Below are 67030 nucleotides of genomic sequence, written 5' to 3'. Positions count from 1 at the left end.
ATGTCAGTACTAAGAGAGCAACCGCACAGTATTCCTTGGAGATAGTTTTATGAAAGAATCAGAACTGAGGTGCATGAAGTTCACGAGGCATCCTTTCTGTGTGAAAAGCCAGAGATATCAACCTTCCACAAAGCAAATAGTATTGTCCTATCAAATGAGAGGACGTTACATGGGATGCAAACAGTAATCTATATGACTCAAGCCTGATTACCAATTCACAGCTTAAGTACCTGAAGAGCTGAGAAGCAGAGGTGTATTATGTAGAGTTCAAGCTTTCAGCAGTGCTTTGAATTACCACCTTTGGTTAGTCCTTTGAATAAAAACAGGAACTGGAGGCTTTAAGAATACAGAGGAGGAACTCATAGAACTACTTTAATAAGGAGGCATTGCTTTGAGTTTGTTTGCAACCCCCTGAATCCTAAATCTGCCAGAATCATCATATGCAGACAGCAATTCCCTTTTTTTTCTTTCTTTTTTTTTTTTCTTTTTTTTAAAAGGCGAAGAAAGATGCCCAACGGATTTACTTTACCAAATGGACCATCCCAGCCTTGCCGTAATGGTCCATTTGATTTACCTTTTATTGTTTATTTTATTTTATTATTATTTTTTTTTTACTTGCTAGATACGGGACAGGGGGAAAGAAAAGGGAGAAAGAAAGAGGGGAAAAAAAAAAAAAAAAAAAACAGCGGAAAAGAGGGACAGGGATAAAGGGCAAAAAACAAAAACCAACAAAAGAAGCAGACAAAAAATACATATATCGATCACCTGGATCACCTGTTGAGAAAGAAAAAAGAAAACAAGCAGAAGAAAACGAGAGTAATAGAATAAACAACATCACAATGATATATGGGAATATAACACTAAATACTTAATATTAAACATTATTGTGCAGCACGTGAGATCGACAGCGCACAGTGTGCTTTGAGGTAGGAGCCAAAAAGGGTGTAGTTTGTGTGTGTGATCACCTGTGTGTACACCTGTGAGCATGAGCGCGCTTGTATTTAAAAGGTTCCTTAATGTAATGATCTGCTAGAGGGTGTGGGGGGCCACAGTCCCATCCTCCAGGGCATGAAGCAGGTATGGAGGAGATCAAAACTCCAGACATCCAGAGGCCCCCAGAACACAAGAGACCAAGGAAGACCAACAGAGGGGCAGCCGCGCCACTGTCCCAGAAAGAGCTGAGGAGAGTCCCAGATGAGGGATCACTCAGCAGCCGCGGAGCAGAAGCCAGGGGGGGTTGCAGTGACGTGCCCGTGAGCTCCGCCGGCAGCCAGCTGTGCCTGAGTGACCAAGCCCCAGGCCGAGAGGCCGAGAGGCCGAGGGCACCCCACCCCCGAAGTGGCCCGAGCGAGCCCCAGGTTCCAGGCCCCGATAAGCAGCCACCAAGGAGTGAGCCGGTGTGTACCCGGACGCCCACCCCTGGACACAAAGAACCACCAACGCACCGATGTCTGAGGGCGTCTGCCACCGGCAGGGGAAGTGGTGGGGGGAGATAGGCCTCCAAACCTTGGAGGGCCTGAGATGTCCCCAGAGAGGTGGCGTCTGATACCCAACCTGACATATAGACACAGACATACAGGCACACTCAAATACAAACATCCATTCCCACCCTCATGCTCTCATAGGCAATTACTCCACACTCAACCAACGTGGAGACAGACATAAAGAGACGCTGTACACACAACCACACTCCCCAAGCGTACTCTAAGAACCGGGTCTAGGTACCCTTGCCCCTGGAGGGGGAAACTGCACCCAGACCCAGGTGGTGTTACCCTTTTCCCTGCAGTGGGGAGAAGCAGACTGCCCCGACTCCGCAGCAGCAGGGAGGCCCCACACACCAGACCCCAGTCGGACGGCCAACTCCTCCTCCTAGCCCCCCCGCTCCAGCAGGCCGCAGAGACCGGGGGTGTAAGAAGACTCCAAACCTCCCTCTACCCGCTCATATGTAGTGTTGATGTATATGTGTTCTAAGGTGCAATTAAAACCCAGGAGGGCATGGAGCTACCTGCCAGAGAGCAGCAGGTAAGCGCATAGCCCCTCCTGATAGCCCTCAATGTCTACGTGTATTTAAAATTGAGAGGTGGGCAACGACGCCAGGGGTGAGGTGTACACCCTGATGGTAATTTGGAGTCCGTGTTGTGAGCCCACCCCCAAGATCCTATATGTATGTGTTATGAGAGTGTGAGTAATGTGAATGTCTAAGTTGTGAGATAAAATTGAGGCAGAGGCAGCCAGAAGGGGACAGAGGGGGGGGATGCCTCCTCTGCACCCTGGTGACACACCCCTATCCCAAGGCCCTGCATGTGTGGGTGATTGTGGTGGAGCGGGAAGAGGGAGGCAGCTGGAGATGGGGAGGGAAGAAAGGGAGGGGCAAGTGACCCCTCCCTGGGGCCAGCTCCCCCGCTGACCCCAGAAGGCACCCCCATACTCTGCAACCCGCCAGGGAAAGGGGGCCCAGGCCCATCCGGACCAGGGCCCAGTGCAGCAGCGCCGCCCGGCCCCACAGAGCCCGGGACAGCCCACCCGACCCCACTACAGAGAAAACTGCACCCACCCCATCATCCACTCATCTTCCAGACTACACAAGACAATAGACGCCCAGGCTGAGATCTTCCTCCACCTCTCCTATATCTCCCCCTCCTGCAGAGAGAACTCCTGAGGAGAGGAAAGCTCCTGCAAGATGTGACAACCTCCCCCACCAGTTGAAGAGTCCCCCAGGTGGCTCGATGCACTGGCGGCTGGGCCCCCATATACCCACCCGCCCACAACCCCAGCAACACACCAACCAGGACCCGAGCCCCCGAGGCCCGGCCAGGGCCCCAGCCCAGAGACAGAGCGCCCCCAGAACCTCACGCCCGTCCCGGACCCACCCAGGGGCAGCCAGGCTACCAGGTCAGTAACCCACGTCCGTCAGCACAGACCCTCCCCTAGCCCCGCTGCACGCAGCCACGAGGAAACCGTCACCTAAGAGCCAACAGAGCCCCTAATTGGCCATGACCGCTACCCCGGGTTGAGCCCCCCAAGGAAGATGCTCCTGGGGAACCCCCCGACGCCCTAAGCCTGTCCCTACCCCCACACCAATCACAACAGTGAAGGTGGGACCAAACTATGACCCCCCACCCCCACTAGGTGATGGAGCTGATCAAAGGAGCCCAGAGCAATTGATCTGATGTGGTGGCAGAGGCTGTATCAAGACTAATGTAATCTAATAGATAATTTCTATACTGGTTAGAATTAAGATTATTTTTATTTTTCCAGTTCATGAGGACTGTTTTCTTGGCTATGCATAGGGCAGTGAAAACCATGTGGGCTATATTCTTTTCTGAAGTGACATTATCTAAGCTGCCCAACAAACACACTAAAGGAGAAGTTGGAATGTTACATTTCAGACACTTCGATAAGTCTTCACATATCTCACGCCAAAACTTCTGAACTGGTGGACAGAACCAAAGAGCGTGGATATAATTGTCCGGTGAATTGGTTTGGCAGTGTGAGCAGTTGTTGGTAGACGTAAAGCCCATCTTGAACATCCGATGACCTGTGTAGTGCACTCTATGTAGTATTTTGTATTGAATTAATTGAAGACTGGGATTTCTAATTAGATGAAAGGTTTTTAAGCAAATCTGAGACCAGAAGTTTTGGTCTAAGTTAACTGATAAATCCGCTTCCCATTTTGCAATAGGAAGTGATATTGATTCATCCGTTTTAGAAAGCATTCTGTATATTTTGGATAGTAATTTGGGGGTTTTAAGAGTAAGAAATTGAACCACACTTGGTGGTGTTTGTAGTTCAACTTGACCCGGTTTAAATTTCTTTTTCACTATGGATTTAATTTGTTGATATTCTAAAAATCTTTTCTTGTTGATCCCATATTGTGTAACTAGTCTGTCAAATGAAATAAATTCTGTTCCTTCTAGTATATGTTCTAAATATTTGATTCCTTTACCACTCCAATCTGAAAAGTTTATCATATTATTGTTTTGTAATATGTCAGGGTTGTTCCAGATAGGTGTACGTTTGCATGGGATTAATGAAGACTCTGTCAACTTCAGAAACTCCCACCATGCTGTCAGAGAGGAGCTAATGTTGACGCTTTTGAAGCATTCATGTCGTTGAATGTTTGAGCTGATAAATGGTAGATCTGAAATCTCTAGATTATTGCAAAGTTCTTGTTCTACATCTAGCCAAGGTTCATCTAAGAGGGTATGTTTTAGCCATCCTGAGATAAATTGAAGCCTGTTGGCTAAGAAGTAGTGCTGAAAGTTAGGTAGTTCTAATCCTCCTTTATCCTTGGTCTTTTGTAGTGTTTTTAAGCTTATACGTGGGGGCTTATTTTTCCAAAGGAATTTGGACATATATGAATCTAGAGATCTGAACCAATCTTGTGGCGCTTTAGTTGGGATCATTGAGAATAAATAATTTATTTTTGGTAAGACCATCATTTTTATAGCGGCAACCCTTCCCATGAGTGATATGGGTAGACATTTCCACCTAGTCAGATCGCCTTCTACTTTCTTTAAAAGTGGGATATAGTTTAATTTAGTTAGATCTGCAAGCTTGGGAGAAACATTAATACCTAAATATTTTATATTTCCCGATTGCAGTGGAGTAGAAGAGGAATTATGGAAGGAGCAATTAATCGGAAGGACTGTAGATTTTGACCAGTTAATTGAGTAATCTGATATTCTTGCAAAAGAGTTTATCAATTCAATCACCCCAGAGATATTGGTTTGTGAATTTTGGAGAAAGAGTAGCACATCATCCGCATGAAGGCTGATTTTATGTTCCACGTTCTTGCATTTTATGCCCTTAATTACTGAATTCTGTCTAATTGCTGCTGCTAGTGGTTCAATAAAAATTGCAAACAGTGAAGGGGAGAGTGGGCATCCCTGCCTGGTGCCCCTCAGGAGACAGAAGCTGGAGGATGTCTGGTCATTTGTTCTGACACAAGCTGTTGGGGAATTATATAATATTTTTAACCAGCTGATGAAAGAAGATCCAAAACCAAATTTGTGTAAAGTTGCAAATAGAAATTTCCAGTTAACTCTGTCAAACGCTTTTTCAGCATCTAAAGAAAATATTGTAGTTTCAAGGTTTTTACTGTATGAGTAGTCTATCAAATTAAGTAATCTACGTGTATTTGTTGATGAGTGCCTACCTTTTATGAAACCAGTTTGGTCAGGATGAATTAAGAGGGGGGTTATTTTCTCTAGTCTCTTCGAGAGAGCTTTGCAGATTATTTTAAGGTCTACATTTATAAGGGATATTGGACGATAGCTTGAGGGATATACAGGGTCTTTGCCTGGTTTTAGCAGGAGATTAATGTTTGCAGAATTCATATTTGATGGGAGTCTGCCATTTTCTTTGATTGCCATTTTCTGTAAAAAATTGGGGCTAAAATCGTCCAGAATTCTTTGTAGAATTCTGCAGGAAAGCCGTCTGGACCTGGAGCCTTATTATTGGGCATACTTATCAGGGCTTCCTGGAGTTCACCTGGTGTCAGTGGCGAATCCAATGCCATTGCTTGAGAGTCTAATAATTTTGGGAGAATTATGTTGTCTAAAAACTGATCAATTTCCTTTTTAGATGGGTTTATTTGTGGTGAATACAACGTTTTATAGAAATCCCTGAAGATGTTGTTTATTTGTTTCGGGTCATATACTGTGTTCCCAGATGAGTCTTGAACAGCACATAGAGTTGTTTTTTCTTTATTTATTTTTAGCTGGTTTGCTAGAAATTGACCGGATTTATTACCATGTTCATAATTTTGTAAGCGTAGTCTTTGTACTAAGAATTTTGTTTTTTTATCAATTATCTCATTTAATTCTAGTTTTGTTTTGCGTATTTTGTTCAATGTTTCCTGATCTTGGTCGGACGCATAGGCTTCTTCTAGTGATTTGATGGTTTTTTCTAATTCCTGAATATTTTTGTTTTCTTTTTTCTTTTTATGTGATGAGAAAGAAAGTATTTTACCTCTCATCACAGCTTTCCCTGCTTCCCATAGAACAGAAGCTGATGTTCCGGGAGTGTCATTAAAGTCTAAATATGAAGTCCACTCTTTTTTAAAATATTTAATAAAGTCTTCATCTTTAAGTAGTGATGTATTAAATCTCCAGTTTTTACTAGGCGTAGTATTATTCTTGTGCATTAGTGTTAAAGATACAGGAGCATGATCGCTGACAGCTATAGGGTGAATCTCAGTGTCTGAAATGTCCCTCAGCAGTGAGCTGCTGACCAAAAAATAATCCAGACAAGAGTAGGAGTGATGGACATGTGAGAAAAAAGTATATTCCTTACTGGTGGGGTGAAGGGAGCGCCATGCATCGCAAAGACCAAAGTCGCTCATATACTGTTTGATTATATTTATGGACTGCCAATTACGCTGAGTTCCTGCTGTATTGAGCCTATCCATTTCTTCATTTAGTCCAAGGTTGAGGTCGCCTCCAAGAACAAGTGTGCCATCTAAGTGTTCAGAGAGTGCACTGAAAAAACCGTGAAAGAATGAGGGATCATCAACATTTGGACCATATACACTTACAATACATAGCTTTTTATCAAGTATAGATAGTTTAATGATTAAGAATCTGCCCTCTGGATCTATAACTGTATCGAGTACTGTGAAATTAATTTTTTTTATGGATTAAAATTGCTACTCCCCTTCGTCTAGAATTATAACAAGCTGAGAACACATTAGGAAACTCAGGTGTTTTAAGTTCATTCGAACCTCTAAGAGGTCTGTGGGTCTCTTGTAAAAGGACAACATCTGCCTGTAGTTTTTTGAGTTGGTTAAATATTTTTAACCTCTTTTCTCTGGAGCCAGCTCCATTTACATTCCATGTAACGAATCTTAGTGCACCCATAGATGTCTGTGTATAACTAGGGGTGTGCGCTGTGTGTGTCGCTTAGACAGGTGGAGAGAATACATCACTTGTTCGTAAATAAAAAGAGGGGGAGAGAGAAAAAATGTGTGGTGAGATGCTCCCTGAGTCTGACTATGTGTGTGCATATTTACTAATATGAGTACGCTTGGTTTAAGTGTGTGTATCCTATACGACTGTGTGCGCTGTCTGATGTAAATGTGCTGCCGTTGAGCGCATGGCTGTGCGTGATCGTGCTGTGCGTATGTGTCCAAATAAAGGATGTTGTTTGTGGATGAGTGTGGAAGCAGGTGATCGAAGCAGTGAAAGAAAGAAAAAAGAAAGAAAAAAGAAAGAAAGAAACCAAGGACAAGGGTGAGCAGCATAAAAACAAGAGGGGGAAAAAAGAGAACAAAAAACGAGAAGAAAAAAAAAATCCGGAAACATTCCGATCAAACCATTGACGGAGAGTGACGGTGTTAATTCTGCTATGAAATCACACCTAAGATGTGATTTGATACTAGTAAGTTAAACAGATGTTAATGCAAGTTAGTGTGAGTGGGTGGGGAAAGGGTGTAGCGGATTCTTATCTGGTGTGAAGTTAATACAGCCACGGAGTGATGTCGGGGTCGCGGTGGAGCTGTCCGTCCACGTACAGCCGGTCCACAGCGATGACAGCGCGGGAGCCCTTCTGGATAAAGCTGCGTCGGATTGGGAAGAGGACCCTGTGTCGTTCCAGGATCTCTTTGGGGAACTGGTCGTTCACGCTGAAGTCCGTTCCTTTTAATTCCCTGCCGCGGCTTTTCACCTCTTCCTTTTGTTTGTAGTGGCCGAATTTGGCCACGATAGGACGTGGTCTCCCGGCCGCAGCCCGAATGGGGCCGAGGCGATGCACCCTATCAAAGACGATGTTCTTCACCGTGTCCTCGGGCAGCTTCAGGTGGGTTTTGATGAAGCTTTTTACCGTGGTCTCCGCGTCCTCTCCAGCGGCTTCTGGAATACCAGAAAATACCAGATTATCACGCATGCTACGAGCTTGTAGATCTATAACTGTTTCTTTTATTTTCTCTATTTAGCTGAGTAACATTGCCTGTGAGACATTTCACCGACTCCCTTAGCGTGGCATTTTCAGCAGCGAGCGTTTCCACCTGCTGCTGGCTGAACTCCAGGGACTCTCGCAAGGATTTAAATTCCCGGTGAAGAATCTCCACCAAGGACAGCCTTGCATCGAAACTGGACAGTCGTTGGTCGATTGACTCCAGTATGTCGACAATATCTTTGCCGGCTGGCGATGTTGTGCCGGGGGAATCTGCCGGGCGAAGTCTTTTCGACGACGGCGTCTCAGGTTTGGCCGGGGAAGCTGCACTCTGAGCCTTCTTCATCACGAGATCCTGGAAGCACTGATCAATGTAATCTTGGAGAGCCTCTAAACTCTCCCCGTTGTTCTCCAGGGTGTTGGAGATGATTTGACAAATGTTGTTAGTCATAAGACAATTGATAAGTGTATTTGGTTATACTGAAGCTTAAAGGAATTTATTCAAATCTAAACTACCATTCGCTTTAATTTTCCGCCAAAATCTCCGGCGTCTGACGTCAGTTACAACATGAGTCGCTTACCTTGTCCGTCACTTACCTCTCTGCAGACAGCAATTCCACCCAAGTCCATCCCATCAAGGGCAGCAGCTCAACTATGGCTCATGCTTGTGCAGCATCACTGGGCAATGAAGGCTAGGTAGCTCACCTGTGAAGAATAGCAGTAGTTAGAGTGACAGATGATAGAAAGAGACAGAAAGACAGTTTAAAAAGACAGAGACAGCGAGTATGAAAAAACGGAAATTGACACATCAGTTGAGTTATAAAATATGAGTAATCCTAGAGAAAGACTTCATTTTTGAGGCCACTGCTTTTGTCAAAGGCAATTGTGGGAGCATGTCTAATACCTAACAGTGATGCCTTTGATTTGTGGGAAATTAAGAGCGGTCAGAGGAAAGCCATATGAAAACTGGGGAAACTTGAAAGCTGAACACATAGAGCCTGCAAGCTTGTTATTGAGGTAGCAGTGCAACACAGTGTAATTCAAACACAAATGTGTAACGCTTCATTACCAGTATGAGCAACAAAGTAACAAAACAGTCAGTGTGTTGACAGCAATATTGTTGCTGACTTGCAATTGAAGTGTTGCTCTGACCCATGTGGACATTATCCAGGGGCTTGTGTCTATCTGCGAACTTGGAAGCATGATTGTTTGACCTTTCATCACTTCTACAGTGGAACGTTTGGCGCATGAACTTAATCTCTAGTTACCATAGACATGGCTGCTAACAGAGTGGTGCCCTTTGTTAGGCAACTCTCAGCTTTCAGACAGTCAAGGGTGACGCTGAACAGGAGGTCTGAGTTACTGTTCATTTCCTCCACTGCGAAGGTCGTATCCCCAAGGTGTTGACAAGCTGACTGGTTAAAACTTCTACATGAGTCACACAGGAAAATAACACCAAGAAAGATCAACATCAGAAATAAAGCCATACAATGAAAAATGCTTAGTTAGCTAATGTTAAGGAAAAGAAAACATTACATCCTTTAAAGTCCAATGTTTTAGGGGAAGCACTAGCTTTCTCAGTCTGAAATTCCAGCTCAGGCTGTGCTGCTCCCACATGAACACAGATGAGGCCATCAATCAATATACCCTACCTGATAAACACTACCTGGAATATATTTTACCACTGGCAAGAGTTCCTACGTCTCTCCATAAAGCTCCATACTGTATATAAATACCACTGTTTTGCACATACCAACCTCTGTATATTTTATATATCTTATTTTATTGTTTACTTTATTTCATTTGTAAAACATGTATATACATACTATATACACACTCAAACACACACACGTAGAAAAACATATTTAGTATACACATTCAGTAATGTATATACCTTTACATATTGTACATATATTTATTACTTTTTAGATTAGCCATTTTTATATTTTGCTTGTTTTACGTTATTGTATTTTGCACAACTCTGTTGCTTGTGAAGCTCGCACACAAGAATTTCACTCACATGTACTGTACCAGTGTACCTGCGCATGTGATGTGACAATAAAAGTGATTTGATTTGATTTGATTTGAAAGCTTATTGTCAGCAAAGCAGCCATGGAGCTGAAATGCATATTTGATAGAAAAAAGTGCAGTAAGAGAAATTCAAAGAATATCTAACGTTGATTAGTTAGTACAACAGATATGAGCGTGAAAATACTTCACATAAATCCTCTAATCACAAACCAACAATAGAGATGAACAGTTACTTCGAGCAACAGTGGTTTCAAGTAATTTTTGTCACACTACAGGAAAGAGGAGGAAAACAAAATAGCTACTATATACGAATCACTGCAGTGAGGATTGGAAATCTGATCAAGGCTTAGCAGGAGGAGATTACAGGCTAATTTGGAGTTAACAGAGGAATGGAGTAACACCCAGGTGTGCACATTCAGATCACCAGGGGAAGAGGTTTTAAAATATAGATGCTATATTTACATTTCACCTCAAAGTAAGTTGTTGCAGCAATGGTGTAAATCATTGGAAACAGCTGTGTCAATTTCATCAACACCCACACTTTGCACTGACAGCAGACGTTGGGCACTTTCATGTAATCTTGCAATCAGCCTGACCTCATACTTTTCAGATCTCAGCATACAGACTCTGGGCCATATGTTAGCAGGTGAGGGTGCTGGATCTACAATTAGAAGGGGGGACTAGAGGGGTATTAACAATGAAAGGGCTTAGCCAGAGAAAAAGAGCTGTCATTTTCAGGAGAGCCTGTCAGTTGCAAGTGCTCATCCAATTACACCATGAATGCCCTCTCTTTTGCGTTCTCGTTTTCTTCCCTTCCTCTGAATCTTCCTGTGCCCTCTACTTTCCAGGGCACATGATCTCACTTTTCCTCTGCTCTCCTCCTTCATCCTTTGTTGGTTCTTAAAAGGTCTCCAGTAATTACTGCTCCTCTCCTCCTCTCTCCTCTCTCCTTCTCTCATCGACACGCCTATTTCTATCAACGCACAAAACAAAATCTGTTTCCACATCAGTTGGGATGTTGCATCCAATGTGATTATTGTGTAGAAAACACAAAGTGTGGAAATGACTGACTGTGGTTTTACTGACAAGTAACCTGCCCAGACTCTGGGGAGCCACAGCTCCTGGCCAAGAAATAGTCCTTCACATAACTCCAAATCTTTTTTTATATTTTTACACTGGGTTTGTAAGAATTAAATTAATATTAATATTTAAATATTAATAATCAGTTTCTTGTTTTGTTTTGTTTTTTGGCTAATCTGTGTAGAAAAAAAAACAGACAGGTCAAAATCCACAAAAGAAACCGTTCAGAAAAATGCATTTTATCTCGTGTTGCTCTAATATTGACCCAGAGTATTGAGCTGCTGGAGAGTCAGGATATACTCTAGAGACAATATTGCCAGCCTCAGCTGTAACAGTTTCTCCCGGGCGGATAAGAGAGGAGAAGCCCAGGGCCCACCACAGCTGGGACTTGGTCCATAGAGAAAACAATGTGACAGCCACTGCATCACTTCCAAAAAAAGAAATAAATAAAAATAAAGGAAAATTTAAATGTTCTGTTGGTAATATAAAGTGTATTGTGAATGTTGGGTAGAGGAGAACAGGCTAAAATCAAATGGGACTGAAGAAGGGCTAAAGATGGATTGTATTCCAACTCCACCAGATTTGTTTCACCCTGCTTTGCCGGATGCCAACATCAAGTCCTCACAGCAAGGAGGCTGGTTTTGCACACATCACAACAAAAAGATTAGAACAGAGAGAAGTGCCATCTCCAGGCGAGGTAAGACACACATGTACTACCCAGAACTGAGACACAACATTGGGGGGGGGGGGTCCGTTTAATAAATTTTTCCTCAACCACCCATCACATTGATATTGTTTCTGTATTTGTCTCTAGTTGTGGGTCCAACAGATTCATCCTACAAACTATTCCCTGTTCTGTTGATCGTAGGATGGATTGTCGGTTGCATAGCTGTTGTCTACTTCGTCTTCATTTTTGCTTGGGTATCTGATTTCTCTTTAAAATGTATGACATGCTTAAATGTAATACAACAATATTGTATGTATTTGCTAGATGTAACAGTTTTTAAATGTGAATACTTTTGAATAAGTTGTGAATGCCAGTGGCTTGTCAGTCAGTCTGACTTTCAGCCCACCACTCTGACTCAGACTGAACTATCTCAAAAAATATTTGATAGGTTACCATGGGGCTTTGCATAGACCTGCAAGCCCCAAGACAATGATTTGCTGTGACTTAGCTGATCCCCTGATTTTCCCTTTTAGTGCCACCACAAGGTCATGGTTGGATGGACTTAAAATTTAGAAAATTTAAGACAGACATGGATGGCTCTGTCTGGGTGAAATATTTTATCCTTGGCAACCACTTAATATTTCACATTTCATCAGATCAAGATGACGTGTATACACAAGAGGAAAAGTACCTCAAAGAAAAAATAGTGAATAGAGATTATGTTTCAAAACCTACAAGTCAGCCTGAAGTCTCATCCTGTGTGTTTGTTTTACTAATGCATTTTGATTTTCTTTGTTTGGCAGAAAAGTGGTATGTGAGGAAGAAATTCAATTCATCACAGAAAATAACTTCTCCTTCCAGAGGACACGGGGAAGAAAAGATCATCTGTACGCTTCGATATAAATTTTCTATCAGATACGGTCTGGACAGACAAGAAAATGTTTGTATGAAATTAGGGAATGGTTCCCTACTGTTATTGTTTGATAATAATGTTCACATGAATAATTCTCTGTCCTGTCATTATTTTTTTCAAATAAACACATTTCTGCAATTATCTCCCATTCAATTGCAGTATTTATATTATACTGTACAATCACTACAACATGAATTAAAACACTTTCAGGCATCATGGATTGAAATCCATTAACTCCACAATCAAGTAGATATCCTATTGAGAACACCAGCTGTTTTTTGTCAGATAGTGTTAAATGTGAAAGATTTGCATATTCAGGCTGCTGAACTTCACTTTGTAAACCATTTCAACTCTAAAAAGAATAATGCTTCATGTTAAAAAAAACAAAACCAAAAAATCCCCCAGGAATATACTGTATTGTCGGTGTCACATAGCCACATTACTGGGACATGCCAAGTTCTGCTCAATTATAGTCTACAGTGAATGTATATAGCTGGGTGTAATTTCTTCTAAAGTGATGCATCCCATGTGGTGCTTGTTCCAAAAAGTTGTCTGTGTGTGCATGTGCATGTGAGCCCTCTCTGTATATTCCTGTCATACAGCTGTGCATCAAAATTCTTTCTTAATCTTAAGACTAGCAACATTGTTACCATGGCTACCACAAGTCTCTTTTTTTAGCTGTCCCGCACTCTCAATGGATGTGAAACCATAACTCTTGAGAGATTAGACACCCGAGGAGTAGTTTTTGTTCATAATTTGTTCTAAGAAATGTAAGCACCTGATGAACTGTTGCACACTACTGAATTCAGGCTGAATTTACTGTAGCAGGTCAGGAAATGTTTGAAGCCAGTATTTGGACTTCAGCTACGAGCAATCAAACATTGTAGCTCATAAGTTAAAATTACCAAACTCTGCAATGGTGCTGTCAGCTTAAAGAGGCATTTTAAAGTCTGCATTTAATAAGAGGGTATTACACTGTCTGGTTTTTTACTGCAAGTTGTGTCACATCCCCTTTCCAGTAAGCAAGAGGTGTAAGCCTTATAATCGGGCACAGGCCAAATAAGCCTGTACATTGAGTGTCATGTTCAATATGTGCACCAGATGCAAACATCAGTCTAAAGGGTAATGAGGTCGAGATGGAAACTTTGTGTACCACAACACCGTAATAGCAGAAACACATGTAAATTATAGTGACTCGCACACACACATCTTCATGCTGACAAACATGCAAACACATGCAATTACTCTGCATCCTACTTATACACATATAACCTTTCATTAAACACACATACAATGCTTTGTAGTAATTTAATAGCGTCAGGTTGCTCGTAACAGATATTTTGCAGAATAATCATGCTTTATGCTGTTAACGCACCCACTGTGCTCACTTCACAGCAAACCTGCCTTACACCACCTCACATCGAGATACGCATTCTTCACAAAACTTGCAGCCAGCCTCACTTTGGCATGCCTTCCCACTAATAGATCACTTTTCAGGTACACCACATGGTGCTGTGCAAAAACATGTCTTCCAGGTGTGGTACATTAACTCTAAATTAATTCTATGTGTCTACACTTGACATTACACAATTATCACCTTGTTGTTTTGCCCTTGTTTAATAGAAAAACATAAAACATGCATGAGTGGAACGCAAAAATGAGATCATTCTAATAAGATGCATTGTCCCTGTCAAACCTTACTGTAAGTAATGGAAGGCAACAGCAATAATATTGCTTATTGTTTCCAATAATACCTGTAATTGTAACGTTATAGTGATGTAAGAGTCTATTTTAGGCTTTAGTCTGATTTTAGCAGTAAATTTAACACCAGTAATGATGCTGGCAATACGGCTGCAGTTCTCCTATATATAGCCCTGGAACCACCTGGCCTAACAGAGGCTGTTTGATACCACCACCACCTGGGGCAAAGCCAGGTCCACTTTGGTCTTAAACTTATTTTGGGGATGGGAAAAAGTAGCCTGTATGTGGATCTAATGCTCTTGAATGACTCATGGGGAATAAATGCATTTGTTTTAACAGTAGCTGTGGGCCAAATTCAGCTGTAGTTAAGAAATCAATAGCTTCTTAAAATAAATGCAGAAAATGACAGTTAAAATTTGAGTCAAATCTTGTTGTGGAGTTGATACATAGTGAACAAGCCAAATGTATAAAAGCACTGCCTTAACATAAGCACCATGACCAGCCAAGACAAGAGAAGTAGAACTGATGGGTTTTCTTAATAATTAAAGACGGAGGTTGAAAGAATGCACATCATGTTTTAATTGTCTGATTTAAGCCAAATATCTAGCAGCTGATGATTTGATGATATTTTATCAAGAGTGTTTAACAAAGCAACTATCTGGCCAGCAAAATCAGCAAACCAGCAAAATGGAAAGACTGCATTCCCAGAAAGCCCTACAAAGTGCTGCATGTCGAACTGGCATTTCTGATTATGACAGATAATAGTGTTTCATCAGCTGAACCAATTAAGTGCTGTGACCTGCATGCCAGTGTCTTGAAGCAGTTAATAAGAAATGTGTGGTCCACTTAGTGAGACAAAATGTAAAATTAATGGAACTGATCTTTCACCTGTCATCTGCTAAAAGAAGATCAATGGTTAGTTTAATGGCAGAACACACTAGAGTGGACATGGTTGAAACATGAAAGGGAGAGGGAGGAAAAAGCATATGTGGCTGTCTTCAGATGAAGTGGATGCCTAGCTGTCAGCTCAAGGGTCGATTAGAGCGAGCTACAACATGCAGTTTCACCTGCGAAAGAGAAACAAGATCCAGTGTCGAAAGTTGTGTGCAGCCAAAGTAATCAGTAATCCTCATCGGATTAAACTTTTAAACTTTTGCACCTATCTATCCACAGGGACTCAGCTAAAAAACAAATAATAATAAATAAACAAACAAAGAAAAAGATATTTTAAAAAAACAGATTTACTGAACAACCACAGGAGGTCACTGTTTTATATTAATTATGAAGTGAGCACAGACACTAATGTGAAGCCTTAAGGCTGTTGATGCAAAAAATATTTTTTAAGGTTTTATCATGCCCTTTTTTCAAATATTTTAAACTGTATTTACTCATTGTCTATGCTGAGTACTTGAGGCAAACTAATACACATATGTCTTTTTAAAATTATTTTTTAATTATTAAATTCTTGACAATATTTTTAGAAAAGGCATTAAACATTTTCTTTTGATATATCTGCACTCACTAATGTGAAGCTGAAGAATTTTATATGTTAATTTATGTATTAAATGAAAACCACTAGCGACAGTGAAATTGTTCCCGTGCCCATGTGATCTTATGAATTCTTTTCTTTTATACTAATGCATGAAAAAGTAAAGAGCCATATAAAAAAAACTTCAGGGAAAACTCAACCAGTTTGAACTCAAAATGGGTGGCTATCAGCAGCCATTAAAAACAAGAGCACAGCAAGAGGGCACTTCACAATAAGAGCTCCTTTTGAATCAAGTGAGCAATAACAAGGTGTGATTTCCTACATGAAACACTTTCTCACTTATGATTCTCCTAACATATTATTTGCACGTGGCAGTGTGCCTATGCACATGTGCTTTTGTGCGTACACCGTGCAGTGCCCCAAGCACTAACACACACAGGCATTCCAGAGACTGCTTGTGCCCCCCCAAGATACACACGCAAACACACACATACCCACACACATACCAGTAGACCCACCGTTAAGGTCACCCAAAGGGCGCACGATGGAAAACTGAGTAGTTTTATGACCAGAGGGCAACAGAAGGGAGCAGAACTTTGTAGTGGGAGCAAAAACAAAAGAAGAGCTGGCACTGGTGACTTTCTTAAAGTTGAAATGGCAGTAGGTTTTAACATTTTAAGCCCAGAAGTGCTAGTTGTGTTTTTTCTTTCCCATGTGGTGCAAATATAAAATAAAATAATAACAGTAAATTAAAAAAAAAAAAAAAAACTCAAGTCACTCTTTAATGTGTTTTAGTTTAATATCCCCCCTCTGGGTTACCACAGCAGTCTACAATGTTCACAGTGCAAAATAAACTGTTCAGCCTCCTAGGAACATGCTGAGGTGTTGTAATGTTAGCTGTGATGTTAGCTAGTGTAGCTGCTAATGACTGGGAAGGTGAGAGCACGAGGAAAGTGGGTGGTGTGAACTTTCAGCTAACTGCCAAAGTGTTACAGCCAGTGGGAGCAAAAGGGGGAATCTTGGCAGTAAATAAGCAACTGCAACTAATATTCTACTGAAAACAGTAACTGAATGAATCTCAGACAGGGCAGAAATGTGTTAACCAGAAGCAGCAGGTGAAAATATCGTTGTTGGCTGTTTGTTGTTTTATGCAGTCAAGATACACTAAATAAAGTTTGTCCTTGCTTTTTAAAGTCACCCTGTTTGACTCACTGGCGACATTTTGTAGACTCCAGCATAACCCCCAAATACTTCTGGTCTGCTCTGCCAATGAGAAGCATGCACTCACGTGAAAGTTTTTATAGTGTGGTAAAGAAAATAATAAAGAAGAACTACAAACAAATCTTAAAAAATGAAGACATAAACAAAATAATTCCAGGCTTTACTTTTTGTCTATTTGCACAAGTATGTGTTTTTTGGCCCTTGCCCCTGCAGCAGCACTCTCCCCTTTCTTGAGATATTTTTGACACTTTTCTTCAGAGTTTGGTCATATTTCCTGTGCTCCTACTTGGCATCCCTGTCCCTCACATCATGTGCGTTATAATTCTCTTTGGCTCACCTCTGAACTTCTGAAGTGTTGTTTTCCTTCTTCTTCTTCTTCTTATTCCCTGTACATCCCTGACAGTTTCCCTCTCTAGTCTCAGCCAAGGTGCAAGCCATCCCCGTGCCAGGAAATGTGCTTGCTAGTTCATTGCAGCATGGGGTATATTTACTAGCAGGCAGCTTGGGAGCCGCTATAAAGATATTGCGCATTCATTTGTTTGCATTGTGACTAACTTTTGGCTGGCTTCACACTCAGCTCCTACTCCCCCAATTCTTATAGGCCTAATTAGTGGGGGAAGCTGCATTTAGATTAAATATTTGCCCTCTCTGTGGAAATTTCAAAAATAAACCACTTTATTCATAATACACTCATCAAGTCAACAATATTGTGTGAGTGGAATGTAATGTATGTCCATACTTTAATCTTTACAAGGCCATCAGGGAAATGATGCAGATTTCAAGCTTTGATGTAGAATATTTGAATGATTTTCTGCACAACTTTATTAGGTACACTGCTAAACTGCTCTTTAACACAAATATTTAATCAACCAATCACATGGCAGCACTTATGTAGACATGGTCAAACCGAGCATTAGAATAGATAAGAAGAAGTTGACTTGTTGGTCTGACTATTTCAGAAACTGCAAATCTACCGGATTTTGATTTCTATTGAGACATTCAGATAGTATGGTCAGACTCAAACAACATAAAAACATTGATCCATCCTGGTTATGTCAGTTCAGGCTGTAGTGGTGTAGGGGATATTCTCTTGGCATCCTATCATCTCAATATGAACCAAAATTGCTTAGTAAGGTTTCCAGCGCTTCGTTGATTCTAAGAATTAGGCATTTCTGAAAAACTGAGAAGAAGAGGAAAATAAAAACACCATATTATCAGCTAATTATTATAGTAAATGACTTCAGCTTCACCAAAACCTTATATTTCTTGTTTCTCAAGGATTTCTGACAAGATTAACCAATCTTTCACATGTTACTAGCACATCCTTCCTATCCCAGATAACATGCATTCAGAAATATATTTGAGCTAAAGAACGAAAACACCCATGAACATAATAAGTCAAGCTGTCTGCAGACATACTGTGTTTTTTAAAGGTTTATTCTGAAAGAAAGACGCTTCTCAAGATGATTATCAGTCATTCTTAGAAAGTATCTAAATACAGGCAACTGAGGTATATCTGTCTTTCTACAAGTGGACTGAAAGTGAGAGAAAGAAAACCGAGTGACCAATAAAGACACAAAAACAGCTTGCACAAATAGCATTGAGAATATCTATCTATATATAGATGTATATAGATATAGATATATATCAATATATCTCTCTATATAGATATATATATATATATATATATATATATATTCCCCTCTCGCCCCTGCAGGCGGTCTAGCCTTCAAGCTCTAGTCCTCTACCAAAGGCCTGGGAGCTTGAATATATATATATATGAAGTTTGGACATGGAAGGCGTATACAGTCTGTGGTTTACATGATCAAGGACATCATTCATTGCACTAATTTCTAGCTCTTTCCACAATTAACCATGTATCACAGCCTTTTACAATTTAACATTAAAAAATAAAACCATATGAAATGGTTAATTCAATTCTACTGATTTAATACAATCACCTGTATTCAAAAAATGGATGCACTTATGATTTTTTTTTATGTTTCTGAGTTTAAACTATATAAGAAGCTTAATCTTTTGCTTTGTGCTTATAATCACCTAAAAACAAAAACAGAAAACATTGGCTATATGGCACACTTTGTAAGATTAAGCCAAGATAAAACTGGGAAATCACCATGCTTCTTCTCAATAGTTTAACATTTTATGAACACACTTATTCAATGTCTTATCAAAAGTTTGGAAGATTAATAATACGCTCACGTGAGTTTGTTAAAAATCAGATTCTTTTTTGACTTTGGCTTTTCGTACTGATAAAAACATGAAACGCAATGTGGCAATTACTGAAATCAAGCCGGGGTTATTATATAAACTGGACAGACCACGGACAGCTCTTTGCACTCGTTATGCTAAGTTAAGTCATATGGCAGCTGGCTAAAACACTGAGACGTGAGAGTGGTGTTGATTTTCTCATCCAAGTCTTAACGAGAAAGCAAACGAGCATGAGAAAAAGCCGAGCTACTTGTTTAATAATACATTTTCTTATTCTTTGTTCTCCCACAAATGCACATACACACTCACACAGAGTAGCACAACTGTAAGGCATACCAATCTGCTTGACAAACAGCAGGCAGTTATAACAAATGACGTACAAAGACTGGAAAAGACACAGAGACATTCAGTCACACGGAAACACTCAGGAGTCTCGAAGAACGAAAAGGGTTTGGTGTCTGTCGATTGTCATCTTTATGACTTATGACCAGGTGTCATCTTAAAGGCAAAAACTTCATTTTGGTTTATAATCCACGTTCTGCTAATGAAGAGCAGCCACCTGCCAACTGCGGTAAAGATGTTAGCATTGATTATAGAACAGCACTGTGTAATATGTGATCGCGATTAAATACTTGCTGCTCTATATAATAAAATGACTTTTGATTTTCTATAATAATTTATCTAATCTAGTTTTATGTATGAACAAAGATTACACTATGAGTACACTGAAGAGTGGATCAGCATGTTGATGAAGGCTGAAACCAGCTGAGGTTTTATGAGAGTACAGCTCAGTCCCACATACAATAGAGTGGTTCAGCCCTGTTACATGTATATGAGTGTGAGTGGGTGTCTGGTGTATTCATATGCCAGTGGGCTGAGCACATTTGTCTGTCTGCTGCTCTTCTGCCAAATACTTTTGCAGTATTTAGACTGAAACACGCTCACAAATACACATTGGCGGACTCATAAATGAGAAGCAAAATGAGAAAAATTGAGAGAAAAATAAAAACAAAAACACAAAAGTGATTGTATCCAGTGAGTAGGAGAATAATTGGGCTGAATGAATGAACTACAGTGTCAGAGTTGGAGAGACAGTGCTCAGTCCATCCATCTACTAGGGTACAGTGTGCTGCCGTCCTTGGATGAAGTGCATACTGCAGTGTCAGTCCACCAGCCATGGTCCATCCAGTCAAGAGCTAAGGGAAGCTTCCATTTTAATGCAGCCCCCTGTGAGTTCTTCAAAAATCAGAGGGTAGAGGTACTGTAGGGGGATGGGGAGGACCCATCCCAGAGGTATGTGAATCACCACACACGGCAGATGTTGTCAGGAACCATGTAGCTGCTTTTGTTGCAGTTGAATGCTTTGGCAAATTCTGGGAAATTCTGAAGGGAGCCTAGTACCCTGTGAACGTAGAGAGGAGATTGATGGTTGGAGCTGAAGTTGTTATATTAGACGGGGACTTGAAAGTGAAATTAACATGACATATCATTTTGTCTAGGTTTTAAAATGTTAGCTACCATTGTAATTTGTTTTCTGCCCTTTGCCGGCAGCACATAGCTGATTGATGTAGAGAAAATACTCTTGGTTTGAGTTTACCTGAATTTCCCTGGACTGTGTACGTCAACTTTAATGGAATTAACAGCTTGCTCTGGCCGATGTGTTCCACACCACACCTGTAAAAAGACAGTGATTAGGATGCACTGAATTGCACCAAGAAATCTGAAATCTGCACATCTATCCATTGCTTAACCCAGTCATCCATCAATCCATCCATCCCTCAATCAATCCATCCATCCATCACGAAGCATGCACATTTTGCAGGATATTTTTCTACTGTTGCCTATGGTCATAGGAAAGATCAGAACTACAATGCATGTGTAAAACATGGCTTATTATTCAACAAACAACTGCTGCATCAGTCAGTAAGGCTAGTACCTGAGCAAAGTTTAGGAAGAAGAGTTGATCATGGGAAAGGTCAATTCCAGGCAGAGGTGGTTCCTCTCCATGCTGCTTTACGTAGTTCTTGTAAGCCTAAATCAGTGACACAATCTTACCCAGCAGTCATGTTAAATACATTTAAATATTACACTGATCATGACAGCATCAATTATGAAATCATAACTTATGTTACCATGTTTGCAGACAGAAAAATAAATGCATATGGATGCATCCTGTCTCCCTGAGATCTACGTATTAATTAGAAAAATAATCTAGACTTTGCGCTGAAAGAGAAAGAAAAAAAAAGTGTAACGTGTATGTACTGTGTTAGACATGTATAATTTATGTGAAAATACTATACCTGCTCTTTCATGTTGCATTCAAGTCTTTGAATGTCTTTTCTGTGCTTTGCCAAGCTAAAACTGATACATCCAGCAGCGACATTATGTCCTTATTGCTGTGTTTACAATAGCTAATGAGCCAGCCTGTGACCTAACAAAATAACTAGTCTATTAATGTTAGAAAGCAGATGACAATAGCAAGCTGCAGACTGAATCACCTCCTCTCTTATCTGTAAACTGGGCCTCTTAAACGGACTTTCTCTCTCTCTTTTTTTTTTCAGGCTCATTACCTGATACGCCTGTCGTATCCCTCCATTGTCAGCAATGTTTTCTCCGAGTGTGTTGTTACCATTTAACTGGAGAGGCGATATAGGGACAGAGAACACAAAGATTGACAGGGAAAAAGGACAGAAGGAGGCTGTAATTTTTTCCTCTGTATTTCAGCAAATCGTACATATAACTTTTGGGATATAAGAAATCATTTCACAAGGGATAAAAGAAGCATTGTTCAAAAGAAAAGGACAGAGAAGGTGAGACAAAGAGAAGGAGAGGAAGAGCCATTGATATGTCAACACAAAATATTAAGGGCACCTGGAGCAGAGAAGGAATGAGGCAGCAAAATGTGTGGAAAGACAGAAAAATGACCAACAGATAAGCTGGCAAAGGTAACAGGAAAGCAAATAAATGAGATAAAGTAAAGTTCATGATAATATTGGGGAAAAAATATGGGAGGAAATTTGATAAGATGTTAGAAAGAAGAAGGATGGATATAGTTCAGATGAACGTACATGTAGTCCACTAGCGAGATCCCAAGAGAAGTTTCCGTACTGATCAACAATGCACTTCGACAGTTCGAGGAACCTCTGTGTTGAGTCTGGTGTCCACCAGTCCTTCAGGTCACCATCCTTATCATAGTTACGACCTAAAGAATGAATGGGACGTGGACAGGTTGAACTTGATGAACAAGAACACAAGAATATCAACAACACTCAAATGCTGCATATATTCTATGTTAGTTGCATATTTCAATTACATTTATGTGTTTGTGAACAGTAGATGTCAGTATAAATAAATCCTCCCATCTCTGAAGCAGAACCAAGTTGGAAAAAAAGTTCTGAGATCCTAAATGGTGTTACAAAACATGTTTTTCTGGTACCAGTTACAAGGGGAAATCTATTACATATATATATAATTTATTTTTCCAAAGATCAATGCAGTCTGCCAGAACTGCCCCTGGGAGGAACAAAGAGTAACAATGTGGAAAATCATACCATTGTCATCAAAGCCATGTGTGATCTCATGACCGATTACCATGCCGATGCCGCCATAGTTGAGAGACTTAGCCTGGCCTTTGCTGAAAAAAGGAGGCTGAAGGATTCCAGCAGGAAACACTGACACCAAGAAAAGTAAAATAAATAAATCAGCAAATACATAAAATGTGTATTGTTTTAGTCTTTTGCGGTTTAATCTTTGCATATATGTGAAATACCTATTTGATTTTTGCTGGATGAGTAGAAGGCATTGACAACAGCAGCTCCAGTTACCCACCTGGAGAAAGACGTTGGAATTAACCTACAGTGAAGAGCACTACTGCTACAGTAAAGAGCACTAGAGCACCGTGAAATGCATGTTTGATGAAATATATCAAAATTAACCTGCAGTTATTAATAGCTGGGCTAATGTTAGCCTCCCAGCCGAGGAAAGCTGAACTCTATACGTGGGTAGGAGTATGTGTGGGAGAATGATCAGTGCACTGTGCTAAATGTGAGATACTGGGGTACACCAAAAGTGGCAAAAAGGGAAAAAAACTGATTTATTACTGCTAATTTAAATGGTAACAACTGCAGCTTAATATACATCTGGAATAAGCCAGTTTATTCTACCCCTCAATGGAAAGCTTACTCTTCTTTGTTGACTTTTACTCTGAGTTTCCGCAGGCGTTTCTTCTGCACATACTCCAGGTTCTGTAGGATGTTTTCAAAGTACTCCTCTGCACTGTAGCTCAGCTAACACCAACACACAGAGAAACAGGAGGATTAGCCGAGATGAGAGCTATCAACACTTGGCCATATATTCTCCAGCAAAACTCATAAAAGCCAGGAATTCACAGAGATTTTTCACAGAACCGATATGCGGCTACAATAAAGGCGCTCTGTATTCTGCTGAAATGATTCCATGAAAGAAGAAAAACATTCTCAGTTGCATATTTTCAGATACTTACATCTTTGTACTCATTGTTAAGATATTCGTCATCCATGATGTTGTCTGAATAGCCGATCCGTTCCCGAATAGCTCGGGCCTGCACAAGAATAGGTTGAGAAAATTCAGAATGGACTATACGTATAACAATCATTAACTGTTATAGCTAAAATTATAAGCAATACCTTCTCCTCAGCTGCTTTCTTGGTCTCTGCATCCATCCATGTCAGGTCATCAAGGTTACTAATGAACACTTCCCGAATGTCTTTAATCATCTCTTCCATCTAAGCCAAACCACACAAACACAAACAAAGAGTGAAAACCTCATCATATCAGTCAGAACAAATTTTCTGCAGAAGGAGACTATCATCAAAATCCGAAGTTATGCCAAGCAATCTTGCAACATACTGGGCAACAAATTCATAAAAATACACTTCCCTGAATTATGCCTCATTATTACATAGTCACGTATGAATGCAGAACAACTCCAGGTTACACTCTGTGTAGGAGTCTGCTGACCTTGGCAGACATTTTCAGGAGTGTGATATTAGTTTAAGATGACATATTTTTTTCTATCAAGTATTAAAATTGGCTGAGGTCACAACAATAATCAGATATGCTTCATTAGTGACTAAAAACAACTACAACTACTAAAAGAACATTATTATTAAATAGATATTTCTTTGTACATATAAAAGTCTCATCTCGTAATAAAATTCTCTACAGTAGATGTCTTCACTCCTTGACTGCATATTTACAAATACATTATTGATCATGCTACTGCTCTACATATTTTAAAAATTTACATTCGCTTATAGATGCATTCAGCATTTTAGGGTTTCATTTCTGGTTACTCGAATGATCCTGAGCTCTATGAATTTAAATTATAGAAGAGATATTTCAGCATAATGGCAATCCATGCAATAGGTAGGCCAGTTATATTATTGTTATTAAACACATGAACGAGTGCAAGTGAAAATATGCTTTTCATGTCAGCATTCTTGTCTTCAACATGAATTTGCAGAGCAATAGTAGCTTCAGACAATGAGATTTTCTTATGCAAATTCAAAAATCATCAGTCATCACATCAAAAGCTCACTTTTCAGTGAAACCTGTGGTGCATGTTTCTATAATGTATTTGCCCTGAGCTATATGTTTTCACGATCTGACTGACGCCACCAGTGCAAACCATGCCCTGTACTTTGGCCATAAGACTTAAAAAGGCAAAGGTTTTTGGCCGCAAGCACAACAAATACACAACTGGGACAATTCAAATGAAAGTGAAATGAATTGCCACCAAATAACAAATACAAAGAGAACAGAAATAGGAAATTAAAAAAAAAAACTTCAGAGACAACAAAGGTCACCCTTCAAGAGTCCTCTAACCACAGATTTGTTTTGAGGCCACAGTAGGCAGACAAAAGGCACACCAGCTTCTCATCACATTAGCAGACCCCTAGCTAACATAATGCGTGACGACTTGGAGAGCACACTGTGGTTGCTGACAAACCAGCAGCGATTATACTTAAGAGGCTTTTCTAAAAACCTTTTAACATACTTGTGATAGCGTTATGTGCATGGATACGCTGTGTTCCAGTTGTTGTTTTTTTTCTTTTAGTCAAAGTTTTAGTATGATTATGCTTCTTTGTCACACAGTGCTGCAAATTAGGTGCATTATCTACCCAAAGCTAACAAAGTGCTCAAAAATAGATATTTTTCATTCACCATGATTTAGTCCACATGGACAGAGTTTGGAAAAGTAGACAGTTGGACCCAAAGTTACCTTATCGTATTAAAAAGAGGGATGCTTAGAAATGTAACACTTTAGCAACAATCTAATGAAAAATATTTTAATTCAACTTATCAGAGTTACATATTTACCATCTACATTAACTATTTTGAATTACTTTATATACCATATATACTTGCTGGTCAATTTATTAGGTACACCTTTCAAGTACCAGTTTGGACCCTCTTTTATTTTCAGAAGTGTCTTAAATCGTTGTTGCACAGATTCAACAAAGTGCTGGAAATGTTCCTCTTATTTGATTTGTGAGTGTTTGTGTTGTTTAGCCGAAATATATTTCTGAATGCATATTATATATAAGACAAAGACTTGCTAATTACATCTGAAAGGTTGGTTAAATTAAATTATTCATTGCAATAATAACTTTAGAATTTTGCTAGGGTTTTTCTTTTTTCTTTTTTTCTTTTTTTTTTTTTTTGAGAACTCATATATACACTCACTGGCCACTTTATTAGGTATGTTTTTCTAGTACCATGCCTTAATTTTTAGATTCATCAAGATGCTGGAAAAACTCCTGAGAGATTTTGGGCTATATTGACATGATAGCATCAGCTACTGCAGATTTGTTTCTGCATATATCCCATTCAACCCTGTCCCAAGGGTGGTCTATTATTGTATTGACATCTGGTGATGTTATGTTCAATAAACCAGCTTTATCATACAGTGTGTTATTCTATTGGAACACAAAAAAACATCAGAAGATAGATAGACTATACACATAGACTATGGTGTTTAAATGATACTTAATTTAAAACCCCAAATGTATCATTAAATTTCCCCCACACCATTACACCACTAGCAGCTTGTGCCATTGATTCAAGGCAAGGTGGAACCATGCTTTCAAACTGAGATTTATTAGACCAGGTACCATGTTTCCAATTATTTATTGTCTAGTTTTGATGAGTCGATGCAAGTTACAGCCTCAGTTTCCTGTTCTTAGGTTACAGGAGTGGCAGCGATTGTGGTCTTCTACTGCTGTAGCCCATCTGCTTCAAGATTTGAGGTGTTGTGACCTCTGAGATGCTCTTCTGCATACCTTGGTTTATAAAGTGGCAGATGAGTATATATTGTATCGATGGTATACTAATAGCAGCAGTATAAAACAACAACTTACCTAAAGTGTATGCACTGAAAGGAAAGAAGAACATATCAAAAAGATACTGTATCTGTGTCACTTAAAGAAAGTGTGGCAGCTGCAGGTCAGTTAGTCACAATGAAATGTGTGTACTGTGTGCATCAGAGGATGTACTGCCATACACAGATACTGTAAAATTCTTGATGATATGACAGAAATTTACAATAATGTATTTCTATTTGTGAAAGCTGTACATGGTCGCAAATAAAAATTGATTCACATGCACAATGAGAGATGCCACAGCTCACACATACACATGCATAGGCAGTTTGAATTTACAGTGTGGGTGGTGTGATCATGATAACAAGGACACCTTGTTCAGCTGCTTTGAGTGGAGGCAAGCAAAAACTACAGTATTCTGATAGACAAGACACAAATGTGACAAAAACACAAGTGGGTGTCAAAATACTCTCCATCAGATGTGCCTGAAACACATGTTTTTTGTTGTATGTATGACTAACTGAATACATAAACGTCCACACTCCTCTTGTAATGCCCTGCAGAGGCATTTTTAGGTTATCAGTTTCAGCTTTCAATAAACAAGGTGCGGAATTCCATTACAGAGATTGTATCTTGTCTAATGAAGGATATTTCCAAGAGCTCTTTATCTTTGAATGAGTCTAATGTGTTTTAACAATACGAAGCCTAATGCACCTTCTACTGACCAGTTCTTTACTCTTTTCAGAGAATGCCTCCTGCACATAAAGTCGTCCCACAGCATTTTCCAGGTTGTTGTTGACGTATAGAGCACACTGTCGCCACACTGCTGCCTCTGACGTCGTACCAGACAGAGCCTGCAGGGAAAGTAACAAGGCACAGATCAATTAAAGATGAAGGATAAACTGGTCAGCATATTGTTTAAAGAGGCTCATGGCAATAGAAAATGGGGCAGTGGGGAAATGATTAGATTAGAAAAAGGATTACCAAGATTTTTAATGCATGGAGGAAGAATATGAATGAAGCAACGTGTTGAAATCGACTGTTTATTAGAGCCTGACTGATACTGCAGTTTTAGCATCAATTCCTTAGCACTTAGTAGGTCGTGGCATCTCATCTCGATTTACAGTCAGGTCCATAAATATTGGGACATCGACACAATTCTAACATTTTTGGCTCTATACACCACCACAATGGATTCCAAATGAAACGAACAAGACATGCTTTAACAGCAGACTGTCAGCTTTTATTTGAGGGTATTTACATCCAAATCAGGTGAACAGTATAGGAATTATGACAGTTTGTATATGTGCCTCCCACTTCTTAAGGGACCAAAAGTAATGGGACAATTGGCTTCTCAGCTGTTCCATGGCCAGGTGTGTGTTATTCCCTCATTACCCCAATTACAATGAACAAATAAAAGGTCCAGAGTTCATTTCAAGTGTGCTGTTTGCTTTTTGAACCTGTTGCTGTCAACTGCCAGGATGAGATCCAAAGAGCTGTCACTACCAGTGAAGCAAGCCATCATTAGTCTGAAAAAAACAAAACAAACCCATCAGAGAGATTGCAAAAACATCAGGCGTGGCCAAAACAACTGTTTAGAACATTCCCAAAAAGAAGGAACGCACTGGTGAGCTCAGCAACACCAAAAAACTAGGAAGACCACAGGACACAACTGTGGTGGATGACCAAAGAATCCTTTCCCTGGTGAAGAAAACACCCTTCACAACAGTTGGCCAGATCAAGAACACTCTCTAGGAGGCAGGTGTATGTGCGTCAGAGTCAACAATCAAGAGAAGACTCCACCAGTGTGAATACAGAGGGTTCACCACAAGATGTAAACCTTTGGTGAGCCCCAAAAACAGGCAGGCCAGATTAGAGTTTGCCAAACGACATCTGAAAAAGCCGTCGCAGTTCTGGAACAACATCCTATGGACAGATGAGACCAACATCAACTTGTACCAGAGTGATGGGAAGAGAAGAGCATGGAGAAGGAAAGGAACTGCTCATGATCCTAAGCATACCACCTCATCAGTGAAGCATTGTGGTGGAAGTGTCATGGCGTGGGCATGTATGGCTGCCAGTGGAACTTGTTCTCTTGTATTTATTGATGATGTGACTGCTGACAAAAGCAGCACAATGAATTCTGAAGTGTTTCGTGCAATATTATCTGCTCATATTCAGACAAATGCTTCAAAACTCATTGGACGGCGCTTCACAGTGCAGGTGGACAACGACCCAAAGCATACTGCAAAAGCAACCAAAGAGTTTTTGAAGGGAAAGAAGTGGACTGTTTTGCAATGGCCAAGTCAATCACCTGACCTGAATCCGATTGAGCATGTATTTCACTTGCTGAAGACAAAACTGAAGGGAAAATGCCCCAAGAACAAGCAGGAACTGAAGACTGTTGCAGTAGAGGCCTGGCAGAGCATCACCAGGGATGAAACCCGGCGTCTGGTGATGTCTATGTGTTCCAGACTTCAGGCTGTGATTGACTGTAAAGGATTTGCAACCAAGTATTAAAAAATGAATGTTTGATTTATGGTTCTTATTCTGTCCCATTACTTTTGGTCCCTCAAGAAGTGGGAGGCACATTTGCAAACTGTTGTAATTCCTACACCGTTCACCTGATTTGGATGTAAATACCCTCAAATAAAAGCTGACACTCTGCAGTTAAAGCATGTCTTGTTCGTTTCATTTGGAATCCATTGTGGTGCTGTATAGAGCCAAAAATGTTAGAATTGTGTCGATGTCTTTTTTTGCTACTTTTTGGACCTGACTGTAGGTGTGTGGGTGGCAGTAGGGTTTGATTCCCATCCCCACTTTTTTTAAAAGAATTTTTCAAAATGAAAACTCTTAACTCCCCCAAAATTCATTTAAAATATAAAATCTACTAATTTCTAAAAATGTGCCTATTTTGCATGTTGCATAGACAAATCTCAAACATGTTCTAACCTTAGATGGTTTTCCAGTAACCTTGTCAGTGTTAGAAGATAAACTGTATCAGCTTAAGGTAACTGATATTGCTATATAAAAGTAGCAAAAAAGTGCAGTAAATAACCATTTGGAAGCAGCCTTATGTGCTAATGTAACCACCAACACGTTTCATTATAAATGTGAGTTCATTTGGTCAATCATAGAGTACTTGCAAACCTACTTATGTTTCCACTGTGGTTTAGATAGTTTCTGTTTAGCACTAATTGCCAAGTGTTAACATGCTCACATATTCCAGCAAGGTGGTGACAGTGGTAAACAAACCTGCAAATGATCAGCATGTTGGCATCTTAAACATGATCCCATGCTAACTTTAGCATTTAATTCAAAGCATAGGTATTGTCATTTAGCCCCATACCAGCAGGAACATTACTGCAAACATTTTTTAACTGCTTTGCACCCTGTGTTGTTTGCATTTCTTTTAATAACTTAGGTAAGCAGCAGTGTCTGCAAACAGGACCTTCCATGGACTATAACAGCATCAAGGTCCTGTGCGTGTACCTTGCGGAAGGCTTTCCTGGTGTCTCTGTAAGCTCTGCTAAGACCCACCACCATGTTCATAGCAAAACGCCACACCATGTAGTTCTGCAGATCCCTGTGAGTAGACAGAAACATGTTAAGAAAAAAAGCAATCATACTCACACAAAGCTATCAATACTGTGCACTCCCTCCCCCACAAGCTTAGAGACAAAAACAGGTTTTTATACTCCATCACAGATACAGACTTAAATGAACACACCTACCTCTTGGTGTATTTGGCCAAGATCAGGTTGAGCCTTCTGTAATAGTTGGGCGAGTAGTTTATGACCTTTTCTGTGTCAGGGACGCTGATGTTGACTGTATTCATTATTTTAGCTGTGAAGTAACTCCAGTCAAATAGCTTCAAAAGGGGTTTTTTAAAAATCCCCACAGAGATAAAGAGGAGAAGAAGATAAAGATGAGCAAGAAGTATTTATGTGAAATGAAAACAGCAAACTGTGGTACATAAAGAATTTTTTTTTACCTGTGATTCAACCTCAAGGGTGAAGTTGGCGTTTAGGTCCCCCAGTTCCATCTTGTTGTAAAGCAACACCGGGTTGTTACGATCCTCCGGGGTATCAGTAGCCTTGGAAAGAGCAAGACAGAGGGGCTAAAAATCAAGAATGCTGTCACAACCCTCCTGTTTCCTGACACATGCGTACAGTTGCAGTGCAGGTCCAGCAGCATCAAACGTATTTGGCATCCCAGGAGGCTTTGGCTCTGTAAATGTCAGAGCGCGAATGGTGTGACTGCCTTGTAAAAGCCAGCAGCTGAGTGGAGGAGAAGTGAAGCATGGCAGGGAGCAGAGCAGAACAGACTAGGATGACAAACACAGAGTGTGGAAAACTGTTGATGAAAAGTCACGGTGTTGGGATCAGGCTGGTTAACAGCTTGTTTTAGACATCATCTGCTACAGACTGGAACCACAGACACACACACAGAGGAGGGAGGTTTGGTCTACAAATGGATGACAGGGAGGTCATCCTGCTAACAGAAACCTTTTGTGTTAAGTTAGATGAAAAAAAACAGAACTAGAATACAGAAGGAAGAAGGAACCTTTGAACCATCATTTTTTCAGTCTGCCAAGATGTACCAGTTTAAACAGAAAGATAAAGCTACTGAACCTGCACAAAGTCTTTGCCCTGCTAAAGTTTTTGCCTGCATTTTAACTTACATCAGTTGTAGGTTGCCTCTATATACTGAAATGATCACGGTAATTATGTCACCGCAGCCTGCAACTCTACATTTAACTGCAGGTCAGTGAGCTCTATCAGGTATGGTACTGACAGTTTTTAGATGATTCAGAAAATCTTGGATTTCACCAGGAGGCAACTCACTGAATCTCCTCAAAAAATGTGCAAGTGTTTTTCATTATGTTGACTTGCTTATTAAGGTATCTGCTATTTTACTGCTTTATTACTGACAGTTTACTCCAAGTTACCATTCCAGGCTATGGTTAACTTTCTTCTGTAATATTTTAGTTGACTGTACTATTCAGTCTCAATGGCTGTCACCTCATTCACTAGCCTCAAAATTGAGATTAGTTTAGCTTAATACCAGCCTGCTTTGCATCACTAACAGTAGTTATATATCAATGACATCCAAATGTCTCTCTTTCCATTACCTGAAAAATATTCTCTTTCAGCTAACAAGAAGAAAATGTCACTCCCTTATCTGCACATAGGTCAAGGAGAACGGGAATGAAGAAGCTCAGAAAAAAAGGTGTATTTCACATTTTATAAAATGATATGTGTTTAACTTACACGTCTTCTGTTGCTTATCATTGGAAAAGGGTAAGATGTGAGAAAGAGGTTTATTTTTGATTGTGGTGTAGTTCAGTTTGCCACATAATCTTGCTAGCTGTTTCATTATGGACAGCTCTCAACCACCAGGAAGTCTACACTAGCAACATGTGCCCAGTGACAACTAGCCAGTTTTAGTTTGACGATTTCTATTTTATATCTGCCACACTTTTCGCAGTGGACCGGGAATTATTTTACATTCAGTTACTGATTATAATCAAACTTGGAACTGGATGAATACTTGGAACTGAGCAGGCTTGAACTACAGTATGCATTACTGAAAACAAGATCTCTTTCCCATGGTTTCTCAAAGCCATAATAAGCATATTTCGAAAAGTACAGGAGGTTCTTAAGTATTTGAATTCATATTTCTACTTGTAAAACTGCAAAGTACAAATCCATACTTACATTAGCAATGTCTCTCTCCAAGTCTATAACTCGTGTCACCTCCTCTCTAATGCGAGTTTCATTGATCACTAGTCCTCGGTCCTTGCGCATCAGCTTAGCCAGGTCAATCATGAATTGCTCATAGGCCCGACATGCCTGTAAAATAAACACAACTTGTAACTCACTGATTTCAGTAACCACTGACTAAAACAAGATTTGACTGATACAAAGTCCGTCTATAGCAAACATGCATATCAATTAAGGCAAAATAGGAAGCTGTAAAGTGAAACCAGAGCAAAGGACGTCTGTTCCACTCACACATCTGGTTTGGATTGAGATAGAGTTATCAGCATTATGTGTGTTTTCGTTCATAACATACAAACTCCCTACATTTCTAAGAGTAGGAATAAAATTTATTTGTGCACTGATGTGAACGGATGTTTCGGCTGATAGCCTCATCATTTGTGTTTTTCGGAACAAATTCTGAGGGACATGAAATCCAGGGGCTCAAATGAATAGTTGGAACTGCTTGCATTATTCATTGATTAAAAAGCTTTAGCTGCACTGCAGTGGCGTGTGGATTTATATACATGTAAACATGCAAACTGACCTCTGCATAAGGACCAGTGCATGCATAGTAATCTCTGGACACCAGGCCAAGGCTTGTTTGCTGGTCAAACTGGCAAGGAGAAGAAGACATTTATTTTCAGTATCAAAGCCAAATAAAGGCTTAGTCATTATTTTCAGTGAACAGAGGGACATGAGGGCTTTTTGAATATGAACAGAGGGAGGTGAGTTCTTTTCCTTGCCACAGGCGTACACCTACATGAATGATATGCGAGGTTGAATCCCTGTCATCAGTGCCAACGAAAAAGTTAACCAAGAGCAGGGTTCCATATTTCTCATTCAACTTGGCAATGACGTCCTCCAACCTCCATGTTCTCCCTGAAGAAATAAGAAAAAAGAAGTAAAAAAGAAGTGAAAAGAAAGAAATGGCATCAATAACATCATGTCCAATGACACTTGAAAAAGAAACAAAGTTCTCTACCATAATTGGTCTCCCAGTTGTCAACAGCTATAGGCCACTCAGACACATCAGGCAGCATGTCGAGCAGAGGACTCCCCCCTCTCAGCTCAATTAAACCTAGTTAGAAGCGAAAATCAAAGAAAATAGGTTTTGTGGTGTAGATACATTTATTTTCTACCCATAAAATTGTGAAAATCAATTAAAAAGAAATTCAACCACTGTATTGCTTTTTATCAAGTACATACTAAACCTGTGGCAATTCAGAGGCCTTTGAGGAGTTTATTGATGTGGCTTCCAAAGCAAATCACTTCTGAAGAAAGCATTCATTTGAATCATGTAAAGCAGAAATATTGCAGTTCTTTCTTTTTTTTTTTAATTAATGATTCATGTACATTTTCATGACAGTTTTGTTGACAGACAATACAAAAGCTGAATAAGAAACATTTAACCTTCAACAGCAATTTACAAAATGACTGTTCACATTAGGATAATAGAAGATCTAAAAAGGCATAGCGTGTTAATGTCTTTTGCCCGCTGACTCACTCTCATTGGTACAGGACTTGTAAAGGGTCTTAGCCTTGGTGAGAGCAGCAGCTTCCCCCTCCACTGTTTTTTCAAGGACACCTTCAAATAAAGAAACAGAGCAAGCATGAAGCAAAGAATCACAGACAAAGATGAAGAAGCAACGTTGCTCACTGCACAATAAGGAAAGAGGGAGTAGTTGGGTGCATATAACCTCAGGTACAACGTAGAGGTTTTCTTTTTCTTATCTCTGGGGATTCAAAAATTCAAGAATTCAGCTGTCATGCATATGCATTTTAATTATTTTAATTAAGGGATGCTTTCGGTCCTTGTGTCAGAAAATGGCAACACAAAGTAAATTATGATATAAAACCTTTGCAGTAGATAGTAACCGGTGACAAAACAGAAGAAATGTAATTATTCTAAGAAGAAAAACATGTCACAGCTGTTCTTTTCAATTTAATTGTTTTATTTCTCTCTAAATAAAAACAACCTGAAGAATTATTATGAAAAAAAATTCAGAAAGTGCATTTTTTTAAAGTCATAAACAAGTACAGAATAAATCGTCTTCTGAAGATAGTTTACGTTTGCAGAAAATAGACAAAGACAAAGCTTTAATCATTTTTGTTTTAAATGTTATATAAAAACACATGCAACATAGTGTGTATTGGAATTTTCCTTTGATATACCAGGTGCCCCAAGAGCAAAGCTAATACATCAATACACTGTCAAAATGTGAAAATGGCCCCGTATAAGGTGAACAGCCAGTTTTACTTTGACTGAATAAATAAATCAATGAGTAAATAGATAAATAAATAGTGTTCTAGCTCCCATCTTTTAAATGGGCATGATAAATGTTATCATGCAAAATCATGTAAAAATAAATGCATATTTTATTCTGTGTTTGTCACAAATACCTTTTGGCATGGGAGTGACGGCACAGAGCAGACGAAAAGAGGTGGAAAGAAATCAAGGAGCAACAAAGCTGAAGGTGTGGCAGTAAAGGGCCATTTGGAAACAAGAGTGAGCACCAGCGCTTGTTTTATTACCTGCGTTCATTGCCTCTTCAACACCTGTTGTGGGCATATGGACGCCAGTTAGCTCAGCCTCAGGCTAGATAGCATTTCTAGGTAGACAGCTAATCAAAATGAGTGATAAGTGTTGGGGTGTAAACTTGCTAAACTGAGGGGGAGGGCATGGGGACCAATACTCTTTTCCTGTGCCGCCTCAAGGCACCAAGTTGCATATTGTAGCTTTAAAGTGTAGCTATTCCTACAGGAACTGCTGTCACTTTTCAGCAGCAGCACACGAGCAGGAGCAACACGAGGATGTGCCTAAATACATTTTCTCATCATCAAGGTTCAAACACCCACACAGTCAGTAATTTTTGTGTTTGCTGCAAACTGCTGTGGTTAAAGCAAGTTTATTGTTATGTGATGCAGGTACAGAGTCTGTGTCCTCGGTGCTTCAAAATAACAAAACCTTACACCTACACAGGAGGTATCTGAAACTTCAGCTCAAGTCCAGCTGCTGGTTTGTCATTTAGCACCAACAATATGAAGAACTTAACTCTCCCTGCACTACGCTGATACATAAACCTCATGAGCCTGACTATCACGTCATAATGTTTCACTGCAGTTCAACTACTATGCTGGGATTTCTGGGGGTGGTTCAGGGAACCTTGGAGAAAAAATTAGAGAGATGGTTTGGCCTATCAGAAACTGGAGGTTCATGTCACTTCAATATGCTGGTTGCAGTTATTATGATTTACAGCACATAGCTATCTAATCAAGTGCATTGAAGTGATAGGAAACATTGTAACAATGTAGGGACACAACATGACTTAGACTAAAGATATTCTGGTATCACAAAAAAAAGCAAATATAATTACATTTATTTTTCTCCATCGAAAAAAGTCTCAACTTTTCCCCAGCTTTTAGATTTTTTGTTTCTGTTCATCAACTGTATAGTTGCTTTATATGGCCTGTATCATGAATAATACATGATGTAAATGTCTTTCAAGTTTAAGTGCCTTGTGATATGCTTTGTCTACATACGGAATGTATGTAAATAGCTGCACTTATGATTGCTGTTGCTATTGTTTATGACAACTCAAGAGAAAGAAGCAGCTTTTATGTATTTCACATTTTGAAAATGTATCTCATCAGGACTATATGTGCATTTACATTTTCAGCATAAGATAGTGCATTTAACGTGCTAGTGCACCGACCTTTCAAAGACTGTAACCCAGGTTCATATCTGTGTCTACAACTAACACCTTTCCCAGCTACAAGTAGTAGTTGTTTGTTGTGAATACCAGTACAAATGCACGTGCTTACAACTACAGTGCTGTGCAAAAGTCTTGTGTCACCTCTCATTTCTTTATATTTTTGCTTCTGAGGACCCAGACTTTCTTGTAATTATTTTAAATGGTTTTAAGCAACACTTTTCAGGGCTTTTTAAAAGTTTCTCCTTGGACATGGGCTTCTTTTTCTCTTATTTTCAGTCCAGTCCTTTAACCTGACCATTGTTTGTTAGTTTTTTAGCCCTTAACACTGTGTATGATTCATGCATAAAAAAAACACCTAACTCAAGGGATGAACCAGTGTTGTGTCTACACAGAACAGAGAGCTTAGCAAAGAACCCATTTTAAATGGTGTCTTTAGGTATTTTGTTACTAGCCTGTCGTACAAACACATCATTTGTTCCTAACTCTATAGTTAAATCCTATGTAAAATGCCAAGGATAACACAGTTTATTAGGCATAAAATGACATGTTTGCACCAACAAGGTGATTTCCAAGGAGCTATTAGGTGAAAACCTGGCATATCCCAGCACAGTCTGCAGCGTGTCCTTAAAACAATAGAGGAAACTGGACAAGTGAAGGACAAAACATCTATAGTAGTATCTACAGAGTAGATTTAACTCTTTCAATGCCGTGCACACAGATAACTATAAGCTTCTGACGTTCAACAGAACAAAAACTTTTAGCCAAGGTACAGCCAAAGAGAAATTGCTACAGACCGAACTACAGAGATAATGCCCGTTCATGAACTCATGGCTTCTCAGAACTGGCCTGCTGTCTAGAGAACCAGTCATCTAAACAACAAGAGTGAGCGATTGAAGTCATTCATTTAGATTACTGTAGCATGTTTAAACATTTAGTCCCTCAGGGATGGCTTTTTGAAGATTTAATGGAAGAAATCATTGGTATAGCTAGCTTAGTATTTCAGACTGTGTGTCTCCTCTGCATTCATAAACTTCCGCTTGTTGATAGCCACAAAGACAAGCTGTGCAAACACTGTCTGGTTAGTACTATCCTCCTTTCTTGAGTCTAAAAGAAAGGATTTAAGGTAATTTTCCCCATGGCGTTTAGTGTAGCAGACTAAATGTTCGGCAAATACAAGCATGTATAACCTACATGGTAAATGGTAAACAGACTGGCTCTTATAGAGCACCTTTCAACTCTACCTGTACTCAACGCGCTTTATTCACCCATTCACTTTTGTGTGAATGCGTTCTATCTAACATTCACACACAGTCTCAAGAGCTTGGAAAGAAACATTAACACACATTCATGCTCCAACGGATGCATCAGAGAGCAAACTGGGGTTAGTGTCTTGCTCGAGGATATTTGGCACACAGACTGGGAGTAGCCAAGGATCGAGCCACCAACCTTCCAATTAGTAGATGACATGCTTTACTTCCCGTGCTGCACTCACCCTAATGTCTGAAAATTAGTCGCTTTTTCTTTCTGACAACACAAAACTCATAAAAAATAAAAATTAAATAATATATAAATCATGTGCTGTGTTGCTGCAGAGATTTTGACTAAGATCTAAGAAGGATATGCAAAATATCCCTGACAAAAAATGCTACCAACATTTCAAAGGCTTGAATGATATTTTCTTTGTTTTATTCTTTCTGATTGTTTTGACATTATCCACTTTATCCAAGGAGAGCAATTTCTGTGTTATCAAAAGTGAACTCTTCAGTGGGTGGTTAAGTAGGTAGGATGTGTTAGAAAGATAACCTTTGATAACCTTTTGACTTAGACAAGCCGTCACATAGCTCAACATGACCTGAATGCTTCCTGACAATTATAAAGTTATCTTATAAATATTGCATCAACAGATACACACCATCATGCTGCACAGCTCAGTGACACACCAGGATCAATACAGGAAAGAGGATGGAGTTTAAATTACACGGGCACTTGACAGCAAACTTTCCCCTGAGTCCAAGAGGACAACAATCCTGTCACTATGAGTGGGGTTGATATGAAAAGATAACAATAAGAACAAATTAGATTTTTTTTTTTAACTGCTCAAAAAAGGATTTTCAATACAGCTCTCTACAGTTTAAAGATCTGGGTTTCCATAAATTACACAATTCATTTTCAGGAAAGATTATCAACTTTAATATTTAATTTATCAAGATCTGATATGAAATATCATTTTTTTTCCCTTTATAAGCAGTAGGTCTGCAAAATACATATTTGAGCAGTTTCAGTCTTTGTTTCTGCAAATTCACTTTGGATTAAATTTGTTTTCTACGGAGTCTGGTGACCAGTTATTACCTCAGTGCATCAAATACTGCTGATCTGTCACATGTTGCTGGCATCTCTTCCTTACACACAAAGTGTTTTGGCAGCAGTTGTTAATACACCAGCTGTGGCAGAGAAAGATAACAGTTCTGTTTCAAAGGTTGATATTCCTGTGACTCAGGGATGGCCGGAGGTTTTTCTTTTCTTATTATTGTTATTATTTCATTTTCAGTGTCTGACTTCTATTGGGTTGTTTTTTGTTTTGTTTTTTTGCTTTTGACTTCCACTGTCACTCACGTGTTATCTTTAGACAATGAATACAGCTGGTCATGGTTCACAACAGCAATCCTGCATGTAGGAAAATTACACCTAACCACTAGGTTTAAATGTGGTGCAAAAGAGTGCTTTTGAAGCTTTCATAAGGGGTGAGTAAGGGGGTGAGAGATGTGCAAAGCCAGCCACTCATTACATACATTAGTATGTGATGAGAAAAGGTTGGATTCGGAAATCCTTGGACACAGTTTGTTTTGTTTGTTTGCCACATGGGTGACTGTGGTTTGTACCAGTGACCATCAAATTCTAATTGGTTCATTCTAGTGTTAAAGAAGAAGAGTCATAAAAAGATTTTCTAAAATACATGAAATGATTCCAAGAGATACCTTTTCAAAATAGTATCTCTATCTCCTGCTGCACAAAACATCCTTTACCCCTTGGAATAAAAAGGAAAACAATCACGCTGTGACAGCCATCATCCACTGACCTCAAGCCTACTAAGAACATGAGGAGCATTCTTTAAAAGGAAGATCTATAAGAGTGGGCGACAATATAGCAGGAACCAGCAGCTCCGGGTGGCAGTATTGACATCCTCAAAGGAAATCCTGACTACTATACACAGACCTACAAGTAGCCCAACTGATGAGAGAGTTAGATTTAAAATGACATATAAAACCAACTTAGAGGTTTCTTTATTGTGCTTATTTTATGTTTATATGTATTTTTGGATCACAGCACAAAATTCCTAGTTTAAATTCCACTGTTATCTATAGACCTGCCTCGGAAAATAGAAGATATAATTAACGTGGCTCAGATACTGCCTCCCCCACCTCTGAGTAGGCTGTTATCACCTAATTAAATGGTACAGCAGCTCAATCGGACTGAGATCAGGTGAGGGACAAGTATATTCCCCCTCACCACCATAATGATGTTGTATCCATTAGTTTCTTTCAAAATTGGTATGCTGAAACACAGAGAACATCATTTATCCAAATACAAACACACAGACTAGAATTTTGTACCAAATGCTCAGTGTGTAGTTTTGAGTGGGTTTTTTTTTTTTTTTTGGTTCATTTGCTCATTTTTAAGTAATTTCCTTCCTTTTTCCCTCATAGGTCTACTTGTTTTCACTTCTTGCATGACTGCATTTCACTTCAGACTCTTTATACCTTTTTCGTATTTCTAATCCTCCCGTTTTCTTATTACCATGTGTGCACTATTTATGCGCTCATTTAATTGTAATGAAGTCCTGAGATAGAGACCCTTCACAGGGCGCTTCCTGCAAAAGGGCACAGATCATGTGTGTGTGATTGGATTACTGACTGCCTGGCGCTAATGTTTAACCACAGCAAAGGCTTACCCTTTCACTCTCTTTTCTACACACACACACACACACACACACACACACACACACACACAAACAGACACACTTTCTCTCACCCCTTATGTGTGTATTTGGATTTATTTGAGAATGGATTTTGTGCCACCTGATGTTTGCTTGAGACGTCACGTCAATTTGAACCAAACCACTCAGCATGATACAGAATCCAAATTTAGAGTTTCTACCCTCTGCATTGCCATTTTATCCCTGAGTGTTTTTCATTCCACAAGGCATTTCACTTGCAGTGTTTTTAGTGCAGCTGGATTTGCTTACAATACATGACTATGAAGGATGTACTTAGTGTATATTACGAGCAGAAATTGCAAATGAAGTCAAGACTGAAATGAGTCAAAAGTGTTTTGAGACTCTAAGTTTCCTGCTTTACACATTTGTAGGGACAATAAACCCACTGTAAGGAAACGTCTTTACCAAAGGAATACAGATTAGCTTAAAAATTTTTATGCAATAGCTTTAACATCTCAGCTTCTCTGAGGCAGCCCCGTCTAGTGTTCCCATTCAGCTACAATTTATTAAAATGTGTTATCTAAGACTGTGTTTGTTTGCGATATATCTGAAAATGACTTCCTAATTAAAATTTCTTTGTCTTTTTTTTCATGGCTTTGCTAATGCTGTACATTTTCAGGTAAAAGATATTATATCAGACCGTGTACTCAAGAATATTCTGGAGAAGCTTCTATCGGTTAATGTTGTAAAGAAGCAATTGCATAAAACCATAATATTTTTCTGAATGTCACAGAGTAGTCTAGAGCCATAATCCTAGCCAATCAGTGGCAGACTTGAAAAGAGTATCAAAATCAGAACATCCTATGAGTCAACCCCCTGTGGTCTAGGCGAAAGGACATGTGTTGTGCAATGATGGTAGGAAATCATTCTGCTTTTTTTCTGAAAAAATACATTTCTACTCCACATGCACAGTGAGTTTTTATTTATTTTTTGTTTAAGTGAAATTGGCATCCTGCTTGGATTTTGTAGTCAGGTTTTTGTTTGCTCTCTGTGTGCTATTGCTGGGAAATATTTGGGGAGAGGAGATATTCTGAGGGTCAGCTGCCCCACAAATAAAACGTTTGAAGCAATTAGGTTGGGAAAAAAAAACTATTTTTTGTTACTTATGTTTAAACTAAAATAGGCTGAACAACTGCACTTTAAATCTCCATTTGTTTAAATTAAATATTAATTACAATTAATATTAATACTAATTAGTTAATACAAATGATGTTTTGTTAATAGAATGTACATAAAAGATGCACATAGCCAATAGTCATTGGATAGAAAAATCCCATTATGAGGCCTCGCGTTGACTGTTTTTGCTGTCAGCATCTTAGCTATTAGAAAATAGAGGTCACAAGAAAGGAACAGGGGGGCCTTGTGGCAAATTGTCAGTCACCAGGTAAGCCCACCCTAAGGCACACCCCTCTCTATCATCCTTTTTGACTCTAATTATAGTTTTAAAAATAAATAATATCTTGCATTCAGTAAGAAGCAGACAAATTAAAACAAGTAACTAAAACCTTCAACTGATATGGAAAGTGTTTACTCAGGTTAATGTTTAATTTGATCTTAGATTGCTTTCTGAAATCAAAGTAGCAGCCTCCTGCTGGCGCATCAGCACTGGCTTCATGTTTCAGACCCATAAGTTACATGCAACTTTCATATACTTAGTGGTTATAGAGCCATTACATGTAGTCTTGTTCCCCATTCAGTGACAAAAACAGTAATTTCTTAGAGCTCGGCTGCGCCACAGCCTACTTTGCTATTGTGTAAACTAAAATAATCCCAGCAGTTGCTGAAACAGCCATCTAGCTCAACACTGCAGTTTTCAAGTAAAGGTAGTAAGTATTTAGTCCCCCCCCCCCCCCCCCCCCGCGCGCACGCGCGCGCCCCAAAGCAAAATCAAAACTTTGTACGTACAATACACAGGTTCTGTCAGTTTTTGTTAGTCAAAATGCCACTTTATTACTCTTACTGTTATTTACACAGGAAACTCAGACATTTGGCTTTAGGACAGCTAGCAGGGGAGGTTATTACCTTAGTGGAGGTCTAAACTATTTCCTTTTATTCATAAGCATTTTTTCTGGCAAAAACATATTCAATTCAGGATTTTAGTTCAATATGTTTTTGTTGGAGAAGAATTACTGCATTAATATTCATATTATTTTTCTTGGCCACACACCTCAGGTCAGCTATATTTATTTGATGTGTTTATGAGGAGTCGAGTTTCTGTGGTGTTTTGCAACGATTCTTGCTGGAATTTTGATATGAGGAGGTCATGTGAGCAAGCTATTTATCGTGAGCAAGTCCTGCTGTGGTCAGTACTGTTTGTCTTACAGTAAAGCCGTATTTCAGTTATTGTTGTCACAGACAGTCAGTCTCTTCAGTATGTCATAAGTTGTTAGCATCATGCAGAAAGAAAATCTCATATCTGGACAGAGTGTCGATGCCACAGCTACCACACAGGTTTGTTTTGAAGCTCTTGATTATGCCAAATTCCACAAGAAACATAATCTGCATGCGCTGCCTACCCCTGGTTGGATTTTGCTCTCAATAGTCAGATTTAGACCTATACAAGAAGCACCTCACACAAGAGAGCAGCAGTGTGCTCATATACAGATAATGCACAGATAAACGTACACACACACACAGACACACACACACACACACATATATATATATATATATATATATATATATATATATGTATATATATATATATATATACATATATATATATATGTATATATATATGTATATATATATATATATATACATATATATGTATATATATATATATATACATATATATCTGCCTTTGTTATGTTACTGTTTAGATGAAATCCTTCCTTTCAGCCTTTCTGCCTCTTGTGCGCTTCTTCCTTCCTGAAACAAACTAGTTAGTAATTAAAAGAGTCACGGTCAATTAGGTAAATTATTGCACAGCATGCCACACCTGAGGAGGGGGAACTGAAAAACAAAATTCTACCAGCCTCATGCACCTACGTACACACAGCTGTGGTCACATTCAGGGTGCAGATCCTCATTACGGATCATTACAGCATTTTACAGCATCTGAGAACAATCCAAGGCATTTACAAGCAGCCACAAATCTACACAGCTATTCACACACATACACATAGATGGAGTCTTTTTTATTGCATGTCAGGGAGCCTAGAGCTCTGTGGTATCCAGGTGTTTTCAGGCCCCTGCAGCTGTTGACAGGAAAAGGATGTGCTCATCAGTGGTAGTAGTATCCAAGTAAGCATCGGCAGCCAGGTCTAAGATCAGAGGTCTTATATTTGAGACCTCAGAGCAGAGGTCACAACTCTTAGGTCTCACACTTACAGTAAATTTTCCTTCTTACATATTTAGTCAATAGAAACATTTTAGGGGCAAAGGTTTTGTAGCTATAAGTCTTCAAAACAATAGTGTGCACTTCAGATTTTATTCAGATTGTTTTTATTTTGTTTTGTTAAATGAAAAAAAAAGGACTTACACAGAGAAGTAAACAGACAGTAAACCTGAACATGTGTGCATACAGTGCAGTCTGAGACATTCCTACTGTGACAAGCTGAAGGAATGAGCGCAACACTGACTGCTGTTGGGGATTTAATCTGATGAATGACTGGAACCTCATGCCTCTCTGTGGTAAACACAGCATTTAGAGCAATTAAGTCAATGATTGTAAAACATCAACCACTGCACTTTGCCCAGTGTTTCTGCAAAACTTGCTTTCTTTCTTTCTCCTTTTATAGTAATGCAGCAGATATTAGCGCAAGACCTGATAAATCAGCCAGGTCTCAGCAACAATACAAGAGTAAGCATATTTTGTATGTGTAAAGTCATGCCGCAAACCCACACAGAGCCATGCAATGTGCGTAACGGCACATACAATAGCATGGTCAAATGGTCAAATGAGTCTTTGTCGAGAAATGTTTCCTTCTTGCCCCCTTTGTGTGATTTTTATGAGTGCTTATACTGTCATTGAGAAGAGAGAATAAAGCAGAAATGAATGGCTGTGAGTTGTGCAGTCCGAATAAGTTCATATGCACTGCTTTTTATACCATCCCTAAGCTGTTTGTTAGAAGTCTAATTTAAAATCCCTGCAGTACCTCTGAGAATCTCATGTTCAAGAAAATCACTGTGAAGGCGTAAGAGGCAGAATTTCAGCAATACACTTTTATAATTACACTACACAGAAGGAATAATGATGCAATTCTACCACTAAAAGGACCCTCTGAACAAAGGTATAGAAATAAATGATCATTATGTTACAAGGCAATCTCTAAACCCTAATGAATGTTCTATTGATTGGTAAAAAGGTGTTGATCAAGAAGTAAAGCAAAAGTAACAAAATTAAAGAATTTGTTTTCCAAAACAAAAAAGTTTTGAGAAAAGAAAAGCTTTTCACTTTAAAAATAGCATAGCATGATAAATCATTGTAACAGACTGCAGACATTATATACTTCATTTTGGATTAAATGCAAAAATCACTTCATTCACATCCACAATCAGTTTTATGTTTTGAAACAAATCTCACCAACTGAAAATATCAGGGTAGAAGGCAAAAGAAAGATGATACTGTCCCAATGCACTAACTGTGTGTTTATCCATCAAGACTGGACAAATGGATTACTCAAGGATGCTGCAAATTTTCTAAGTCCACAAGACAAGCTGCCCTTTAAACCCCATTTTTCCTTTCCCAATAAGGATGAATCTTTCTCATCCTCTCTAATCACTCTGTTTCTCCTGCAGCCACTCCACACTGTTTTTATTACAGAGAAAGGTACTGATATATACATTTCTAAATTTATGGCAGATGAAGAGTTTTCATTTTCCATGGAAAGTTTGTGTGCCATAAATATTTAGCACCCTGAAACAAAGGGGTCTGCCAACCTTCATGCAAACAACTTGAAATGAAGCATGGACCCATATGTACACACATGCTCAAATCTGCAAACACATTTGCACTTTAACTGCCTTTTTTTGTAACAAGGACACTATACTCTAATGCCTACTAAAAACTTGCTTTTTTCACCATAATGTGTTGGGATCTTTAGAAAACAGCTCACGCTCACACACATGCACACATATTGATAATGCCAACAAACTCCCAGCCCCCGTGGCATCAATGATATCTATAGAGCTGCGGTCCCTGATGGACAGTCCTCCTTACATGTAAACTAGTGAAACCAAGTCAAGCTGTCCTCAGTCCTACAAAAAGTAGACCAATAAGAACGTGTTGTGCGAGTGCTTCAGAAGTTTTCATAAGCTAAAAGCTTTGATACAACCCTAATTCCAAAAGAATCTAAAGACAAACAGAATTTTATTTAATAGAATATAAAAGTATATCAAATGTTTCAATTGAGAAATTGCTTAATTTTAAGACAAATGTTGGCTACTTTTAAATCCAACAAGTTGGACTGCCCCTCTCTCCTTTTGTCAGGGGGCCACACCATCCATGTTTTCCAGAAATAATTTCAGCACAATGGAAAACTAAAACAGGGACCTTTGCACACTGTTTTCTTCATTCTGTCTCAGTGCACCTCTGCACTGTGTTTTTAAAGTACACAACTCAAATTTCAATTTGTCTGACCACAGAACTTTGACTCAGTCTGTTTTAAATGAGCTTTGGCCTAGAGAAGATGTTGGCATTTCTGCATCATGGTCACACATGGCTTCACATTTGCATGACAGAGCTTTAGCCAGCATTAGTGGATGGCATGGTGAACTGTGTTCACAGACAGTGGTTTCTGGAAGTGATCCTAAGCCTTTTCAATGATTTCCAGAGATTTCTTCAGATTCTCTGAATCTTTTGATGACATTATGATTTGTAGATGATGAGCTCTTAAATCTCTTCACAATTTTGCATCATTTACAAATGTTTCCACAACTTATAAATGCAGTTTTCTACAGATTGGTGAATCTCTGCCCATCTTAACTTCTGAGGAACTCTGCCTCTCTAAGATACACTTGTTTAAAACACAGTTACTTTACTCACCTGTTGCCACTTAGCCAAATTAGTTGTAAAATCTTCTTCAAACTATTTCTTTTTGATACCACTTACTTTTCTAGCCTTTTTTTGCCCCAATTCCAACTTCTTTGAGATGTGTTGCTGCCATCAAATTCAAAATCATATAATATTTTTCCTAAAATTCTACTTTTTCTCAGTTTAAACATTTGATATGTTTTCTGTGTTCAATTGTGAAATAAATACAACTTTATGACATTGATAAATCATTGCATTCTGTTTTTATTTTTGTTTTACACAGCGTCCCAACTTTTTCAGAATTGGATTTGTATAAACGCTTTGGTCTGATTGCCTGCTTGTCTTTCTGTGCGTGCATCTGCTTGCGCGGGTGTGTGTAGGTGTCTGACCTTTGAGGATGACCTCCAGTTCGTCTCGTAAGATGTCAAAGGTGCTGTATCTAGAGGTGGTCTCAGGGATTATGTTCTTTTTAAGCCACCCTCCACAGGCATACTGGTAGAAGTTGTCACAGGGGTCCACGTTAGCGTCCATGTTCTCAATGAGACGAGACGCTGCATGGACAGAGAGGAAACAAACTCCATGAAATGAAGGAATACAGAAATAAGCAAGCTATTGTTTAAGGATGTACAGTTTAAGTAAAAATAGCCAACAAATATATGACAGTGTATATGCAACCTATAATCTGTATTCAAAATTGTGTATAGTGCTGTATAGTTTGTTCAACAAGTGCAAGTCAGTGAAACCTACCATTGCACTATTTAATAATGTAATATTTGGACAAATGTATTGACAGCAAAAAGCGAACAAGCTGCAGGCTACACTAAAGGGACTTATTTGAGTATTACTGATGTGAACAAATTTCTGTTTAATAATTAAAACCATTGTTAACTTAGATTTTAAAAAAAATGAATGCATTCAAAGAATAAATATTAGGCTGAAAACAGAAAATATACAGTAAATGAAATCCCGTAAATGTGTGTTAAGTTAAATAACCAAAAAGTTGAAACTAATTTTATTGGGTTTCCCCAAAAGCAGATCAACCTGCCCTTCTCCCAGTCATAGATGGCACAAATAGATGGATAACAAGCAAAAAAATAGGTCAGAGACTAACACAGACCAAATTTTGTTTCATAAATAACTGTCAGCTGAACTGATATTCTCCTTGAACACACATGTCCATTCTTAATCACTGCAATTTAGGTGGATAATGGCAGATGGCAACTTGAAGTTCCAGTTATCATGGTAGAGTAGCCAGTGTTTCCATTTTTATATGGCTTGAACTAATGTGATATAACACATTGATAAGTGATCTGTGAAGATCTTCCCCTGTTTTCAGTTGTTATATAAAGCTAAAGATATGAGCTGTCTGAGGCATTATAAATGGTTGACGGCATCTTTTCACATAAGTTTCAGCAAGACAGTGAAACTAACTTCAAAACACTGAAATGCTGAAACTTCACAGAGAACATTGACTAAGCAGAACGAAGGCAGGAATTGTTAGGGCTCTTTCTGTAGGTCACTGAATAACCTGTAAAAAGAAAAGAGCATTTGCAATCATAATCTCCCTAAAGCCTGAAATTCTTGCTGTTGCAGTAGCATAATATTCAACAAAAGAAGATACAAAAATACAATTCTCTGGTATAAATGTAACATTTGCAGCAATGCAAAAGGAAAAAAAGCGGTATAATGACAGTGATTGAGTTCAGCTTAGCACCGGTACTCGAAAGATGTATACTTTTTTTAAACTGCAATTAAATTCCACAAGGCAGCTCAGAGATCTCCTGTGACAAGGCTGTCTGTCAAATTTGACTGAACTGGGACACCAGCTCCCCAAAAATGCATCAGAAATGAATCAGCATCTGTTGCTAGAAACGGGAGGTAGAGTTTTAACCAGTTAATCTTGTATTTCATGTATTTTTCTCTCCTATGAGATTTTTTTTAACAATGTGAAAAAATAAAGTAATAATGTATTATGTTAGTATCAATGAAGGGAGAGGCAGGGGTTCTTTTTTTTTTTTTAAGGATAACAAGAGAGTTGTTGGGAACTACTCTTACAATTTTAGTAAAAATGTCATGTTCACTGTCAGGAATCATGATAAAAAAAAAGAAGAGAGAGAGAAAAATAAGAAAAATTGGTTGTGTGACAACAGCTTTGTGTGATATTCATAAAGGTTATGCAAGATTGCTTATTGCTGGAGACGTGGTCAAAGAATATTTAAGGTTGAAATAATAAACTCCATAACAAAATCTTAATGCGCTGAGAAAAAGAAGTTTCAGCTTTGGACTGTGTTCCTAATGATTTTGCTTCATCTATACCCGCTTAACGAATTACCAGTTTCTCAGCTTCTGTTTCCTATGAGAATCTGAAGTGGCAATTTCTCCAAGTATGTCTGAAATCCCTGGGCTTCATGAGGCAAACTCAGTTTTCCTATCTTCTCCGTCTTCCCTTGAGAAGAATCAAAGCCTGCGGAACGAGACACTAAAGAGAATGCACAAACAAACACTGCTTACCTGACTGTGTGCAGTCCGCTGTGGTGCAGATTTCATCTACAGAAAATGCAAAACAAATCATTACTCAGTGGGATTTTTGCAGCTATCAGTCATGATGTCATATCCTATTCCTCTTACTCCACTTCCATTTTCTCTCAGCTCCTTTGTTTATTTGTTCTTCTTCTTGCAAATAACGTGTGTAACTCTCACTATCAGGAATTATTTAGATGGTAAAGTGTTAATGAAATTCAGTCTGACACAAGAAACAAAGTATTGTACGACCTTAAACAGAATGCTTCATGAGCTATGTGGAATTGCACATAATGTGTGCACAGCTATGTGCATGAACGGGCACAAACAAGGTATTGAACTTTAATCTTTATGACTTGGTAGTTTACACATTTATGAAGCAAAATGCTATAACAAGCCTCAAACTTAATTTGATTCCTCTTTCTGTTAGATGATTGTTTTCTAAACCTGCAAATTTTCACATGCCATTTATTATTATTTAATCTGTATATCTATAAATAGGCTTCCTATTATCACTGTTAATTTATTCCTACATAGCTTGTGCCACATTCCATTAACCCTGGAACTGTCGTGATATATGTGAAACTCCTAATATTATGTAAAATGAGCCTTCTGTCATGTGCAAGTGACAGTTTAATAAATCATAAAGAACATAAAAAAGCACAAAAATTCATGTATATGTTAAAAAACTGACAAATGAAACAGATTTATTTGGTTTCCACTGGCAAAGAAAGGTTTTCTCAGTGTCCTTTTATCGTAATTTCTCCTGATTTGAAATAAACATCAAAATATATTTACATATATTCTCATCTGAGGTCAGATTTTGTACAATGGGTGTGCAAAGGTTCCAAAAAACACAATGGAAACTTTAAAAAAAAAAAAAAGGACCTTTAAGAGTGTTTTCTTCATTCTGTCTCAGTGACTGCACTTCTGCACTGTGTTTTTAAAGTACACAGCTCAAGTGTCATCTATCACCTGAACAAAGTGCTGCTCTTCAGCAGGCTTCTTTGTGCTCACCATTAACCATGAACTCAGTTTGAAAGCAATTGTCCTTCCATGTACACAGTTTAAAGGCAATCTTTAAAAGTTTGGAAAAGTTTGGTTAAGATGAGAAAAAATGCTCAGTAACACTCGGTGGCTGTCAAAAGTATTTTTAATTACTTGATGCATTTGTATTAAGGATTTTGTTAGGTGCAGAAAACCTTCATCATCATGAGCCTGACAAAAACTCCAAAAATGTTTGTCCTTTGAGCTACTCAAGGTTTTCGATATTTCTTATTTATCTTTATCAGTCTTCTGTTGTTAGATCACTCACCCGTCTTCTGTGTGGCAAAGAGGATGATGAGGGCAATGATGACAATGAAGAGCAGGGAGACAATAGTAATGAGGCCGATCTCCAGGGAGGTCCATCGGAGCTTCTTAGCCGACTTGGGGGTGTTGGTCTCTGTCATTCTTGGCTCTCCTTCTTCAACTGCCGCCTGTATCAACTCACCTACAGAGTTTTGACTGAAATGATTAGTCAGCTGAGAGGAAACTAATCAGCAGCTATTCTAATGAGCAACAAATTCTGATTTAGTAAGCAAAAACTTTAAAATGCATATATGCTGACGTTTGTAGTTTGTGTATACTGGTTGCACAAAATAAGTAACTTAATGTTGGCACATTGGGACATTTTTGCAGTTTTGTGGCAAATTTTGCTTTAATTCATTAGAAATGATTCAATAATTTAATATAAAAATAATAATTCAATCTAAATATAACAAAATGAATGGATTCAGATAATAGCAGTGAGCCAAAAATACAAGTAGAACTAAAAATCCCAGTCTTTGGGAACCTTAGAGTTTGGGAATTTTTTTTTCTCTTTTTTTTGGACCATGTACTTTTCTAAAATGAAAGGTATTAGTTGAATCTTTTTGTTGCTTTCTTAGGCACATGCAGAAAAAAGGAAAAAAAAAGTTAAAAGGAGATAAAAGACACGGCAATGTTAGGAAAACAAATGAGGGGGAAAAAGAAACCGTAAAAACTTTTTTTTTCTTGGAGTGAAAGGTGAAAATAATGGAAGTTCTTACCCTGGTGACTGTATGCTCCCAACAAAAAAAAACGGAAAGCAAAAGAAAAACAAAAACAAAAAAACAAAACGCAAAAACAGAGAAGGAAGCACACACTTCTGAAGAACAGAAAACAAGCGGAACCTTTCCTCTGCTCTTCTCTATGCAGTGTTGTTTTCCTCTCAGGGGCCAAGTGAGAACTTTACAAAGTTCATGAAACAAGTAGTTAAGTCTATCTCTGAAGGCAATTAATCCTTAATCCTTTAACAACGCTGCACAGACATGCACTCATTCAGTGACTGCACACAAACACTCATCCACAGCCATGCTCTCATACACACTACAAGCTATAGTGTCATGAGGTGTCTATGCAGATGGGTGGGTCTTGCCACATGCAGGCTGAGATGAGAGCACTGCGTGACCAAAGGACAAAGTCTCCTAACTTTCTTTGAACGAACAGACAACTACAGACACACATCATGTCCTGTACTCCCACACACCCCCAATCCACATTTATCAAATGTAACCACAGTCTTGCTGGATGTAAATTCACCTATCAATCCACTTCATGACTAAACAATAACCCGAGGTAAAGTAAACCTCTGAGGTTATGGCTGTTATCCAGCCTGATAAGCCACTATTACACACACCGAGCACAGATCCCCACAGGCAGGGTGCTTTCCCAACTCTACACTGAAACTAAAGCATGTAAGACATCACCAAGATTTACTACAGGGAAGTGGCAACTGGATTTGATTCTACAACTGTAATAAAGGCAAGGGAAAATATGGGGGGAAACAAGTGATTGAAAAGTTAACAAAAAGGAGATGAGACAGTACGATGACACAAGTTGATATGTTAATCGCAACTTCCTGTCAACCCCTCTCAGACTGCAGGAGGGGGCAGAAACTTTGTCTGCGAGCACACACATCACTGTGACAGCAGTCCCACAGCTCTAATAAAACCATGTGTGCATGTCAGCATTGTAGAGGCTGTATATTATATTCAGCCACGCTTCCTGACACTTTGCATGCCAAGAAGTCGAACGTCTGCAAAATTTATTAAAAGGGAAACTGAACATATAGACGCAGTGAAGGAATGTGCAAAGAGTTGAGAGCAAGAGGAAGAAAAGGTGCAAGAAAAACTGAGCAGGACACTGAGAGGTCCTGAGTGACTCCCTAAAAGTGTATTCAGGCATGTTTAGTGGAGTCCTACAGGAGCACTAATACTGTCCCACTCGTGTTCTATTTGTCATTATGCTTACTGCTGTGTTTCTGGGGCTGTACAAATTTAAAGTAAGGTTATTCTCATTTACTCATTAACATTGGATCTGGTTAGGTTAAGGGGACCCGTTAGCAGTGACAGTGATGCTTTTAAAGATGTTTACTCTGTCAGTGTGTGTGACAGAGAACACTTAATCCATGTTTAATGTTGCTACTCCAGTTACAGGATGCAGTCAATATTTTTTTTTCTAATGCTGTAGCTCAGAGTGTATTTGAAAAGTATGCACTGGTGTGTCTGTATTTTAAGATAATAGTTTATGAAAGGAGCAACAAAAATCAAAACTCATTTTTTTTCCACTCTGCCTGCCTTTCATGATATATCTAAAACATAAACAGCCCAAATCTTGTGAGACCACACAAACCCCTTCAAAATTAAACCCATCATTCACTGAGACACCTGAAAACACCCATGTGCTATAAGCACACGCACACATACACAATCGACACAACACTACTTGCACAAAGTCACTTTTTTTTTTACAACTTACATACATGTGAGCAATTAATATGTCCAGTGTCTAAATGGGTTTGAATACGTGGAGGAATGTGGCCTACTTTAACTGAAAATAACACCTTCTCTGGGATATGATTTTTAGCGCGGGGCCTATAGCTGCACACTGAAGACTAAAATCATCTTTGAGTGAAGAGTCCCTGTGCGCAAAGGTGCTGTGATCTAGATGAAATGAAGTCCACCTCTTAAATTGCTGTCCAAATGGTTTTTGCAAAAGCAGCATGAATGCAACAGTAAAAATAACTTTTAAAGGGATATAACACCAAACTTACAGCAACACCACCAGTCCCCACACAGCTGGAATACAGTGCACTAGTATCACAGAGAGGTTAGAGGATACCCAGCTGGAACAGTGTTTTCTTGACGCACCAAATGCGTCTAAGTTTTAAACTATGGTGGGGAAAAAAATAAGCCTCAGCGCACACACCGTGCTTCGCAACCGAGAAATGCGTGCCAGCTCCTCATCTCCTGTTGCACGTCAGAAACTCCGAGGGGGGTGGCATGATCAACTGGTGCACGCTGCCCCGTGTCACTGAAGCAGCACGGGCGCACAAGCAAAACCGATGCGCGCGCACACACGCGCGCACACTCACACATACGCTCACACACACACACATAGAGGCGCCGACGCACACAGATGGCACAGCTTTACAAGAGCGCTTGGTTTGCGTGAGCGACTTACCAGATATGTCGGGAAATTTACGGTCGATGATATATATGGGCATCACATCCACTGATCAAACATCCATCAAATCCACGGAGGGAACGCGAACTGCCGATCGATCTATTCCAGACGATCTATTTGCTTCACCCTGGATTTCAACAAGGCACAAACCGATCCCGCCTCTCTTCTTCTCCTTCTTCTCCCTCTTCTCTTTCCTCTGGCTGTCTATTCTAGGAGTACAAGAACACACAAACGAACACACTCACGCACAGACCCTTCTCTACAACTACCTACTATACTATACCACATCTACCCAGAGAGGATCGCTGAATTTAAAATGATCCATCAGAGTCTTGCGCAACTGTGTGATCCACACAGGGGAGACCCCATATTTATACAGCCCGTGACATACAGTAAAGCAGTGAAGTAGCCCTCTGAAGTTAGCCGTCCATAGAGTCGTTGCCTCCTCCGCTAGGGCGACGTTTAGAAGTGACCCTGTCAGCTGCACTTGCTACTAGTGGTGCCTAAATAGCCCCAAGGCGCAGATTCAGATGAACAGTGCCATGGATTGATGTGTACCTTATTTCGCTGTATAGCCTACTTATAGAGCTTTTAGTAGCTTTTAAGCCTGAGCAATAATGGCAAAATGTACAGCAAATTCTCTGTTTTTAAGCTACACTATGGTTAATGGGTCTAAAATGCATAATTTGAATTAATAAGGACGAGCAGCTTTTAATGGAAATATTGCCTGCATTGATTTACATATGCAAGAAAAAACGATTTGTAATAGTACAATCGACATGCAGGCAATAGGGACACGTGGATTAGTCTTCTTTTCTTTTCGTTTCTTTTTTTTGTCCCTGGAGGCCTAGACAGTCCTAAAGATGCAAACATAAAACATGTATTCACCACTGATTCACCATTGACCACTTATTGTTGCAGGGTCTTTATCTTAGAATAACAAAGTTCCTTGAGGCAACTGTTGTTCCGATTTGGCGCTATATAAATAAAATTGTACTGAATTGAACTGAACTGATTCAAGCTATGAATCATAAAAATCTACACCGTCTATGTGGAGTGATCTCAACACTCAGTGAATAGAGGTTGTCTAATTCTTTTTAAACTGTCAGTCTATTCTACCTAAATCATGTTTAATGTTACCAGGGCTGGGAGCGTTATATTAAATATATCTGTGAATGTATGAGAGCTGTTTTGCCTTGTCATAGTATCTTGCCTATTGGGTGTTAGTGAGTTTTTAAGGCAAGTCAAAACAAAAAAACAAAAAACTTAAATTTATTATATTCTCCATGTTACTGTTGAGTTAGTTGTGACCTTTTGCTCCTACTCCACTTACTATTTAACAACAGAGTTCACCCGTGGGCCATTCCTGTAAGACCAGTTAACTTCTGCAAACAGTGGAGGGTGTTTGAACTGAAAGTGAAAGTCAGCATTAAAGTGAGAGGGGTAGAAACTACATGACACTGGAAAATGAATGATGTCATTCATTCATGTCTTATTTATTTATTATAAGTATAATAAACATTTCACAATATTGTAATAAAGATGGACTATCTGGTCAAAGAGACATGATTTAGTTACACCTATTGCAAAATGCACTCAAACTATGTCAACATTTGACTCTAAAGATCCAGAACCCCAAATTACTATTTCGTGCATGTCCAAATTCAATAGAATGGTCCAGTTAGTCCTGGTTGAGAAAAAACGATTGCTTGATGGAGTTTAAGGAAGAAAAAAACATTGCTATGGGTGGGAAAATAAACATGTGATCATAGTTCCCTCGGTTTAAAACTCAAAAAATAAACATCACTCTCCTGTGTTATAGTTTTATAGCCTAGTAGTTATAGTTTTGTTGATCCATTCATTCACCCCAAGCTCTTTCTTAGATAGCTTTTGTGGTTGTATAACTATGTGACCTTACTTCCTCTTTAGCTCTTGTCATTATAGATAAAAGACCTTATCACAATAAAACAGAAGGTCATAGATCACAATAAGCTACTTTGTCAGCGCCACTATCAATCATGTGAATTACACCAGGAAAAAAATAAACAAGCCTATTTAATGTCACCCAATTATCCTGTCCATGTTTCATAGCCTGCAATCACAAAAAAAAGTATGCATGCCCTCCAAGGAATTCCCATCTGTGTATATCTTTTGAATATCTGTGAAGCTGAACTGACAGCGGTTTTCACAGCAGCTGTCTGTCAGTGCATTTAAAGGATGTTCATTTGCCTGGAGTGCAACCACTGTGATCATATTTTCCATCGTTGTGTTTCTGTGCTCTTCACATAAAACCTATTGCCCCTTCTCTGTTGGCCATTTGAGCTCTGTTCGCTGTCAGTAAACCCAGCATGTTATGGACTCCTGGAGAGTATTGGATTTTAATTGCACTGTGCCTGGGGTGACACAGGTATTAAAAAGTCTTTTGTTGTAAAAAATAGGTCGATGTGTGGAAAAACAGACACAAACATACAGACACACACTCTTTTCATTCTTTTTAGGTCTTTAGGTCTTTTTTAGGTAGGCTGTATTTTTCAAGCTCAAAGGGGTCCCACGCTAATCTAAAATGATTTTCATCCAAGCTCATTTCCATGTTTACCATCTCAGTTCTAAATGGCATTACACAGATACAAATATGCATCAATTACCCTCGTGGACATCGCATGGGTTGAATAAAAAGAAATGCTGCCTTTCTGTCATTTTAATTCAATTTAGTACCATTTATTTCTTAGAATAAAAATAAAAACTTCCACATTTTCATTAGATATGATTCATCAGCTGAGTTTTGTGCAACAATGTTGTGGATGTGATTGATTTCCAGACAACTGGAAGCAAAAACCGTGACTAATAACCAGTTCTGCATTTGGTAGGCATATGCTTGTGAATAAGCAGAAGAAAACGAATAGATGGATGCTTGTGAATCACACAGGACAAGCAGTTTGTCACAATTTTAAAAAGATATGCTTTGTTTGTAATTAATGTAACTGATGTCTAAGTGTTAGGCGTTTGTCGCCAGAGGAGCCAAGGTACGAAGGGTTTTCGGTTTGTATCAAGGTCGCTCAGATGGGTTGTACTATCAGCAGCTCCTTTCAGAAACTGTCACAGGAGCACCTCTACTATCAGCAACGTACGAGCCGTCCAATTCAGCTCAAAATGTGCTGTCAGTACACATAAACATGCACACATAATCTACACCCGAAGTACAGATCCACAAAAACACAGCCACAAGATTAATGACTCACATTTACTACACAAACATTAATAACCTTGTCACTCATAGAGATGGACTTTCAGCCCAAGCTTTGTGGCAGTCATGAGGCGGCTTGCAGAGGAATACAGAAGTGCAAAACATAGAAAACACAGGAAAATTGTTAAAAGTACCAGATTACTCAGTATTTCCAGACAGGCTCAGACTGTTTTGTTCTTATTTTTTGTGAATTATTGTCACAAGGAATTGGATATACTCTGCACTATACTAACAAAATTCATCCGTTTCTATTTTACAGTTCCACGACACTAACTCTTCAGTGATTTACTGGAATCACTGTGAAATACTATGTGTAGTATTAGGTAGGTGTATACATAGAGTGCAGGAATATTATCAAAGCTGTTCCACTTGAGCAAATGCCTTCCATAAGCATGTATATCATGTATTTGTTAGTGACTTACATTTATTCCCTTGCTTTGAATCATATGCATAACCACCATGTGGCCAAGCCCAACCACTAATAAAAAACATAATCTCCGCCATGTGCTTACTGTGATAACTTTTTGTCCCTGCAATAATACAATTTCACACCCACACCCGTTAATATACAGTGTTCTTTATTATATTCATTATTTGTGCACAGATTGTTTGTGCTGATAATTTCACTTGCTCTGTTTGAATTGCAAAAGTGGGGCAAATATCTATTCTTCTTTCTTTCCTGCGTCTTCCTGAAAGAAGTTTGCCTTCAGGGCTTTCCACTAGCAAGGCTGTCTGGCATAAAAGCGTTCTTTTCCCTTATCCTATTTCCAGTTCTCAGCTGCAGTGTGATCAGATTTAGATAAAGATCATGGTTTGGGTTAAATTCACCCTTTTAAAACTGGTAACCACACCTTAGAGATCATGTCTGACAAAAAGGCCTGCAGGCAAACTGCATGTGCGTTCGTCTGCGTCACTGTTTTTTATGATTATCGATAGTCATCATAAACACTGTGAAAATTCAAAAGACATTTTCTTTACCCTCTTCACTTGTCCATTCTTGCTTTGCAGTTGTGAGCTGCTCTAAGAATTCATGACGTGGAAAGGAATGCCAACCGATTCAAAAAACTTCCTTCCTAATCAGATAAACTCTGTTTTTTTTCCTCAAAGTAAAAAATGTATATTTTGATAAATATGACATTATATAAATGGGCTGCAGTGCTAGTTTAAGCTCAGTATGTTCTTTGTTACACACTTTTCTAGAGACATCTTGTTCTTTACTACCTAATACTTTTTCTAATGCATGCCAGCACTTGCAACCGACCATGCTGGTTATAAATATATGAACAAGGTTACTTATAGTACTAAAAGTGAGGAGAATTATCACACATGTTTCAGGATCCTTCAGTTTAATGTGTCAGCTCTGAAGTCATTAGCATTTTGGTTTACTATTAATATTGTGGTTGAGTAACTGAACCCATTTTTAATGTGAGGAGACGCTGCTGCCCCTACACTGAAAAAAAGGGATTGGCCAGCTCTTGGATTTATGTAAGCATCTTGCGTGTATTTAACACAATTGCCTCATGGTTTAAAGTTAAGTGTAACTATATAGTGTAGAAAATACATAATATGCAGAGCGGGTAGATTAAGTTGTTCATATCATGTTCGAGTGAAGTAAGTCAATGATATAGCAATGTTAAATCTCGCGGCACTGCAGGGGATTTCAGTCTCGCACGCTTTGGATCGTGGTTTGAGGAAGGCATCCATCTCAGTCAAGTCGAACAGCCGCCTCTACTTTTTTTGGTATACCAAAAGAAGTAAATTGGGTGGTTGTTACATTAAAAAGATCTACCTTGTAATTTGAACACAAAATTTTCATGTTTCTATCTTGAACGTAATTAAATCATGTAGGATCTGTACCTAGAGTAACTAGAGTTATAAGAGGCAGGTCACTACACACACATACAACGTGTATGCTATTGCTTTTTATTGGGGTTTAACCTGTCAAGGACAAAAATGTACAGAAAATTCTGCATCAAGCCTTGAAATCATAGCTTTCCTACTTTTGTCAACCCTGGATTGGTGAAATGGTGGTTAGCGCTGTTGCCTCACAGTAAGAAGGTCCTGGGTTCAAATCCACAATATGACTAGTTTGCACTGGTTTCTCTCTGGGTATTCTGGTGTCCTCCTACAGTTAAAAGCCATGCAGTTATTAGAGTTAGCTTAGGTTGATTGGTGATTCTAAATTCACCATGAATATGAATGCAAATGGTTGTTTGTCTCTATGTGATTGACTGGTGAGCTGTCCAGTGTGTACCCTGCCTCGTAACCTAGCCCCCCTGCAACCAGGATAAAGACAGGAGGATAATTGTTGTTAGTTGTTGTAGATCCATTCAACTTTTATGTTAACCAGACTCTAGACTTTGTTGAACATTATGTAATATGAAGACAACATGTAGTATTTAAGTGATCAAGTAGTATTGGGGTAAAGGTTATTGAATAGTGTTGAAATAAAATGACAAAATTGTGAAGGATTAAAATATTCCAAGAGCTCAACTTACTTCATCTAAACATGTTTCAATCACGTTTTATGAACACAAAATGCACAGGTTTATTGACTATGAATAAGTTGTGTTGATTTAACTCAGTTGTTTAAGTTTCTGCCAAAGCAAAACATTTGTGTGCAACCAATGTCCACTATTGAATCAAGTAAATCCGACATGGCCTTTTTTTCAGTGTAGAACCAAATATCAAACTTAAAAGATAAGCCACTATAATGGAGTGTTAGCAGCTAAAAAGACAAATGTGTGTCTCAGAAGGTAGTGTGTTCCTTTTTTCTGCTTAGTAGATGAATAGGTAACTCTTCACTGACAACTCGCATGTATACTGTAACTTCAAACTAAAGTCATACAGCAGGGGAAATAATTATTTGATCCCCTGCTGCCTTTTTAGGTTTTCTCACTTACAAATAAATGAACAGTCTCTAATTTTTCATGGTAGAGTCATTTTAGTGGAAAGAGACAGAATATCATCAAAATATATAGGAAAAAAACACATTGCATAAACATTAGAAATTGATTTGCATGTTATCTAATGAAATAAGTATTTGATCTCCCAAAAAACATGACTTGTTAGTGTGATTGAGGTCTTGAGACTGGCTAGTCCACTCCATGACTTTAAAGTGTTTCTTACTTTAGCCACTTCTTTATTGCCTGGGCAGTATGTTTTGAATCACTGTCATGCTGGAAGGCCCATCCATATTCATCCATCTTTGTTCTGTCTGAGGGGAGGAGGTTCTTGTCCAAGATTTTACAGTACATTCCCTGGTTCAGTGCCCCCAGTTAATGTGGCAACCCTTAGCTGTACCCTTAGCAATATATATATATATATATACACATTATATAAAAGTATAATGTTTCCACCTCCATGTTTAACTGTGGGGATGGTGTTATTTGGGTCATACTCTACATTTGTTTTCCTCCAAACACGGTGAGTCAAGTTGATGCCAAAGGACTCGATTTGGGTTTCATTTGACCACAGCACTTTCTTCCAAGCCTTATCTGAATAATTTAGATGTTCACTGGCAAACTTAAGACAAAATTATTTGATTCACAAAGCTTAACTTAATAAATTGTGCAAAAATGATCAGTATTTTTTCAGGTTTGGACATACGCATTTGTAAAATTGTTTTAACGTGTGGTCAGATTACTTCTTATTATGTACACATTTGCAACCCTTTTGGTGCAAATTTCTTTCCATAATTAAAAGAGTGGAAGAAAGTGAGCCTTTAAAGCTGTGCACATCTGTTAAGCTGTGCTGAGATTTATTATCTGTTTAGTTTAGTTTAGTTTAGTTTAGTTTAGTTTAGTTTAGTTTAGTTTAGTTTAGTTTAGTTTAGTTTGGTTTAGTTTAGTTTAGTTTAGTTTAGTTTAGTTTAGTTTAGTTTAGTGTGGAAGAAGTCAGTAAGAAAACAAAAAAACAGATGCAGCAAAATGTGTAAAATTAAACGGCATGTTAGCTACCAGGGCTGCTGCTGTCAATGTACCATCAGTAGTAGTAGTAGCAACAACTTGTAACAAGTGTAGTCACAGGTAGGTGGTGCAGGAGAAGTACAGGAGGAAGGACAGGAGTCCCACCAGAGTGTACTGTATTTCCAGTTTGCTGTACTGACTCTACTGCTGAAGTGATAAATTCTTATCATTTAAATTAATGAAAAATGCGTTTTTTGTGCCGAGTTGCATCAATCTGAATTTTATGACTTGATAATATATGTGTTTTACCTTTTTGTTGAATTTCCTTCATTGGGGCCCCCCAAAACAGGCAACAGCACATGCTTCTACTGTTCAGAACCTCCCTGGCTCCAGCCCAAAGGGAGAAGGACATATATACTTACCCCATCATAATGTCATAAGAAAATCTTCATAATTTGGCTATAACTGTCCTTCCCGCCTAGAAGCACCACTTGGACTTGGCTTGTAGCTCAGTGACAGACTCAATACTTCACATTTAACAAGCTACAGACTCTCCAAAGGGGAGCTGTTATGTCACACCAGTTCAATACATGTCAACCAGCAGTTCTAAACTGATGCTGCTGTTACTTTTCTTCACCTGCTTTTCCAGAAGGCCAGTAACTTCTATTAGAATCTCAGGTCCAGAACTGTGGCTGAGCAGGTGTTTCACATCAGCCCCACATGTCCTTGTTTACTCAATTTTTCACTCTCATATATTCACAGCTATGCACACACACACACACACACACAAAGACACACACACCTACACACAGAAAGTTGTCCCTCCAAAAAACTCTCACTTGCTGACAGCTGGAGGTTGAAGAGGTCAAGTTGATTGCTGCTACACAGCTTTGATCTCAGACTTAGTGTGATCATTTCCCAGACTGAGGTCTACTGGTTCAGTACAGTATGTGTTCCTCTTTGAATTCCAGTGTGCAAGGGATAAAGCCACTCTGCTATGAAGAGGTATCCAGTTTCATTTATGACTAATTGGCTTCAAATACGGGCTTATCCAGCCATATTTATGACTCTCGTTTGTAATTATTTTCGCATCAAAGAAATAAATATGCATATCATTAATCACTATTTTATGGTTAAATGCATATAAATATATAAATCCATCTCTGTGTGTTGCTCATGAGTGTATTTTCCTGAGTTGGTCTGAATTGGTTATGCATGACCCAGAAGAATTATCTAATAGTGCTCATCAGTCATGGCCATTTAGCATGCCTGCTCCTGAGTGTGTTCCACCCTCTGGCACCTCTGTTCCAAGCTTTCAGAAGTGATAAACCCTTTCACTGTGTCCACCACTGAACAATTTGTCTTACTACACAAATGATCTGACAGAGGTTGGTCCACAAGCATGAGTGACTTTGACCTGAACAGCTTGTCTCAGAGAATTAACTACAATTAGTAAAAGAAATACCAAGGAGCAGGTCTGAATTAAATGATCTTAACTGGCAATCTTGAAGATTTGTATTAAAATAAAGGTCTGTTAAGTAAGATGATAGTTATACATGAAGTACTAAAAATTGGTTGTCTTCAGATATAAACAGGAAAATTGCTGTTATATTACTGCAAAATGTAAATTATATGTTTTGAGGCCCAGCTGTGAGGTAGTTAGCACCACTGAGTCACAGCGAGATCAAAACCAGACTGGGGCTTTTCTGTGTGGAGTTTGCATGTTTTCCCCATGTCTGTGTGGGTTCTCTACAGATACTCCAGTTCCTTCCCACAGTCTAAAAACTGGTTAGGTTAATTGGTGATTCTACATGTCTACACCACACTCCCTGCCGGTGGCTGATGCCCTCAGATGTTGGTGTGCTGGTGGTTCTTGGTGTCTGGGGCTGGGCGCTCATGTATGTACCGGCTCACTCCTGGTGGCCGATTGGTGGGGCCTGGCGCCCGTGGCCCGGCTGGGCCCCTTCCGGGGGGTGGGGTGCCCTCAGGCCTCTGGCCTCTGGGCCTGAAGCTCGGTCCTCTCTGGCACAGCTGGCTGCTGGCAGAGCCCGCGGGCACGTCACTCCAACCCCCTCTGGCCTCTGCTCCGTGGCTGCTGGGTGACCTCTCGTTTGGGACTCTCCTCAGCTCTTTCCAGGAGGGTGGCACGGTTGCCCCTTTGGTGGTCCTCCTTGGGTCCTCGTACTCTGGGGTCTCTGGATGTCTGGGGCCTGGATCTCCTCCATACCCATTTCATGCCCTGGGGGACGGGGCTATGGCTCCCCACACTCCCTAGCAGATCATTACATGGAGAAACCTTTTGAATACAAGCGTGCTTATCCACACAGGTGTACACATGGGTGTTCACAGACACAAACTACACCTTTCTTGGCTGCTACCTCAAAGCACATTGTGCGCTGTCGATCTTGCGTGCTGCACAATAACATGTAATATTTAGTATCTACTGTTATCTACTGTTAGCTAGTTTATTGTGATGGTGCTGTATTTATTATGTTGCTCTTTTTTGTTTGTTTTCTCTTCTGTTTTTTTTTTTTTTTATCTCCATACAGGTGATCCAGGTGTTTTGTTTGTTTTCTCTTTCTTTCTTCTCCCCTTTCTCACCATCTCTTCTCCCCTCTATTTTTCTTTCTCTCCCTCTCTTTCATTCTTTCTCCCTGTCCCATCCCCCAGTCATGTCTGTCCCGTCTGTAACAACCGAAAATCAAATAAAATAAACACATAATTATAATAAAGGTCAGTCAAATGAACCAATATGGCAAGGCCATGATGATCCAATTGGTAAAGTAAATCCACTTGGCATCTTTCTTGGCCTTCAGACAACAATTCTGATGGCTAAAGATCCAAACAGGACAGGCAAAAAAAAAAATAAAAAAAATAAATAATTGGTGATTCTAAATGGACCGTAGGTGTGAGTGTGAATGGTTGTCTCTGTGTGTTAGCTCTGCCATAGGCTGGTGACCTATCCCCCCACGAACCTCCTTCAATCCTCAACTGGTTGAGAAAATGGGTGGATCAATATTTCCTCCTGCTGCAACTTCACAGTGAAACATTTAACTGGCAAATTACAAGTTGTATTTTATTATGAAGCAGTAACACACAGTCACATGAAATGCAATATTTTATTAGTCTTTTTAGGACTTACCTTTATTGGTCAGTGCTAAATGTATATACAAAAAGGACATCATTCATTTTCAGTTTAGAATACTGCACAGATTAATAGCACAAGAAGGAGCAGCCACAATGGGCTGTAGGCGACAGGCTGCGCACCACCAACTTCTCAGCAAGGTAACTACTGTGTCCTTTCACTGTGCTCTGCTGTTTGCAGACTCAAGCCGTGTGCAGCATTAAATCAGATCAGACTTGCTCACAGAATGATGGAGAAAGCTCGATTTATTGCCTGACTTCTTTATCAAAACAACAATAGTTTGCTTTTCTGGTCCCAGCACTCTGTCACACGCAGTATTAAAGTGCATTTGGAGTTACCACTAGTAACTACGGGTGTCACCAAATCAACCAGGACTGAAATCTTTGAGATTGCCACTTGAATTAAAAACAAAATGGTTTGCACTGAGATCGGCTCCAGGGAAAATACAAAAGTTGAAGCGTTAATTTTGAAAGAGTTTGCAATTTGGAAAGACTTTATAAAGAGTTCAAGTCAAGTCAAAAATTGTAAGAAAAAACAAAACAAAACAAAAACAAAACAAAGACAGTGCAACACCAGACGGAACAGAGCAATACAGACACAACAGTGCATTAGAAAAGTGCAACAATGACAGTGGGTTATGCAAAAGACTGAGCATTGTGCAAAACGTAGCTTGATGTATGAAGGTGTGTGTGTGTGTGTGTGTGTGTGTGTGTGTGTGTGTGTGTGTGTGTGTGTGTGTGTGTGTGTGTGTGTGTGTGTGTGTGTGTGTGTGTGTGTGTGTGTATGAGATTGTGCAGATAAGTGCTTGAGGCAGTGATGTGTATGAAGGTATGTGTGTGTCAGTCCAGTTACAGAGTTACAGAAAGTTTGCTCATTCTGACAAATAGGTTAAATTTTGATCGTTGAATCATTTACTTGTGCTTCATAGATTAACGAGAAAGCATGACAAATTATTCATGGGTATACAAATTGCAAAAAATGGCTTTGGCGGTTTGGATTGCGTAAGCACTGACCATCCAGAAAAACCATTAGTAAATCACTTATTTAACATACAGGCACTGTGAAAGGGCCTGTTACATCCTGACTCATTTCATTACCGGTGTTTTTCCAATTCAATAATGCTGTCATAAGTAATTACGGTTCTTTCTTCTGAGAAGGCTCTTAGTCAGTCTACTCCTAAAATGGGACAAAGGCATGCTTTTATGCAATAATCCCTTGACTGAGCCATAACGGAACAGTATCTATAGACATCACTGTCTTCTGCTCTCACGGATTACTGATTTTTCAAAAAGCTTCAAGTACAAGTGTGATATCCATTCACATCGCACACTTCACTAAATCCAATATCACTCCATGCATAGGATGTTATCTTTAGGGTAGCAATGACTTGATTTCCACACAGATTATATTCTTTTGTGCCTTTTATATTCATTCTGTCATCACACCACATGTTCCAGCAGGAATCAAGACTTGACAAAATGTGGGGACATAACAATGCAGGTACAGTGGGATTTATCCTAATCCAGACACTGAAAAGAGATTTCACTGAATACACCTCCTGATCAAAATGTAAGGCATGTCTAGACCAGTTCCAAAACTGTTTTTTGTTCGTTGGGAATCAGCAGGAATTGTAGAGTTAATTGTGTGGTATTTGGGTTGGAGCTGTGTGACTAACCACTCTACTATGTGACAAGCTTCCTCGTGAGTAGCAGCATTGCTGCATGCTGTCACCTCTTACAGTGTGCCGTTTTCTGTGAGCGGACATTGTATATTTTCAAGCAATATTTGTCTTAACACTCCAACATGATCTGTCGACCACCACCGAAATTCCTACGCTTCTATTTGGGTTTACTTTGTTTCCTCACCCTCGCTTGTTTTCCCCTCTGTCCGAAATCCTCTGACAGGAAATGTTTTACCTCACTTTGAAGAGTCAGCAGAGACACAGAAAAAGCATCTATCTCTCCTCTTGGACTTTTCAGAGGGCTGCTCCTATTTGAGTTTTCCATCTTCTTTGGCAAAATGTGAGCATACTGATTGGCAGTGAAAATTATGCAACAGATAAGGTCAAGTAAGCATGAAGGTGAAGCACACAGCGGGCTACAAAGAGAGACTAGTTAACACCAGCCACTGAGTGTTGTCTCTGCTGTTTCACAAGTTTCTGGTTGATCTGAAATCGGCTTTGGCACTTCATGCAAACCCACTGCCCTCTAATGTTCTGTAATGAAAGCACAGCAACGTTTTATTCCTAGCTGTAACCCCCTGTGGTGAAGCATATTTGTTATTTTTAGTGATGTTCAAGAGAAAGGCTTTTTTTTCTACTCCAGCCAAATTTTTCAAACTGCTCATCTCTGTCTGAGATGAGCACTGGATTGGAAACACCAAGATTGAAAACACACTTCCCAAGATAAGATCTGCTGCCAGTTAACTTGTTGGGGAGTCGCTACCCTTCCACAGTGTTTTGAAGTGCGCTCCAGTTTGATAGCGTGGCTGCTTGAAAGGTTTTTAAAAGTTTGCCCAGCCATGCTTGTCAGCAGCGTGGGGATGATAGCCAAGCTAGTGCATAGATGTCAGTCAAGGAAACCTTTCGGATTTGAGCTCAGTCCCTTATGATCTGTTTGTTTTCTATAATTGAAACATCTGCCTCTCAAGTTGAAATGATTAGTGCCAAAATGTTTATTTAATAAACAATCATATTTCATAATTTACTTGTCATCACTCAACAGCTGATGTTTCTTTTTCTAAAATGAAAAGAAGTTCAAACAAGTTGGAGTATTCTAAAACGGTGCCAGATTTATTGCAGTTTACTGAACTCCTGTGACAGTGAGGCATGTCTCTTTCCACTCTCTGTCTCTCTCGCTTTCTCTCTGGTTATTGCATCAGAAGAATGAATGAGAGCACAGAAGCCCATAGGGAAAAAGAGGTACTAATGGGGCCTTAATGAAAATCTTTGGTCTGCTCATTAATGTTGAAGTACACACACACACTACACACATGGACAGGGAAAGGAAGCGAGGCTCAGTGCTTGGGCACACATATGAAAACATGCATATGAAAACAGATGGGCTTGTCACATCACCTCCTTTATATGAGCTCCTTTTATCTTCTCTCCCTTCCATCTCTTTTGTATAATAAGAAATAAAACAAATAATAGTTTATCATCATCAGTTGATTTGCATAAATGATCAGACGTATTACTCCCCCGTTATCTCAGACACAAGCTGGGTTTTTTCTTGTTGTTGTTTTTTTTCCCTACAAGTAACTGATTCCATTAAGCCAGGCATGCTGGATGAATTCGTTATGCTGATTAGTGTGCTGCAGGTTGTTGAGATGGAGTATAGAGATCATGGAGAGAGATGGTCAAAGAAGCAGAACGCTAATTTGACACATTTCTCCACAGTCAGCTGCCTTGATGAGTTTTGTCTTTGCAGAACTACAGCACTGGCCCACCTGAGTGGCGCCAGAGTCCCCCTCTAACTCTTGCAGGGTGACAAATCTGCAAGAAAGGAACTGTGAGTGTAGAAGACAGATACAGTGTTATCTGGCTCTGGTTGTATTCATCTTACACTGGCTTTAGGCAAAGCTTTGGAAGCCTGGTTCCTCCTGAGTGATCCATTATTGGTTATGTTTGACTCTGACATAGCTGAGCCATTAC

At 39.2% G+C, this 67030-nt stretch overlaps 1 protein-coding gene across 3 annotated transcripts; it reads right to left on the bottom strand.

The window, feature by feature from the left end:
* Positions 1-17837: 17837 nt before the first annotated feature.
* LOC134641095 (neprilysin-like) lies at positions 17838-53375 on the bottom strand. Of its 3 annotated transcripts, none has more exons than XM_063493303.1 (23): positions 53079-53375; positions 49870-50046; positions 48546-48581; positions 46424-46585; positions 33855-33935; positions 33333-33428; positions 33111-33229; positions 32895-32963; positions 32306-32440; positions 30580-30681; positions 30320-30456; positions 30078-30171; positions 27311-27439; positions 23889-23987; positions 23726-23803; positions 23407-23510; positions 22994-23052; positions 22776-22895; positions 22293-22426; positions 21795-21860; positions 21161-21256; positions 20822-20898; positions 17838-20626 (listed from the first exon to the last, which is right to left on the bottom strand). In XM_063493303.1, the coding sequence occupies exons 1-23, from the start codon at positions 53119-53121 to the stop codon at positions 20527-20529; spliced, it is 2313 nt and encodes a 770-aa protein (XP_063349373.1). In that variant the 5' UTR covers positions 53122-53375; the 3' UTR covers positions 17838-20526. The 3 variants fall into 3 exon arrangements, with proteins under 3 accessions (XP_063349373.1, XP_063349374.1, XP_063349375.1); XM_063493304.1 differs by lacking the exon at positions 53079-53375 and adding an exon at positions 50624-50906; XM_063493305.1 differs by lacking the exons at positions 48546-48581; positions 49870-50046; positions 53079-53375 and adding an exon at positions 48367-48467.
* Positions 53376-67030: the final 13655 nt, after the last annotated feature.

This window comes from Pelmatolapia mariae, linkage group LG14 (assembly GCF_036321145.2).
Source record: "Pelmatolapia mariae isolate MD_Pm_ZW linkage group LG14, Pm_UMD_F_2, whole genome shotgun sequence".
NCBI classification, from domain to species: domain Eukaryota; kingdom Metazoa; phylum Chordata; class Actinopteri; order Cichliformes; family Cichlidae; genus Pelmatolapia; species Pelmatolapia mariae.
The sequence above is the reverse complement of the archived record's forward strand: the minus strand, read 5'-3'. Positions and strand labels throughout refer to the sequence as shown.

Excerpts from the sequence above, each read along its gene's own strand:
- LOC134641095 (XM_063493303.1), bottom strand. The coding sequence starts at position 53,121 with ATGCCCATATATATCATCGACCGTAAATTTCCCGACATATCTG. Across the intron at positions 22,896-22,993 it reads ATCCAGCAAAAATCAAATAG|TGTTTCCTGCTGGAATCCTT; the intron begins GTATTTCACATA and ends TCTTGGTGTCAG. Across the intron at positions 20,627-20,821 it reads CACAGTCCAGGGAAATTCAG|GGTACTAGGCTCCCTTCAGA; the intron begins GTAAACTCAAAC and ends CTACGTTCACAG.